Source organism: Dendronephthya gigantea, unplaced genomic scaffold (genome assembly GCF_004324835.1).
Source record: "Dendronephthya gigantea isolate DGI-Jeju-01 unplaced genomic scaffold, DenGig_1.0 000459F, whole genome shotgun sequence".
NCBI classification, from domain to species: domain Eukaryota; kingdom Metazoa; phylum Cnidaria; class Anthozoa; order Malacalcyonacea; family Nephtheidae; genus Dendronephthya; species Dendronephthya gigantea.
Genome location: NW_021163469.1, coordinates 1 through 56,472, shown reverse-complemented (window position 1 = coordinate 56,472; position 56,472 = coordinate 1). Strand labels below are relative to the sequence as shown.

General features: G+C 37.2%; 1 protein-coding gene and 1 long non-coding RNA gene across 5 annotated transcripts; both read right to left on the bottom strand.

The window, feature by feature from the left end:
* Positions 1-23,285: 23,285 nt before the first annotated feature.
* On the bottom strand, positions 23,286-24,278 carry LOC114543450 (calcium/calmodulin-dependent protein kinase type II delta chain-like). 4 transcript variants are annotated; one of them, XR_003690044.1, is made up of 3 exons: positions 24,167-24,278; positions 23,847-24,017; positions 23,286-23,500 (listed from the first exon to the last, which is right to left on the bottom strand). XR_003690044.1 is itself a non-coding variant. In XM_028562422.1 (3 exons), exons 1-3 carry the CDS (start codon positions 24,112-24,114, stop codon positions 23,426-23,428), a joined length of 258 nt encoding a protein of 85 aa, XP_028418223.1. In that variant the 5' UTR covers positions 24,115-24,176; the 3' UTR covers positions 23,286-23,425. The 4 variants fall into 4 exon arrangements, 2 of the variants coding, with proteins under 2 accessions (XP_028418223.1, XP_028418224.1); XR_003690045.1 differs by having other exon boundaries at positions 23,847-24,014; positions 24,167-24,275; XM_028562422.1 differs by having other exon boundaries at positions 24,103-24,176.
* A 522-nt stretch (positions 24,279-24,800) lies between these two features.
* On the bottom strand, positions 24,801-25,239 carry LOC114543449. The gene is made up of 3 exons (XR_003690043.1): positions 25,200-25,239; positions 24,924-24,999; positions 24,801-24,841 (listed from the first exon to the last, which is right to left on the bottom strand). It is a non-coding gene; the product is annotated as an uncharacterized LOC114543449 (long non-coding RNA).
* Between the last annotated feature and the right edge of the window lie 31,233 nt (positions 25,240-56,472).

Sequence of the window (56,472 nt, the reverse complement as noted above, 5' to 3'; positions counted from 1 at the left end):
AGACTTGCTACTGACAGTACTGTGTATAGGCGACATTCCGCGACAAGCTTGACCGCGGCTAAAGCTAGGCTACTGGTGTTGCTGAACGGAACATATTGTGTGCACTAGGTAAATATCCAAGCCTATATTTTAAATATTTTATTACCGCGCAATGCATTGCTGAAATTGAAATGTGGATTTCATGTGTATAAATGGTGTGGATATTTAATGTAGTATTTATACCAAATAAGTTTTGACAGCATGCAAGCACACGTTACTACGCTGGTTCGCATACAAACGAACTTTGCGTATGCGATATTCTGTATTAATGTTTGGTTATCATCTGTAAACAACTTGATCCTTGCGCTAATTAATTTAATCGTTTGGGCGTCAAAGAGTATAAACAAAAGTGTACAATGGAATCTCTTGTGTTTAGTTTAACATAAAGTATGTATCCAGTAGCTGAAACTCAACCAAACTGAGACGGCAATTTTTGTTTACTGTCGGTTTACAGCCGTGTTAATAAAACGGATGCATGCTGTATCGCCTGTATGTCTTTGTTTATATGTCTTTAACCACTCATACATAGAGTTTGTTCGTGGAAAAATTTACAAAACCTGTAACGATGTTGCAAATGAACACGCGCTGAATATTTTGATGGGTATAGTTGCAGATGATGCATTAATTTGAAATAACGATGATAATATATACTAATAACTGAAGGCTTTCTAACGATTAACCCGAATTTTGATGCAAAACGCGAATGTATATATGTATATAAAGTATAAAATAATGGGATTTAGGTAGTATAGCTAATAATTTTAGTTAAACATTCAAATGAAGGTATAGCTATTTATGTACACACATACTTGGAACAACACATGTTACTTGTTTGAAAATATTTCCTATTCTTTTAATTAGATAAATTAGTCAATAATATCTTGCGTCAATTATACGCGCAACGGGCGTTCAGACAAATTCGTTAAAACCGTTCATAAACATAAATCGTTCAAACGGCTTCAGATTGAACGTTTATTTATCCGTTCGTATTCTCGACTTTAAACGTTCACATTTTTAGCTGAATTCGTCAAAACGTTTTCTGGGTTCGTTGAAACGTTATTACAGATCATTCACTACCCGTTCGTTATCCGTTCGTTTTGCCGTTTCAACGAAATATCGTTAACGTACGTTTTCCCGTGGAAGGTCACATATCGTATGGGCGTTGTATTCGTATACAAATAATAAAAAAATGTGTACGTATACGACGTATAGATTTGCAGTGTTGCAGAGGAATGTTCTAAGGGAACATTTATTCCCCAATGTTTAATCGAATATTTGTCCATATTCGGGTGTTAAGATGCCCATGCAGTCAGCAATCGGGCCATCGTGCCTAATAGGGTCATATAAGGCCATATAAGTCCCAAACGGGCCTATGAGCACATGCTCATAAATGCTTATGAGCAGATGCTCATCCGCTCAATGAGATATTTCAGGCCCAAACTCCTCAAAGGGAGGAAAAAGGGGGGTGTGGCGAATGCGAAAATGTGTGCATTTTTAGAGCGAATCGAAATATATATTGGTGTTATGGACAACGCGATGCTTGAAGCATAAATTAAGACACGTATTAACGCTTGTAACAATGTAATTAAGTAGAACAATTTTACAAATATTTTAAACATATTGTCCGGGCACTACACTGTTTTCTTGTTTAGATCGTTTGACTTTTTCTTCCGTAAGCAAGAGTTTGCATTGAAAAGCCCGGACTTGTCCGGGTTAGGACGCCTAGTCATGCAGCAATCGGGCCATCGGGCCTAATAGTGCCATATAAGGCCATATAGGGCCCAAACGGGCCTAATAAAATACCTGACTTACGAAAAAAATGAGCCAATTATTATTAGGAATTTGTTGAGCAATCATCTAAATATGCGTCGCACTCGTAGGAGCTGTCCTGTGTTTAGCTGTGGTAGTACAAATTTAGCAAGGTTAGCAATTCATCTCGACCAAGTACACGATATGGGCACGAGGAACGCTAAAGATGGTTAAAGTGGAGTAAGAAAGGAATATGTGTACCTCGACAGAGTAAAGAACCAAAGGAATTCGATATGGAGGAGTGTCTTGAAAATTTATTAGAGCGCGATGGAGAGAAATTTATTATCAAGAAGAGATGGAGAGAAACTTTAATGTTTACCTAAGCACTGCAAACGAACAACCTCTATCTAGGGGAAACGAAGAAAGTACATAAGGGATTGCTAACATTTTAGTTTGTGTGAATGTACTGGACTAGGAAAAAGTACCGTTGAGCAGATTAGCACATCCTCATAACTACACATGAGCAGACATCTGCTCATAAAACTGCGTTGCTGCTCGATAACAAGGCATTTACACACTTCTAGTGCTAAGGGGATGAGCTGCCAATTTTGCAGAAGATATTTCAGCCGCAGGTACAATCAGCGCAGACCCGAACGGGAGAATTGCCTACTACGAGAACAAGAAAGAAACATGTCTCAAACAGACTCGGACAGTCAAGAAAGTGATTTCCAAGATGATGTCTCGACCACTTCCACTCAGCAATCTGGAAGTTCGACGACAACGGACTCAGAATGTGAAGAAGAATTGGATCCCTGGATGTCGTTAATAGAAGAAGATAACATAGAAGTAACACAGTATTCGAGGAAATGAAAGAAAGCCTTATAAACAGTGGTTTTGATGAGCACTATGCTAAAAAGAAAGCTTACTTCAATGCCATGCTAGACTCCAGGAAGAATTAGAAAATATCTATTTAAAGCGCCATTTGTGGATGAGACAACTGAAGAAAGATCCGGTACATAAGAAAATATGTTTATTACAAATGATGATTTTGACCAAGAAGAAGCAATAGAAGGTGCCGTTGATAAGAGAAAGTTTCTTATTAAGAAGTTTTTAAACGATGTGAACATGTGAAGGAAAACAAAGGCAGAGATGATGATGACGACGACGATGATATGTTCTAAATATCCTGAACCATCTTTGGTCATACCAAAATGACCCACTCGTGTCAGGTTTTATTGTCTCCTTTACCAAGCCGTCTACCCTTAAGTACACGGTTAAAACGGAGCTGTTGGAAGAACGCGATTGTATTATCAAGAATCAAATAGGTTAAAAGGTCTTAATTTCGAGTGGTATTATACACACTTCAAATTCAAGCCAGGAACAGTGGATGGAAAAATGAGTCAAATATACGTTCTCAATGGCAAGGGCATTTCACCGGCATCGCAAAAGCGTAGGTTCGATTCTTGCCATGATCTGTTCAAAAACAACACACGAGTCAGAACGCGAGTGAACACGAATGAACACCAGTGGACACGAGTCAGAATACGACTCAAGAAATATGAACGCTTGTGAACACCAGTTAAAAAATCATCAACACGAATGAACACGAGTGAACACGGGTCAAAAAATCATGAACACGAACCAAAGATCACGAACACGAGTGAACACGAATAAAAAAATTATGAACACGAATGAACACGAGTCAAAAAATCATGAACACGAACCAAAGATCACGAACACGAGTGAACAGGAATCAAAAAATTATGAACACGAACGAAAGCTCACGAACAGAAGTGGAAATCGCATGAAAACGTGGAAATCGCAAGAAACATGCCAGCCCCATCAACTCTAGGCTGGTTTCCACGAGGGGCGTGTTTAATTATTAAGACAGTAATAAGAATACAGTATAGGTTTCACACACAGGTAACTAGGACGCATTTCAGTGTGCAACAACAATTGATTTAAACTAACGAGCGACTCAGCTGATTTTGCTTCGTTTGTGAGCCGATTCCAAAGCATAGCGCGGCTATATTTGAAACTTTTTTAAGGTATTCTCGATTCGGCCTTGGGATCCTATTTCTCTTCTCACGAAAGACTCCCGAAGAGCGGGCGCAGTATGGTTATTAAGTATCTTGTACATTAATACTGACTTAGCACCAGACCGTCAAGTTTCAAGAGGTTCATAATTTGCACTGTTAAAACCCTCGCTGCACGAAACTGAACTCTTTGCAACTAAATTGAAATCTCTGAGCAGATGGCCACAAGTATCCCACAGGGGCGAGCAGTAATCGAAGTAGGGCTGCACAAGACTTTTTCCGGGGAACAGGGAACAGTGGAATGGGAGAACCGGGAGACAGGGGAATTCCCCTCAGGATCTCACCAAATCCTTTTTTAGCAAATGTTTTATTTTGAATTGAGTGAAATATTCGCGAAACATTACCTTAATATATGACACGTTGTTTATGTAAATTGTAATGGAGAATTCTAGATTCACATGCACACGCCTTTAATTTTGGACAGTTTATTCCAATAGGTTATTTCAAGGTTTAATTTTTCCTATAATACTTTATACAATTACTCGATGAGGCTAGCATAATACGTAACAATTATTGAATGGAGTTGAACACAATATGAAAATATTATCAGCCGGTGAGCTAGTGTACTTCAAGTGACAAGGTATTATTATCTACTAACTAATTTGGTCATGGTAAGGGTCATGCAAGAATGTCAATCATCAGTAATCAAGATGAAAATCCAAAACTAATATTTAACTGCATGCGTAACTGTTTTAAGGCATCTGACTAGAAAAAAGCAGAAACAGGAGCACTTACATAACAAAAATGACCCGCTTTTCTAGATGTCCAAAAGAAAGACTAATTTATCGGGAAACGACGAAAAGAAGAAAAAGCGCGAGAGAACTAAACTGTGGATCTCACGGAGGACGATGAAATCTTTTTTCCAACAATAAAAAGAGGAAACAGCGAAGAAAATTATCACATTTTCCAGTGATCCCGAATCAGTCAACTCATGAGAACAGTGAAAATGATAATACGTCTTACTCATTTGACATTGATTTGCCTAATCTTGTCCATTAAAGGGGTGATAAAAGGCTTCCAATTTACAGTCATTCCAGCCCTGACATTAAAAAAATATTCCAGATCTGTTTAAAAAAGGATATTCCTGCAGACCGAAAGGCAGAAATCAAGCCAACAAGCATTTCTACAACCTCAACCTTCGTTGTCGGCCAAAAACTTGCAAAAGTAAAGCATCCGTTTGATATCGAAACTTATGAAACACTTGGGTACTATGAGAAAAATAGCAAACTAGGTTTTATGAAGTTAAGGTTACGGACAGAGGCGAACTTTTTATCAGTTCAGAGGTTTCGGTGAACAAAGACGACAATGGCATTATCGTTGGTGGTACCTGCGACGTCCGCGATGCTCGAAATTGGGTTCGGCAGATCGTAGGCAAGGAGCTCTTGTACGCTGTAGTTAGAAAAAGAGCAGCGCATAAGAATACGATGAAAATGTATCAGACGGAATTTACAAGATATGTCATATTTATTATGCTAATAGCAGAATATAATGAATCTTATAGTCGTGTAAAGAATTTGAAGTCATATACTTTGAAATGTTCCACGATTATCATGCATTACTATTTTAACACCGGGAATGCCGTCCTCGTAGTCGCAACAGCGCATGGAAATACAACACGTCCGCACTCCAAATCCTTTATTTCAAGAGAGCACTCTCTCAACAAAGAAGTGAAAGAAACGGTTCATACAGATGTTCGTGCCCCAAGGGTTATTGAAGACGAAAAATCGAAGTATCTGAATTAACTTGATTCTCCATTACAGTCAACCACTATTCGGGATACCAAGCAGCTGTATAATTACCGTTATTTGTACGGGGAAACAAAAACCAGATCTAGTATCGATCAAATTCAGGAAGTTATCCTTAAACTCCTTGAGCAAAGACCCACTGCTGACGAAATGGACCCAGATTTGCTTGACAAGAATCAAGCATTCATCAGCAAATCCCAGGTTTACTACGCCTTTGGCTTGTGACACTACATTAAACATTGCAAATTATCTCGTGACACAAACGACCTACAAGCAGATGTCAGTAATTGGAAGAGAGAGTTTAAGGAATCCCTGGTTTCCAGGACTATTTCTGATCCATCGAAATCAATCAGCGCAGGATTTCGCATATTTTTCGCAAGCAGTGGAAAGAGGGAATCCGGCTCTTGCCAACATCCTTGCTTTTGGTACCGATGAAGACGAAGCACTTTCTAGCGGGATTCTTAAGGAAACGAGTGGAAAGACCATTTACCTTTTGGGCAAAGAGCATGCCCAAGCAAATGTAGATAAAAAATTGCAGTCGTTAAATTTTCCTTCAATCCAAAAAAAAATTATCCTGAGTGATATTTTCGGTGGTGCCACGTGCAAAGAAGAAGATACGGAAGCGAAAGTACTCATATTTACAACCGTAAGCTATTGCAACTGAAATCAAAATGGCTTAAAATAGAAAAGGAACACACCAGCAATCGTCCCGCGAGTCAGTTCGTGGATTATTTTGAAACTCATAAAGAGAAGCAAATGAGGGACAAAATGATTAAAAACGTTCGAAAGCAAGCTTCCATTGACGGAGTGTACAGCCAAAATCCAATTGAGTGGCAAAACGTCTTGTCAAAAGATGAAATATCCGCCCACGTGCATTCAGAGGGTCGTAGTCATCGAGACGCGACACTTTCAGACTGCCTAGATGCCTTGAAAGCATGCAGTATCCGTTTATTTAGCAATGTTGTCAAAGCCATATATGATGACGGTCCTTACGTCCTAGCACCAGCTTACCACATGTTTCGTAAAACATATGCCGATTGGAAAGGCATGTCATCAGACGAACGAAAGATGCACATCGCAGCATTCATGGCTTACATTCCTACCGACGATGTACTCTTGCGCTCCGGAGTTCGAAGTGCAGAAAACAAGGAATCCATTCCAACTATTTCCCTGTTAGATGACGAATCACCTGGTTTATCTACGTCAGCACCTAAACAAGATTATCTTCAAGTGTCACAACAAATCTCGAATTCTCCTCCACCAAATTTCTGCCATCGGTCCAAGCCAGAGGTTAAAGGCCACGACGTTCTAGACAAACCACGACGCACGCTTTCCGTATCGCTTCAAGAAGCTTCGGTTCTAAATGATGTTTTGCCTCCTCACCTTTTAGCAGATGCTTTTAATAAAGCCTTAATTTTTGGGTACAGTTAATAAGAAACGCGATACGACTTTAATTGTGACAAGTATACTCAGTTCAACACTTGGTTTATTATGGAATAAGGTCATAGCCTCGACGGCAGACAAACTGAAAGACGGCGAAATTCGTAAGATTGTCGTACGCGAATTAAATGATATCAAGTCTAAAATCGATGGCCTTTCTAGATCAACTCCACTCGCCAGTTATAATTTTCTAGAAGAAGGAGTAGAGTTACCCAGTGTTTCTCTCGATAAATCAAATCTTGAGCAGAAAGAGAGCGAAACTCAGGACGAACCAGGTGAACTTTCGAGCGTTATTCTGTCTGGTATCTTAAACCAAGCAATAGAGCTTCCTCCAGCCAGGAAAAAGCTTAAAATCAACTCGGACAGAGAGTTAGAAACTGCGAGAAAAAGATTCGAGGAAGCGCGCAAGGCAGCAACCACTGCTTTCTGGAATGAGGCATTTAGTATCGAAGATCGAATTTTTGCAGCGAAGCTACGAATAGTTTCAAAAATAGTGGAACATCTCGATTGTCCTGAGACCGCAATCACCGAATGTTTATCGTTTTGGAAGAAGCTGCATAGCTTACAAGCCATTCAACTGATTCAAGAGATATTCTCAGTGTCTTTGAACGATGGAGTCAAATCGTTGTTGAGTAAAACTCAACGGGTGGAGAACGTCTGTCGGTTATGTTAATCAACTATGTTTTGTTTCAATATGTTTGCAAATTCAGTAATAAATGTTCATTTGAAGTGTCCGCCTGCATGCCAACGATTGAACTTCCCACTCGCAGTTTTCATCCAATAATAAGCTGGCACGAAAATTCAGCAAGAAATTCTATAAAAGAGGAATTGCCTCATCCTCCAAACGAACAGACCCTTCATGAAAAAAAAGAGCTTCTCCATATGCTGTGAAAAGTCAGGGGATGTTCTTACTTTCCCTCGTACTCCGCCTTATTAGAAAATCATGATTATCCAGGAGGAAGGAAAAATTAAACGGATTGAATTACCTGAAATTACGGGCAATATTTTAATGGCCCTTTCTGTTGATATCAATAACAATGTTTACGTGCTAAAAACATACTGGTGAAGGATTCCTGTTGACGATATTGAACGAGAATTACAATGTAAAAGCAGAAGACAAATTAGATTTGCTCGAGGACAAAATATCTTCTGTAGTTAGAATCGCAATATGCAAAGACGATGATATCATCATCATCCAACACAGAGGCCTGATGTGTATGTTTGTAACAAGATGTGTCAATTGAAATACAAATTTGACAACGACTAAAGTGAGGCATTTTCATTGAGTATTTCCCAGCAGAATGAAATCATGATACCAGCAAACGATCATACGGCAGTTCAAATATAAAAGTCCCAGACCATCATAAAGTTGTCAGAGTGGCATTTCACTAAGTTATTTGTAAAATATTGGTTCTAACCGTGGTAGGGGAAAAAATTCCTATTTCTTTCTGCGCTACCCTGAAGCAGGCGGGAAGCTGGAAACTCTTACCTTCTTTTGTAAAGTTGTGTATTTGCAGTATCCATATCTGGTATCCCATAATGGCCCTATTGTTGTTGTAAGAGAAGGAAACTTCACTTACCTATGATGAGACTCAATTGTTATAAACAACCATTTTCTGCCTAAAACAAAGTAAATATACTACCGCTACTTTCCTGAAACAGTAACAGGAACCTTTCAATAAACTAAAGTAAAGCAAACAATAGATGTTGCTAGATTTATAAAATTTGTGAGCTGTTTCATTCACGTGGTCTTGTTTCCGTTGTAAGGAACACAAGCGTAACTTATATTTAAATATTGATCCAAAAAACGTTCTTTGATCTTGAAATTAAATTAAAGATAATCATGTTTTTGTCTATCGTTTTATGCGAAATTTTTCCAGGCTTATTTTTTCGGTGAAGCCAAAAAACGACTTAACAATTATGACGAAGTTTCTATCCCATGTGCATGATGATACGATTTTAATTCAACGCCAATGTTTCTTCATATGAATTGATTTTTGTATCAAATAACCGAAGACATGCGGATCTCGTTCAAGTAAACTTTCCTATTCATAATGGAATATTGAGGGTACGTGACATTTTACTAAACCTTTGTGACGATTTGCTGACAAGTGCAATTTTCGTAATTCGGGTGTGTGTGTACATTGACATATTCCAACTTCGCAGGCCAGGCTATTCTTCCTACGCTCCACGACCCACGCTGCGGCGAAAACCCTGGTTAAGGCTGGTCATGTGACAGCGCAAAAATTTTTAATTAGCGGTTAGTTCATATGCAAGGGAGGGGCGGAAAAGGGCTATCTTTAAAGGCTAGTTTCCACTCAGGAAAATTCTCCTTTGGATCGGAGGGGACGGAAAAGTTTCTTTTGTATAAACGCCGCCTGAGAACTCAGCGACAAAAGAAATTTTACTGTCCATTCCGATCCAAAGGAGATTTTTCCTGAGTGGAAACTAGCCTTAAAACCAGTTACGGGGAATCGAGGAAGGGAACGGGGGACGATAAAACAAGGAATAGGAAAAGCCAGAATCTTTAAAACAAGGAAAGGGAAAAGCCGGAATCTTTAAATCAAGGAATGAGAAAAGCCGGAATCTTAAAAACAAAGAATGGGAAGAGCCGAAATTTTTATAACAGGGAATGAGAAAAGCCGGGATCTTTAAAACAAGGATAGAGAAAAGCCGGAATCTTACGGCTGGAAGTTTGTAACTAAATTAGTTACTCAATTTCCGCGCGAAATACAAAATATGGCAATTTGGCATGGCTATATTTCCGTATTTTACCAATTAAAGTTGTCAAAGATCTTTTCCGTCAGTTCACTCAATTGCTTTCAAAGAAGATGCTGGAAAATTTTGTCAACGGTTATCAGTATGGTAACCGGTGCTCTAATTGGTTTTGGAAAGGCGATCGCCCTTTTTGTGCACTGAAATCCATTCATCCCGTTTCCAGTCCAACGGTCACACTCCATGTCGGATTACTTTATTGTATAATGCATTAAGCTTGCCTCCTCCGCAGGCATCTCTTATGTATTTATATTAGGCATTTATAATTGGCTTTGGTTAGCTTTGTCGGGGAGCGAGAAAAAAAATTGCTGATCTCTCCCACTTTTTCCTCGCCTTCCCCGACACAGCTAACCCAAGCGAAATATAAATGCCTAATATTAATACATAAGATATGCTTGCGGAGGAGGCTAGCATTAAGCATAGTAGAGACTTCTTCTGCTATCTTTCGTTAAGCAATAGGAGGTATAATATCGGGTCCTGTAGCCTTGTTGGGATTTAGCTCTCGTAATGAACCCAAAACGTCAGAACATGTAATCTCTCTAAAGCTGAATAAATTATCGTACCATTTATCTTGAATTTTACTACGCTACTAGTTGTGTGTAGGGTATTGAGCGTTGCATTTCAATACATGAAATCGGTGCTGTTATCAGAAAAATCCATAACTTATCTACTCGTTCACATATATCAAAAGAAGAAGATGGCAGCAGCAATTGAAAATGTAAACATGTCTTAATATGTACCTCTCCAATACCGACATCTCTCTGATATGAACATATCAAGTCAAGTCCGGAATTGCAAAGTTAACCCATCCCCTGCTAATGATGTGATTTATTGCAAGTGCGTGAAGAGATAAACAATTGTGATATCAACAGCCCGTGTAACTCAGGTATATTTACTAGTCAAGGCCCTGTAAAGGAGTTTGTGTGCATTTCATGCAAAACAGGTTATCTCAATTGTTTTAGAGTAAAATGACCATGGCGGTCATAACCGCCATAGCTCTAAATCCTGAATTATCAAAGCTACAGTCTTTCTGAATTGCTTATATGGTTCAGAATGGTTGCTTTTAGGGGTGGTCACTGGAGGGTGAAATTATCATCAGTTTTATATTTTACAAGCAAATTATGTTTACCATTCCAGGTCAACTGCTAATTAGGCATAAAATTACTGATTCACCCGGAAAAGTCTAATTTTTTCTATTTTCTAAAAATGTTCGCCATATTATGAAAAAAATGCTTTTAATATATTTATTATAAATTTCCAAAAAAATAACGATGTTTTGTTGCGATACGACATATTTCATTTCACTTAACCCCCACTAAAACACAATTTCAGCCATATTTTGCAAATTTAATCGCTGTTTTTCGTCGTCCGTCGCAAGCGCCTTCTAAACATGGTACTCTAACACGACTCTAGTGGACTAAAGAATTCTTTTTGCCATTGATTTCATCAATTATGTCGCCATTGCAATGGCATAATCCTCAACAACTCCACCAAGTCCACCTTCGTCTCAAGCCATTTTCAATATTGTAGTAAATCACATCTGTAAGTCAAAAGCAATTGCTTGTCAATACAAAACAACTTTATACTGAAATATGTAAAGTAGAATGGATATTAGAATAAAAACAAATTAAAAAAAAAATGTTCGTGATATTTGTAGCAATACAATCGACTTGCAAACTTCAACAAATGTTTTAATTCCCATCGACAACTCTGGTGACGGGTTGCAAATTTTAAGGTTGGGAAGGTTTGACTTGGCTTTCTTTGATAATTTTCAACTTGGTGAGTTTTTCTCTCCAAATGTTGCACTTTCTCTTTATGTCATAGATGTTTCAAGATATAAAGTGATTTTTTTTAAAGAGATGAATGAAAGAGTGCAATGGAATAATGGTTTTCAGTCGAGGCCTAAAGAGAAGTCTTTCAGCACTTTTTGTAAATAGTATAGCTAGTAATGGATATTAGAATAAAAACAAATTAAAAAAAAATGTTCGTGATATTTGTAGCAATACAATCGACTTGCAAACTTCAACAAATGTTTTAATTCCCATCGACAACTCTGGTGACGGGTTGCAAAATTTTAAGGTTGGGAAGGTTTGACTTGGCTTTCTTTGATAATTTTCCACTTGGTGAGTTTTTCTCTCCAAATGTTGCACTTTCTCTTCATGTCATAGATGTTTCAAAATATAAAGTGATTTTTTTTATAGAGATGAATGAAAGAGTGCAATGGAATAATGGTTTTCAGTCGAGGCCTAAAGAGAAGTCTTTCAGCACTTTTTGTAAATAGTATAGCTAGTAATTTTCAATAAGTGACCGTAAGTAAGAACGGGTTCAAACGGCTCACTCCTTTCACTTACTTGCGAATGCCACTACAGAGAGAAAGATACATAAATATATGCGAGTGAATAATACTGATTATTACTGAAAATGAAAAAAATGAGGAATGATCTAGCAACGGCTTCAGCCAGTGCTTCTTCTCTCAGCAATAAAAAACTCCATAATTCGAAACTCGCTAAAGTGCAAAATTAATGTTTCGAAGTTTTCTGAGCGTCATTTAGTAATACCAGCAAAGTGGTGTTGAAGGTTTTGAGGTATACGATACTTCATCAAATTTAAATTAAAATTTAAATTACAATTAATTTATCCTACCTTTCATTTTTGCTATCGGAAACTGCAGTAGAACGAGATTGAAGCTATAAACACAAATTGAAAATACCAGTTACGGATTTTTGTTAAGCGTTGCAAAGTATTCTACAAACATCGTGCTTATAAAATGTCTCAATATTTTGAACCATGTTTCATGGTATTTGTTTTCAAGAAATAATAGATGGACAGAAGAAACAAAAATGAGGCTCACATCAAATCTCATAGTTGGAGAAAGAATAAAATTAGACCTCTAGATGTCACCCAACCAGGTTGATCTTTTTTGTTATTTTCGGAATAATTTTATTCATAAAAATTTTATCATGTTCGCTCTCTGTTGTCATTTCCTACCATCTGTTGAGACCTCTGTGCCGCTAGGCAAGCTACAGCGAAAGAGCACTGGCTTCCACTGTGATATCTTATCTGTGAAGTCTTATCAGTGCCCGTTTCGTTGAAGAAACGATGAACCAAGATTCAACTTCGCGTCATAAAATCTTTGAAACATCAGCCCGACTTTCTTCATATTTCAACTGAAGGCATTTCCGTGAAGTACTTTAGATAAAAAAGTCATTTATATCCGGATTGGGTTCCTCCTCCAGGGCAAGAGTCGTGCATTGACCACGTGATAACGAAACATTCTGAGCTCATCAGTGAAGGATGAACAATTGTAAAGGTTTTATTGCAACTCATAAGAATTACCAAAGGATATATTTTGTAAAATCTATTATATTACGAGCGTCTTTCCTTAAGTCTAGCGACCTACATTGTTCCGGTACCGCATGAGAAACTCTAGCTCGAATCCTCTTGATCTGACGTATTCTTTGTAACCAATTACAGCCTAGGTATCTGTAGTTTTCTTCTGATTTTGGTGAATAACTGACGCAATCTTAAAAAGAAAAACATTCGTATACCGTCAATATCACATCCGGACATTTAAATTACCCTAAGTTACTGACCAAATTTATTTAACATGCATTGCAATATGACGAACCAACTTCGACAGGTTTTTATCGGAAATAACTCTAGGGCCATAATTTGTATTGTTTAGAATATCCCTGAGTTCATCTTTAACGTTCAAACACACGATATTACTGTCGTTATCAATGGAAATGTCAAATACGCTCCTAAGAGCTTTCACTAGAAGAATATTAAAACTTGGTCGCTCTTGCAAATATATTTTGTTGTTTAAGCATGAATACGCTGGGCATACAGTGTATGCCAATTTAAACAATGATACTGAAAGAATTTTCCTTACCTGACTAATTGAGGCCTCGTTTTTGTTTCTCTTAAGCTCAACTTTTAAAACCTCAGGCTCCGTGCCCTTCTGCAGTGAATCATCTCACACAAACACTTTTCCTGCCGAAAAATATGCGCATGACATGTTCGAAGTTGCCCGCTTGTTGACTGTAACCGTGATCAACACATTGCCAAGCAACCAACTTCTTGACGCTCCATTGCGCAGGAGTCGTTCAACAACTGCAGCTCTATAAAAACAACAAAATAGTCATCTTCCCTGAAACACAGTGCAGAAAAATACGAAACCAACATACAGACCTTTTTGGTTGGGTCAAATAAGAAGAAAATGTATATTTGACCATCATATCACCCACGATTTCCATCATCTCTGAACTAAGTGTGTTGCTTGAGTCTTCCTTTGATTTCTCAAGGGAGTTTGGGAGTGAATGGAATTTGGTGGGGGGATTAGTGACTAAGGGTATGGGTTTGCAGCATCTGAAGATATATCTGCGTTGTTAAGACTCTAAAGGAATACAAGGACAAATGATTGAAAACGAGCTTGCATATAAGCAAAATTATGTAACATGAAATGGACAAGTTTATGTAACAACACTGCCTAAGCTGTATAAAGTTTAAACACCACTTCTTAATATCTATTGAAAATTTAGCAAGCAATCTCCGTGGCCATAGAATGACATGTGGACTTACTTTTGTAATCAATGGCACGAATTGTTTTCTTAACAACAGTGGACAGTTGACAAACCAGGATGAAATGACATTATCAGCAAGAGTTACCGTGTATTGAGAGTATCTAAGGTGAAACATATCAGTTCGTTTATATTTTATTCAATTTCACAAAACCAATAATAAAAAGTTTGAGATGTTATCGCGTTAAACAAACCTCGATGATGCTGTGTGAGGCAAACATATTCCAATGACTTGTTTCAAATGGATCGCTGTGAATTTTTTGTACTAATCACGAAGCTTTGACAATGCTATTTAAACGTTTTAAAAGAATGTTAGCAACTTTTCGTCGAATACGATTGAGTGTTTATTACACCTAGCTCTCCTTAGGGGGTACATTGATATTTCATAAAAGATTTCTTAATTTACGTAACTTCAAGAAACATACCAGAGAGAAATTCTAACAGTGGTATGACAACTTGAGGCGTTGGCGAAAGTTTAGTAAACTTTTCCAGATATGTTAGGAGCAGCCTAAGGACAAAAATTTAGAAATTATTACCCAAATAATCTTGTGAAGGAGTATCTCGCATAACAAGAGACGTTACATTTAGGCTGGAGTTTATTGAAAAACATTTTTGTAAATTCACTGAGCACATTATCAAGGCACGATTTCAAATATCTCCAAAGTAATAAACTTCAAAAACGCTGCAATTACTTAAATCAACTTCATTTTTTACAAAGTGCTAATGGACATAAAAAACGTCTCAAATTCCAGACAATCTTAAGTAGCCATACCTTGCCATAACTGAAGACATTTCTAACATACATATGGTGAGACAAGATACGCTTAACGTCGTGGAATGAGCAACCAAACCAATCTCCAAAGTACGCATCAGACAAAACTAGACGAAATATACAACAACGTTTAAGCGAGAACAGACAACCGCTGAAAATAAAGTGAAGCAGGTTCTTACCTGTTCATCTTGCCCAATAAAAATGTGGTACGTACACAGTTCTGTTAATACCTGCACATGTTACAATAAAATATCCAATTAAATCATTAGTATAGTATGATATAATTATGGTATAAATTGGTTATGCTATGGTATGGTGTGATATAATTATGGTATGATATGGTTATCGTATGGCATGATTTGGTCATGGTATGGTATGGTGTGATATAATTTTGGGATTATATGGTTATCGTATGGTATGATATGGTTATCGTATGGTATGATTTGGTTATGGTTAGTTATGGTATGATATGATTATATGATATGATTATATGATATGATTATATGATATGATGTGGTATGGTTATGGTTATGGTATGGTATGGTTTTGGTATAGTTATGGTAAGATATTATGATAGATGCAAAAAACTGAATGATAAGAACCGTACTGGAAAAATTCTAGCGTACAAATGAGGTCGGCGCATATCATGAGGAACGCGAAATAATCCAGGGAGAAAATCATAATTTCAAACCTGAATGCAAAGTAAAATTTTTAGTTCATGATTTTGGTGTGAAAAGTGCACAACTTTACATCCCTTACCATTTTAGATAACACTGTACATATTGAACGTAAGTAGTGCTTTCGAGAATGTATCAAGTTTTTATCTTGCAGTGCCTCCGGAAAGTTTCTCAGAACAACATCCAACACCTCCCATTCCAATTTCTAGAAAATGAAGAAAGTTGAACTTCAATCGAAACTTAATGCCAGATGATATATTATGATAGAAAAGTTTACCTGTTGTAAGCACACAGGAATAACATTCATCGCCTCGCTGTAAGGCAGTGAAACAATCCCGGTTGTCTTATCTTCTGCAGAACTAAAACAAAAATGAGAATGTATTACACTAACAAGAAAAGGAATTTTGGAAGCAGAATAGCTGACATGTCTTGCACTATCATCATTAACCAACGTTTTCCTTTCAGAACAATTAACATACGAAGTGAATTTGACTTTTCCACTTTTGTCTTGCACAAGGCCTTGACGTTGTCAGCTCGCAGACTGAGAAAACATTGAAGAATCTTTACAAAAAAACAATGTAAGACATCATAGAAAAATCGCAAGAAATAACATTGAATTTGGCTTACCACAAGTCGTATCTCCGATGCAATAGACGTCCGATAGCCATTGTCATAATGAGTTTTTATTTGGTACACTAATATATTGAATATTCGTTCTGCAATTACATAATAGGAAAGGGAGAATAAAAAAAAATATTTTATATAACATCAGTGTAAAATGAATGATGGAACTGTACAGCAAAATATGGTGTAGGCATAACACGTGGCCCTGCGAAGTAGTTGGCACTAAGAACCATGCTGTCATACCTGCCATCACCAGATATCATCAGATAATCTTGGTTTTTTAATGTTGAAAATAATCCGTTTTGATACTTTTTCCTATGAAGATATATCACAGGGAATATTTTTTTCCTACAATTATTATATACAAGTACTATAATATCTAATTCCCGTCTGGTCCCTATTAGGCTATTACTCCTGACAATATTGTCGCACAGAAGAAAAACATTAAATATCTCAGCAAGTATTTGGGCTAAAGACCCCGGAATACCAGTAAACGATAGCGGTTAAAACGATTCTTTGAATAGTATATTCCAACCAGCATATAGTTATAACCTGCACTTGTATTATACGTGAAAATAAGAATTAAAATAATAGCTTGCTTTGTTATCTGAAATTACTCACCCATTGCAAGATATATTTTGGAAATTCCATATTTTTTCGCTTTTTTGGTCTCTGTTGTCTTCAAAATGTCTAGAATTTGACATGTTATCATTCTGTTTTAATTCTGAGTAATTCTTGGTGTAGTATGTGCAAAATAATCAAAGAAAGAGCATTTTATAAGTTCTAAGCGATAATCATTGCTAATCACGTGCTTAAGGCAAGCTCGAATCGGACCTAGGTCAGATTTTCGGCTTTTGGCCCGAAATATTTATTATTGTGAAATATTATTGCCGGTGATGCGATATATCATATCATCAGGTATGTTTAAATAAAAAATGGGCAAAAATCTTCTAAAGGCTTGATTTTGACGCTAAAGATATCAAAATAATCCTGAATATGTGAGCTAAACCACTGCAACCGGTTTTCGTTTGCATTCGGGCAATATCCAAAGAATTAGGCCGCTTTGATGTGTAATATTGAATATATACAACACGTGAATATCGTAGCTGTGAATAGCTATGTATGCATAGCGGTAAAACGCCGTATTTCCACTGGAATTTGCAATATTTAGCCTTGAAATTTACTACATTTGCGAATTTGTCAGTTTGCTATATTTACTATTATTCCATGCCATGCCCAATTCTACAAATATTCTGAAAGGTTCAGTAGTTAAATGTACCACAGAATTCAAGTGCTACAACAGTTTGAAAGATTTACTTGCCTTTTAAATTCCGACTTTCCTGTTCGATGGGGTTCTAAAGCTGGTAGGGGAATAAAGCCTTTTAATAATGATTGAACTGTAATTTCTTGTGAACTTCATGAGAGAAATAATCGAACAAATACACTCATACTGTGATACATTGGCTTGGAATATGCTCCAAAACGTGTGAAATCGAACATTTGTTGTGCAATCACCTTGCAAATATCAAAGAAACGGTATCAAATTTTGAATATAGATTAACCAATCTGATTGGTTTTTATTGAACCAATCGTGGAGTACAAAATTTGACCAATGACAAATTGACCTGTGTACAGAAATAACCAATCAAGTTGTCTTAATTTTGCTGAATTATGCAAGAGCCTACAGGCTATAAAACAGAGCCGTCTGCGACCGTTTTTCTCAGGTAAGTGAGTTCTTTCTTTAGGTAGGATCAAGGTATGTATAATTAATTTTTTAAATAGAAGTAGACCCCGTGGCCCCGCTGTTAGCTAAGAATCTCTGTCCCCGTATCTGGAAACACGGCTCACTGCTTGTCTAACTGTGTTTTGCTTTTCGTTTTCTAGGGAGCTACTAATAATTTTTTTTTGTGTTTTTCAGACAAAGACGATCGTAGTTTAGTTTCAGTATCCAACCCTAAGAAGCCACCCCATATCCATTCCGTCAGTTAAACCCCAGCCAGCAATTGCCTTCATGCTAATTGTGATGCTTCATTTTCTAGGAACAACTCACCATATTTTTTGTCGTTTCAGCTACAGAGTTAGTGGGTTGTGGGTTGTTGGATGTTGTGTCGTCGGTTGTGTGTTTTGTGTTGTGTTGTGTTGTACTGTCTTGTCCTCTACGTTTCGTATTGTCTGCCAGTCGGTTTGGGAGAAGCCCTGTAGCTCTCTCTTTTTCCTGGCCACACAAAGAACACATTTTGCGGATACTCCTTTTTAGGAGTTCATGGGTTCGAATCCCATGAATGTGTCAATTTTGCGCTGATATCTAATGTGGTCCGTCTCAAATACAAAAGCACAACATCCAACGGACAATCTGCATCCTTTCATCACACCAACTACAAGTGTTGTCCTCATACAACAGAATGGAACTTCCAACGGAGCAAAGAGTAACCAATACGCAAGACGAAGTTCTTGTACCTTCTCAAACAGGACAGAATGCGGCACTTGTTAATGAAGTATTCTCGATGTTTAAGGGATCCTCTCAGTTAGACGTCCGATCAGAGGATATTTCAAAGTGGTAAGCTCATTTAAACTTGTGATTACTCTGCGAATACTTCACCCATTTTAATAAATATGAGACCACTAAACTCATTGCTGTCCGGTCGTAAACGGCGCACACAGATAATTTCGGTTTTATCTGGAAGTGTTTTATCAATTCAACTAGAAATTGTATTATCTTAAAGAAAAAACATTTACCTATTTGTATAACTTTAGTTCATTTCAAAAGCTTTCCTATAAGCCAAGATATTTATTGCAGAACTTGTACTTTTTAAATTGAATGTTAGAGAAGCAAAAATACGCAAAGCCTTCCAAAAATCTCGCCTAAAAACCTCCAAATATTTGTAGCTTACATTGGGATCAATATTTTCATATATTTTACTCGAAATACAGTTGCTTTGGCGATTTGTAGTGATATTTCCAACTAATGTGTTTACAAACGGAAACCCGAAATGTACATATAATTATCACCATATTAGCGAAAATTTGACAATTATGACCTCTAGGGAAAATTTTACCCACAAATCGATTTCTGGGCTTATTTTACCCCCACGGGGTAGGCAACATTACGTTTTTGACACCTCTAACCTCACGCGACAACCACTTGTGCATGCGGCTGAGCAACACCTCGCTATACACAATAACAAATAAAAAAATCTATATTTTTCGAGTTTTTCTGCCCATCCTGACTTAAATCCTATCAGAAAAGATAACTAATGCCTTTACAGTTTATATGTAACGGTTAAAAGACGACAGGATAAAAAATAACGAAGAAAATAACGAAATTCCAAAGGCGAGTTATATTTCCATTTTGTAATCCTGTTAATTTGATATGATTTTTAGAGTTGCACTGCAGTGTCAGGTTAACAGCAGTATTGATTAATTTCTTGATTAGAAATTTTCGAGCTATATTTTGGTGGTATTTTTGTGCTTTTTAAATTAAACGGATTAATTTCAACATTAAAAAACCAAGATGATTTCATGATATCTGGTGATGGAAGCATGACAGCATGGGTCATAGCGCTAAGTATTATGCGTACACAATATTTCACTGGTGTTATAAAAAATAGATTTTTTTTCTCCCTTTCCTATTATGTAATTGCATTTACCAATATATATGTAACTGTCAGGGGTTGGGGGTATTATGTGAATATGAAAGAAAACAACCTGCATTTTGTTCTGTATATTCTTGTGTTATAGAAGTCAAAAATACATGCTGTTACTATACTGTATAGGCCCTTGTGATTCATATACAATTATAGTTTCAATTGTGTGATAGTTATGTTCTTGTAATCTCAATTGTAGATTCTATGGCATATAGAGTCGAATTGGTACGGCAAAATATCTTTGAGAATTGAAGTTTATGGCGGTTCTTCAGGTATGTTCTGGCAATTCACTGAAATACTATTTGTTCGCTAAGGAATGTTGTCCCATGGTAGCGGTACGCATGAACCTGGGATATCACAATGCTGATAACCTCACAACCCTGGACAATGATATAATAATTTACTTGTTCCTTGTGTTTCAATTTTAGATCAAATAAAGTTGGCAACCCAGGAGTTGCTAACAATTATTACCTTTCTCTTATCACTGACTACACCTCCATCCATCGCTGTGCCATACATGGATTTGATGGACTGACATACCAAGCAAGGTAAATATTGCAGGCTACATGGTATATGTTCAGTTTATTATTATGTCATATTAGGACTGTTGGACATTATTTTTTTATTCAGTAATTCCCCTATATGGGAATGTGATAAAATTCGATGTTAACCCCCAAGTAAAGATTTCACAAAATCAATGGAAATAACGCTGTACCTCGACTGGTTTCAATTCTGGAGGAGCCGTGTATGGCAAAATTATATGCATTATCATTTCATTTTTGTTGATGATTGTTCGATGGTGTTTTGGTGCCAGAAGATAATTGATACTAATTATTGGCCCACGTACTGAAGACACATAACATCCCAGATAATAGCAACAAGTGTTGGGAATGCGGATAAGTCGACAGGACATGGTCGCTTAAATGAGGCAGCTTCCTGGTCTGCACGGAAAAATAACCAGGACCAAATGCGTTCGGCAAGAAAGATGTTTGTCGGAGCGATTTCACTCAAAGTCGTCGTGATTATAATTAGTGGGTGAAGACCTATTCTGTGTCCTGTAGTTCCGACGGGCAAAAATTCGATCATTACAAAATAAATGGACTAGTCAGGGTTAGCTGGATTAATAAGCAAGGCTTCTACAGATTACCCTGTCACGTTATATGCATCACATCATTTCCATGCGGTCATATATAACTTTTAATGTGTGATTAAGATTAATTGTTTAACAAATTATTCATTTCATTAGAGACTCGCTGGTGGAAAATGTCCTATCACCAACTGTAACCGCGCTTTACATCCGCATTCATCCAAAGACATGGTACGCAACATATCTTTGAGAATTGAAGTTTATAGCTGTTTTTCAGGTATGTTCTAGCAATTCACTGAAATACTATTTGTTCACTAAGGAATGAGAAATGACTGAGAGATCCATCTGACTGAAATATATAGCGAAAATTTTTCAATAAATGGCTTATGTAAGAGCGAGTTTTTGATTTAGAAATAAATTCTTTACACCCTACCAGCGGGTTTGTCAGGTTTTTTACTAACTTAGGTGCATTGGAATACAAGTAAAAATAAGGCGTGTTTTAGAAGTTATACCTGGACGAGGAATCCAGCATATCATTATGAGGAACAAAGCTATTATAGCGGTATATACTCAGGGCTATCACAATCAAGTTTAGTGTTATCGCTTTATTTCAATGTTTGCTGCACGGTCGGATTCTCACAATTAAAAGAAAATCAAGCGAAAAGTTTCACACGTACAAAAGTATAGGTATGGAACTGGGGCCGGTTGTTCGAAAGATGGATAACTTATCCAACGGATAAGTCCTATCCAACGGATAAATCTGGATAGTTATCCATTGGATAAAAACGCGTTGCAGGAAGCGTGGATAGTGAAGTGATAGCTACCCAATAGATAAGTTAAAATTTACCAGAAGAAAACAGTATTATTCTGAAATTTCGTACCACAACGTCAGCTGTTGCTAAGCATTTACAACATTGAATTCATAATCATTACGAATGCTCGAGTATAGTTACTGAATGGAAAAGGCTTGAACAAGTGATTTGCTCGAACTTTGCACTTCACATCATAGTGATTTTATTAATTAAACACATTGCAATTTTATTCCTTGACCTTGCAACGCTTTGCCTTTCGGTCCAATAGCAAATTTAGAAACACTATTTTAATGTTCGTGAATGAAATTACTTAGATATTAGCAAGTTTCCTTGGAATAGGTTGAATCTTTCTTTGCATATTCGCGTTTATAAACTGATTAGAAGCGTATAGTAAATTTACCACCTGTTATAAATGCGAGGAGTCCAAAAAATCGCCGGTCGAACGGAATGTGTAGGCAACGTGAAACGCTGCTGCGACAAATTGCACTTCGAAAACATTTTTAATATATAGTGAATACAATCATGATGTGTATTAGTTTGTTGAAACACAGTAAGAGGAATATTGCATTTTTGTCCTATTTTATATAAATGTTTACAGTGTTACCTTGTATCTTTGAATTTATCCACTAGATAGTGGATTTAAACCACCTCCGGACCTTGGATAAATTTATCCGGTAGATAGCGATTTTTATCCTCTGGATAAAGTTATACAAGCTTCGTGCAACCCAAATCACACGCTGGATAAAACTTATCCGTTGGATAGTGAGTTATCCGTTGGATAGCGACTTTTCCACCTTTCGAACAACCGGCCCCTGTTCTTTTATTTATCGGAATAACTAGTGATGTGATCTTACATGAAGCATTTTCAGTCATGCTGCTAAATTGTCGTGCTAGCTACGCCACTGAGTAATTTATTTGCTCGCAGAGCCTCGTCTGCTGAACGTGACCGTCGGCCAGTCTTCACCATGTACGGTGACAGTTATTTTCTGCCTTTTAACTTGCCGACATGCAATGTTTCATTGCACGGTGAGTTTTCAACTTTACTGAAGGCGCTACTATACAATATGCAATTTTCCTTACAACTTGCAATGCAATTATAATTCCGAAGGATGTTAATTTGTAAAGAGTGTTCGAAATACTAAGGAAACGTTAGCAGATCGTAATAGATGTTCGTATTTGACAACTTTAGATGCCTCAGGAGTAGAATGGTTTTGCAATTTGCAAGGAAAGTTGCGTAGTGTAACAGCGCCTTGAGATTGTTTCGGAAAGCTGGTTAAATTTCGATGTAACTTGCAAACATGTAATGTTTCATTGCAATTGCGAGTTGAAAATAAGGGTCATTGGACGGAAGAACGGGACAAGTATCGTAGTTTTCAACATACCTTTTATAATATAGACATTGATCTTCCATCCACGGTCGGTTTTATCATTTTTTCTGCTTTTTCTATCATTTCTTTATCCTACAAAAGACAAAAAAACTTGTTAAATCGTGGATCAATCTAACACTTTTAAAAGCTTTCTCTCCTAACAGAACTAATTTTATTTATACCGTATAGTTCTATCAGTTCTAAATTGTCCTTTATGGAGGTCCAGTAGGGGTCATCCCGTATTGATGCAGTGTTACTACAGGAGGAAACCTGAACTAAACTGACTTTATTTATGCTGGATAGCTGTATCAGTTCTAAACTTCAACCAAACTAATTCTAACAATTCGAAAAAGCTGGGACTTCAGACGAAAAAGGTCAGCCGATTTTGAAAAATCTTAGATGCGGGGTTTTATAAGGCGGTTAGTAATTTCATCATCACCTTCATCCAAGGATGTTCCAGAGCTTCTGAAACCGTGATGCATTTTCTGTGACCAACAGTAAGCAGTTTTGTTATAAGATCCTTAGCTTCACTGCTAACATTCTTCCAGAGGTTGTTCGGAAATTTATACGACCCTTCTTTGACTTGTTTCTCCAATGGGTTATTTGCCTGCTTTGAAAATAAAGAAGATCCGGAAAGTCTAAAAGACGTTAACTTTTCAGTGACGTACTCCAATTTTGAAATGAGGTTAAGCTACCTCCAGCTTCATTACAAATCGTGTTCACTACGTGAATTTGAGTAAACTGAAGTATATGGCATACCAAACATATAGTATAACTCCCAGGCTCCAGCAGTCACACGATTTCTTGTAGGATCGTTCTTCAGGCTACGGGATTAACATTTTGGTAGCGAGGTAAATTGGTGTACCACAGAGTGTTTCCATATAGGAATTCTGATCTAAAAAATTAATTGTTATCATTGAGATCTGTAACAATGAGAAATAACTGAACCTAAAACGTTTGCAGAATGCGCTCTGCTTTCGTAAAACGAAATCACGGACAAAACTCGGAATTGAGATTATAGTGACTTGCAGGATTTGCTGGCAATGGTCACATCGAATGGTTTCTTCAAAGACAATTTAAAGGGCAATTTAAACACAAGTTCAATACACAACCGACACAAACCTTTATAAACGTTTCATCATACGAGGAACACAATAAAACATTTTCTGGCTAAAGAAGAAAAAGTTAAATTATGGTCGTTAAAGTTTAGGATATAAAGACAGTATTGATAAATAAATTAGGGCGTGCTTACCTTCCAATCCCTGTTAGTGATGCCATTTTCATGTAAATGCTAAAAATACGAAACAGTATGAATAAAGTTAGTTTAGTTCAGGCTCCTGCAGTAACACTGGATCAATAACAGATGATCCTTAGCTTGGTGTCATTAAAAGCTCCAATCTCTTCGTGATATTTTCCATAAACTTTAGTCATCGCCTGTGAATGAAATATTCCAATTTGTTTAATTCATTCTTCGAAGGCTACACATGGCTACATTCCCGCTAAACGACATCCTCACCTGAAGGCACATTGCTTTCATAGTTGGTTTAGTTGTCAATAGGAATCAGTGATACAGATCGTTAGACAACTCGAGCCTGAAAACAAAATAGAAAAGTCGATCGAATCTTGAATGGTTTCATCCATGATTCTATACTTCTCTACTACATTCTGCAGGACAAATAACATTACGTGAACTGTGCAGCAATATAGAGAATAGGGGGAAGCCAGACAGAAAAGCACATGGAAAGTAGTTTGAATATTTGCAAACCCTGACAGATAAATGTCGTGGACTCACACATTTGTTATCGGCGTCTCCTCGTCGTTTTGTTCCAACAAGACTCTCAAATAATAGTCACCTGATAGCAGAGATACGTTACTGAGTTTGATTCCTATCGAGGAATAAGGGGGGGACGCTTTATGAAGAACTGTTAAAAAGCTAGAGCAGTTAGGCTTATCACTAACCTATTTCAGCTCATCAGCTAAACATTCATACAGGACTTCAAACTAAAGGTGATTCCAAAAGACAATGTAGTTTCCACTCAGATCTTTTTCATTGCAAATGCGTGCAAATCAGATTCGAGTGCCCCAGAAGTTCCTCTCGCGTCTGTCACATTGAAAACATAAGAAATTGTTTCATACTCTTTTACGAGAACAGTTTAGAGAAAGAGGTCAGGACTATTGAATTTGTCTTGTTATACTCATAGCGACAGGAAATCCTCCATTACATTTCCATATCCTATATTTTCAACGGAAACTAACCTTAACTTCGAGACTCACCTTGTATATCCAAATCAGGTTGTACGCTGTCAGATCTTGACTGAATCTGTAAAAAAGATCCGCTTAAATATCATTGCTTTTTCATCTTTCAAACGACTAGAACATTTTCCCATTTTCTTAATATGAACACTTACTTGTAATAAAAAAACTGGATTTAAATTCTCACATCTTTCCTGGATTTGAATCCTATTTTTGTCCTCCAATGCGAGAGATATCCTTCAAGTTGATTCCTCAACGTTCCCCTCGTTTTTCCAGAGCTCTAAGACACAAGTATAACGCGTGAAATAACAGGCTTATACGTACATGCAAGCATGCATTATGAAATTTTGGAACACGATTGTTGATTTAAAACGTACTTCTGCAAGCTTTACATTGTCACGAATTGATAAACGATCTTCTTCAGTCTCTGGTGGCTGAAGGAAAGATAAAAACTTTCCAACAAAATTGTTTCTTTACAAAAAGGTTTTACACTTCTGAATGAATTACTATTTAATTATTTCCTCAGTGGGGCAGTTGGCACAGTTTAAGGATGAATGATGGAGTTTAGTTACCAAAGCAGTTGATACCACTTAGTCATGAATACGATTGGTTAGTCAGAATCACCTCAATGGGTTTATGTAAATAATGGCCCTCGCAAAAAAGTTTTCAAAGATTTCTTACTTCGTCAGGGCTTTCAAGGTAATAGAGCAAACCAGCAGGCTGTGAAAATCGTATTCAAATTTATTACATAATTGTTTATGAACCAAAAATTATGAACAGGAAATCTCGCATTTAAACTTTCTTGTATATTTTAGACATTAAAAACTATAACTACTTTAATACGAACATTATTCTCGCAAGTAATGCCATTGCTGTTGGATGATGCTATGCCAACAATAATGATTATAAATTACTTATGGAGTATGCTTGTTAGTCTCAATTGAACTATTTACAGATGGCTAGTATATAGAGGATTATAAAATCACAAGTTTTAAGATGAATCTGAGAATGTTGCTAAAATACAACTCAGGTCCTGTGGATGGAATAGAGGCTATACCTCTGCAACAATTTGTTAATTAATCACACTAATTCGCACCTGTTCAATAGCGAACGTCTATCAGTGCTTTGCGTAAACATGGCCATGCGTAAGCGTTTTGGTAGAGCGCCCTCGGCAAGCGCCAGAACTTGTATTTTTGCCGCGGTTTCTTCATCAGCTTCCTAAAGTGAAGTTCTAACTAAATATTAACAGATGATTTTAGGCACTTCACACGATGCAGGAATATTCTTGAGGTTTTAAAGGGTCTTAATTTCGAGTGGTATTATACGCACTTCAAATTCAAGCAGGGAACAGTTGATGGAAAAATGAGTCAACTGTACGTCCTCAGTGACAAGAGCATTGCACCGGCATCGCAAAAGCGTAGGTTCGATTCCTGCCGGAGGATCTATAGTTCACTCATTTTCCGTCATCTGTTCCTGGCTTGATTTGAAGTGTGTATAATACCTCTCAAAATTAAGACTTTTTAAAACCTCTTAAATATCAACTGAACTAATATGTACATTCATCACGGGTAAAAAAATGCAGAGCGTTATAAATGACGTTCGTCAAAGGCAGAAAATTCTCAATGGATGAATGAATGAATAAAACGTACCTCGATTATCGCCTTCAGAACCATGCCAGCACCTTTCACAATTGTTGTCGACGGATGCTGAAATTGTTGAGGAACGAATTCAAAACCACGATTGGTAAGAACCATTAGCGGGGCAATAGTAAAACATACATAAGCGAAGAAATGGTAAAATTGGTACTATTATTTTTTTTTCGTAAACCTACCTGGAACAATCGATAAATGCAATGACCCATTTCTAGACAAACAAATAACAGACTTCATGAGTTGCTCCTATGCATGGGTCAAGCTAGTGGACGTGGTAAACTTCACCAAAAAGGTAAAGAGAGAAAGGCTATTTAATCAACTCTCAACCTCAGTCAAAGAGCCATAAACTACCAAGAAGACAAGTTGAATGAAAAGCTCCTCAAATTTCTTTGTAGCATACTTGCAACTTTCTCCAGTAATTTCCCAAACTGTTCATCATCTGTTGTCTCACTAAGAGGAATATGCAATAGTCGATTTATTGTAACAGACTACATGAGTTGATTCAAAATATTGGAAGCAATCACACCTTACTATTAGTTTAACATGAATGTCCAACTTCACTCCGGTATTTTTTTAATATATTGCAAAGCAACTAGAACAAACCTGTAAGGAGGACACAGAGCAAACGTCAGAAAATCAAGCAATCTACTTATAACTAAAACCCCAGTAGAACGAATATAGAAGAAAAGTTTTCATGGTTAATCTATTTCTTGTGTTTAGTTAGAAAGGTAGTTCAAATTAGAAAGGCAGTTGCTACGAATCACTTGCTGGGTTTTGCAAGGGAATTTCTCTTCCAAAACAAAGCTATATACATACAAGAGGGATGGAAAAATAAAATGCAAGGGTTCATCATAGATTATAGGCAACCAACACCGCACATCTTACCACATTTATCGTGAGAATTTCCAACAAACTGCTTAGAAATTTTTCAGAGGATAACAAAGAGCTTTTGTTTATCTGTTCTTGTCGAATGTCATAGTTATCGTGCGTTGGCTATATAAAAAAACAGAATTGGTTTCGATAAAATTGGTTCCTGTTAACATTCAGATTTCAAAGTTGGCTGAGTTTATGTGGATTGCAAGTTAAAGGGGTAACACTAATGACAGTGACAGATTTAGCAACATATTACCAGGAAATTCATCGTTAAAGTGTTGGCGCTTTCCTTTATACGGAAAAAACGGCCAGACCGGTCCTATTGTCGATCTCGGTACAGACAGATTACTGGTATTTTAGAGTGTTTCAAGAACTCTGCGTTCAAGTATATCGTTACTTGCATCTGTCTAGCTCGGAAATTTCGCAACTATATTCTTAACGAAATACTCTATTTTAAATTTAAATATGACCGGTCTGACCATTTTGGCCGCTTAAAGGAAAGCCCTCTCTTTACCTGCATCAGAGCACACAGCATGTCGACAGCGGCGTGAGTCGCGGCTTCATTATTCCTCTTCAAAGCTTTCACAGTTTTCACACCAACCTTCTCATAGAAGCTGTAAAAACAAAACAGAAACACGGTCTAGAGAAAGTGAGCTGGTTGAGTAAACAGCGTGTGTTATGGTTAAAGATAAACTTTTCTCACCTAGTGAGCGTTGTGAAACCTGCTTTGGATCCAACCTAATGTCTCAAAGCGTGAAACAGTGCTTCGAGATCTTTATCTGATATTTTGTTTTGGTCTCCTGCAAATAGACGAGACATTTTAACTATTTTATGTATATAATGAACACCTGTGAAGGTAATAGCAGTCAGAATATGTATATTTTAGGGTTGAACACTAAATATATTTATTGGCAAAGATATACCTTCGTGAGCAATGAGCATTGTGATGGCATTAATGATAAGTCTTTCTTTATTCTCCGGGAAAAGTCCTTACAAAATATTTAAAATCGTTTGAAATATATATTGGAGTTTAAAAGACTTAATATTCCAGCCGTACTTCTGGCGAGAAAATTTCAAATCTACCATTTCATGGATTCGGACCCAGTCAACTCAGCAACCAGAGTTACCGCAGCGTAGTCCCTAGGCCTCTTAACGTTCCTTATACGCGGCGAGGCGGGAACTGAGAGGCCTAGAACAAAATGTTTTGTATTTTAGCTAAAGTGGGGACTTTTTGTCCCCACTTTCTGTATTGAGGTCAGTTTACGATCCACGACGCGGTTAACTGGCCTTGTTCGACGTCGCTAGTCAAATATTTGCTTGAAATAACCTACGGGATATTAATTATATTGTCAGGACTTCGAAATTTTCATACAAACGTTTCAATGTCATTTGCTGTCGACGCTATCGACTATCAAGTAAACTCGAGTCCGTACGTACATGGTTATGATTATAATAAGCTTCAATCTGCCAATTTAAATTATTCTCGCTTCCTTTATAACGATTATTGTTGTAAATCTAGGTCAACTAATGCATACTAAAATATGCAGAAAACTAACGTGCGTATGAAAAACACGTGAGTGGAAAACAGCCTTAATCCAGATTTTGACGGAACATTAAAACTCAGTAAAAATGCAATAATATTCTCTACACAGGATTTTGTCTGCAGAAAAGTACAAAATAAGAAATTGTCAACTTACGTCTTGGATGACTGCATGAAGTAGACCGCTGTAGGAAATATTGCAGTTAAATCTCTACACATCTTCGGTTAAATTTCCTGCAAGGAACCAGTAATAAGACAATATAAGCTTTTGGAGATATTTCAAAAATTTAAAGTGAAATAAAAAGAGAAATATTTCACCTGGAGACGCAGCGAGGAATTTTAAATGACTGCTTTCTACTTCTTCGTCAACAACGTTATACAATGGACCCCAACGATAACCATGAAAAATATATCATCTTAAAAAAACAATTCTTCTTTTGCTGTATGTGATGTATTGGACTGAATAATAGGAATACCTGACGAGAAGTGTAATTGTTTGTGTGTTATATAAGATCCCATACGTCAGGAGGAGAATGAAATGAGGGTTCGTATTTACGGCAATCATAGCAGTGCGAGATTTTCAACAGGAAAATTTTGACAATTATTTTCGCTCAATCATCTATGAAAAAGCGTACAGTACCGTCTCTTCGTTGGGGTCGTTTTTGTTCTTGCACGAAATAAATTTCATGCAAAGCGAGTTTGAAGAGAAATTCTTACCATAAAAGCGCTTGGTCCATATCTCGGCCTACGACTCAAATATCGAGTTTGTTGAACAAATGCCGAACCAAGATTCAACTTTTGACCGGAATCTTGTAATAAAATCGACGAGGGTGAAGATCTGCCGTGTTCTGTAAGCAGCATCTTTTGTTCTGCGCTGTCTAAAATGCAGGCAGATAATTTGTTCATTTCGTAAATGCGCGAACAATGGCCGATCTGTTTTAACATTACAAACCTGACTCCTTGAGTTCGGTTTTCTTCATTTCAACATCATCCCGGGTATCTTCAATATTAGTTTCCTCATCTTCTCTACACGATGCGAGGCGATCTTTGACAAGATCTACAATCAATGTACGCTGTCTGTGCTCTTGCTAAGAAGTTCTGTTGTAGTTTCAAGGCGTTGTCTGGCTCCTTCTTTAATGAGTTCGGCCGACAAATCATCTTAAATACAACAATATCAATTTGACATTCCGCCAACGGAATGCCCAACCGAAACATTGAACAGGTTTGACCCATCGTTGACAAGTTGTGGGCGAAAACATTCAGAGCACAATTTGACTGAGAAAATAAATGGGCTTACCAAAGAGTTGTTTTGGAATTAAACTTTCATAAATCTCAGTCTTTCCCACCGCTGGTCGTCACAAGATGTTTGAGTCACAAGATTTCTGTACTGAGCATATGGTACCAGTGGCCTTTAAATCGCGGGTAAGAAGGTCAGATGCTTTGGTATCGAATTTTGTGTTTGGCACCTGGCTAGAATCATCTGCACGAGTTTTGCTATCAGTTGAAGAAGCCTGGAAATGACAAATACGTTCCTAAGAGCTTTCACTAGAAGAATATTAAAACTTGGTCGCTCTTGCAAATATATCTATTGAAAATTCAGCAAGCAATCCCCGTGGCAATAGAATGACATGTGGACTTACTTTCGTAATAAATGGCACGAATTGTTTTCTTAACAATAGCGGACAGTTGACAAACCAGGATGGAATGACATTATCAGCAAGAGCTACAGTGTATTGAGAGTATCTAAGGTGAAACATATCAGTTCGTTTATATTTTAATCATTTTGACAAAACCAATAATAAAAAGTTTCAGATGTTATCGCGTTGAGCCAACTTCGATGATTCTGTGTAAGGCAAACATATTCCAAAGACTTGTTTCAACTGGATCGCTGTGAAGTTTTTGTACAAAGCACAAAGCTGTTACAATGCGATTTAAACGATTTAAAAGAATGCTACCAACTTTTCGCCGAATACGATTGTGTGTTTACACAACCTAGCTCTCTTTAGGGGGTACATTGATATTTTGTAACAGATTTCATAATTTACGTAACTTCAAGAAACATACCAGAGGGAAATTCTAGCAGTGGTATGGCAACTTGAGTCGTTGGCGAAAGTTTAGTAAACTTTTCCAGATATTGTGGGAGCAGTCTAAGGACAGAAAATTTAGTAATTATTACTTAAAAAATCATATATTTGTGAAGGAGTATCTCGCATCACAAGAGACGTTACGTTTAGGCTGGAGTTTATTGAAAAACGTTTCTGTAAATTCACTGAGCACATTATCAAGGCACGATTTCAAATATCTCCAAAGAAATAAACTTCTAAAACGCTGCAACTACTTAAATCAACTTCATTCTTACAAAGTGCTAATGGACATAAAAAACGTCTCAAATTCCAGACTATTTTAAGTAGCCATACCTTGCCATAACTGAAGGCATTTCTAACATACATATGGTGAGACAAGATACGCTTAACGTCGCGAAATGAGCAACCAAGTACGCATTAGACAACACTAGACGAAATATACAACAACGTTTAAGCAAGAACAGACAACCGCTGAAAATAAAGTCCCGCAGATTCTTACCTGTTTATCTTGACCAATAAAAATGTGGTACGTACACAGCTCCGTTATTACCTGCACGTGTTACAATAAAATATCCAATTAAATCATTAGTATGGTATGATATAATTATGATAAAATTGGTTATGGTATGGTGTGATATAATTATGGTATGATATGCATGGTTATGGTATGGTATGATTTCGTTATGGTATGGTATGGTGTGATATTATTATGGTAAGATATGGTTATCGTATGGTATGATTTAGTTATGGTTAGTTATGGTATGATATGATTATATGATATGATTATATGATATGATTATATGATATGATTATATGATATGATTATATGATATGATTATATGATATGATATGGTATGGTTATGATATGGTATGGTTTTGGTATATTTATGGTAAGATATTATGATATATGCAAAAAACTGATTGATAAGAACCGTGCTGGAAAAATTCTAGCGTACAAATGAGGTCGGCGCATATCATTAGGAACACGAAATAATCCAGGAAGAAAATCGTAATTTGAAACCTGAATGCAAAGTAAAATTTTTAGTTCATGATTTTGGTGTGAAAGTACACAACTTCACTTCTCTTCCCATTTTAGAGAAGACTGTAGATATTGAACGTAAATATTGCTTTCCAGAAAGTATCAAGTTTTTATCTTGCAGTGCCTCTGGAAAGTTCCTCAGAACAACATCCAACACCTCCCATTCCAATTCCTAGAAAATGAAGAAATTTGAACTTCAATCGAAACTTAATGCCAGATGATATATTATGATAGAAAAGTTTACCTGTTGTAAGCACACAAGAATAACATTCATCGCCTCGCTGTAAGGCAGTGAAACAATCCCGTTTGTCTTATCTTCTGCAGAACTAAAACAAAAATGAGAATGTATTACGCAAACAAGAAAAAGATTTTGGAAGCAGAATACCTGACATACGTGGCACTATCGTCATTAACCAACCTTTTCTTTCAGAACAAACAAAATACGAAGTGAATTAAACTTTTCTACTTTTGTCTTGCACAAGGCCTAGACGTTGTCAGCTCGCAGACTGAGGAAACATTGAAGAATCTTTAAGAAAACACAATGTGAGACATCATACAAAAATTCCGAGAAATAAAATTGAATTTGCCTTACCGAAAGCCGTATTTCCGATGCACTATACGTCCGATAGCCATTGTCATAATGAGTTTTTATGTGGTACACTAATATATTGAATATTCGTTCGGCTCGTTCTTGAGGTTTACGAAACAATTTCATCTGCAAAAATAGAATGAAATTACTGAAAGAGAAGCAAGTGTGGCATTAAATTACACTTATTTTTGTTCACGAAAATAACTTCATCAAAACGACGAATAGTGTGGACAATCCTGCATGTCCTTCATTACTTGAACAAGCGTACTAATCCTAATACAGCCTCCTTGATGTCTTTCTACGCTGTTTCATCCTGAGGCTGCAGCAACAAAGACAAATTACAGTGATTAGAGTAATTTTATGTCTCTAGATGTTCCTACATATACCTTGCAGTCTCTATAATTACCTTACATGTTCTTTACATGACGGCTTAACGTATCGCTTGAGAGGATCAACTGGACAGTGGCAATCTGGAATTGATAAATGAAATATATCCTTTTACTTCACTGATGCGTTTGCATTCACGACCCCCGTGTAAAACGATCCAATTTGCGGATATATAGTTAGGTTCAGGTCAGGAAGCTTTCACTGATAAGAAAGAGTTTTCTATTGAAGTACAGTATCAGCTCATCACGAATGAAGAGGGAAATTGGAGTGGAGAAATGAAACCGTCTGAAAATGATTGTATTGAGTACCTTCTCGATTATATGCAAAACATCGCAAACTTTCGGTGAATCAGAGGATTCAATAACATCGACCAGAAGCTGGACAGCTCGGATCCGCACAGAAATATCCCGATCTTTGACAATGTGGTCTAAATGTGGCAACACTGAATTCTCAAGTATTTCTTCCTGTAAAAAACAAGGAGTTATAAAACTAGAAAAAGATTCATAATATCGCTAATGTCTAGAAAAATGGACTAAAATTTATTCAAAGTACTAAAATTTTATACCTCATATAGTGGAGATAACGTTCCTAATATGTTACAAAGCACATTTAGAGCTTTAATTCGGTTGGCCGTCCTCTCTTCACATCTAAAAAAAATTCCCATTAGGATAAGACTGAGGCTAGAAATACATCACGAACTTAAACAAAAATCAACATACCAAAATATTACATTTTTACATAACAAAATATAAAGAAAAAAGAAGACCACACACTTGAAGTATTTCTCCACCAAATCTTTAATATTTTCAAACCAGTTTTCGCAGTAAGGATGAAGAGACTGGGAACGATGAGAAACCAGGAGAATAACTGAGGATTACTGCAAACAACGACATTTCATTTAGCTGCAAACAACGACATTTTATTTAGCTAAGTGGATTCCGTTAGATTTCATATATTTTATTAATTTTGTCCTCAAAGAAAGTCATAAAATTGTTAGCTAGATTCCATCAGATTGGCACACAGAAATTGAGAATCAGGGGTATAATGTAGTAACTTTCCAACGGTTTTAAATAATTTCTTTGGTCACTCCCATTATCTCTAACAATTTCAGAATAATAACGAGTACGACTTTCCTATAATAGCTCACTGACACGGCGACATTGCTGACTGTATTTTAGACGATCACAGGATTGTCTTGACTTACGCCATACCCGCTCGAGTTTCCTTCTGATACGTTTCTCGTTTTTAATTTGTTCAGTGTACCAAGGTGCAGCTGGACGAATAATTATCTCTCTGGAAATAAGTGGTACATGATGATCCAGAATTTTGGGCAGCTCCGAGTTGTATTGGTTGACTTTCGCACTTATATCAGCCGTGTTCCAAGTGTTAATCGGAGATAGCCTAATTTCATTAAGGAACGAGTCCATATTGATTGCTTTAATTTTACGTGACTCCACGACCCTTCTCTGAAACAATGGTTTTTTGAGTTCATATGTAACCGTGTAATGGTCAGATATAGATGGATCATGAACGTCAATAGATTGAACAATATTTTCCTCATGGCGAGACAAGATAAGGTCTAACGTGTGACCAGCAAAGTGTGTTGGTTGTTTGTACACGTTGTTCCAAATTAAAAGAATCAACAAGATTGAGAATTTTTTTGTTGTTAATTCCGACTTATCGTCTACATGGAGGTCGATATAATACGATTATATTTAGAATTTAGATGACACATTGATTTGCATACCCATCACTTCGAAAGACTTAATGTGTGAGAACATTTTCGCCGAGTCCAGCCTGACTTTTAAAGTCTTGTTGTATAGTATACCAATGCCTCCCCTCTACCTTGTTGTCTCGAGATATTGTTAAAGGAGTAGCCCTTCGGGGTGAAATTCCCAAAAGATATATGATGAAATTTGTCAGGGTGAAGCCAGGTTTCTGTAATCGCAAATATATCAAATTCATTCTCAACCACATAGTCTTTGACTAAATTCGCTTTGTTCCGAATAGATCGGCAGTTGAGAAGACCAAAAGAACAAAGCTGAGTAACAGCTGTATCAGGAGTGTTGGCAATGCCTGATAAAGGAATATTGATGAGATTGATTCTCTTAATATAATTTCTGCCATATATATTTAGAGGTTTGGGACACGGTCCGTGATTCTAACAGGGATAGCTTCCTGATGATTTGCCGGATGATAGTGATTGTATAGTGTGGCGGTGGTGTTTGCGAAGTAGGTATTATAGCAAATATTCCTATAGGTCATATAAAACAACCAACCTTTCTGTAGATTCAACTGCCCAAGCATTGAACTAAGCTCCTCAGGATTATTAGCGGGTCGAAACGTGTTCATCAAACGTAACTGCTTTCGATGTTGATACATCTCATCCGACTGATTATTATCAAAAGATTGAGGACCAGGATTAGACGAAACATCCACACACATTGTTAGATCCTGCTTGAAGGCTTCGTACACAGGACTAGACTAACAAATCCATGTTTCGTTTCTTTAGCAATCGCAAATGAGACTTTGTATTTAGATTCAAAACCAACTCGTTGTATGTTGACCCGACATCGAAAAGCAATATCTCCACAAATACTCAAGGTTATGCCATCCGCAGCCAATCCATCCAAATCCGTGCAATTAGTACTCTTAAATGCCATATTATTTGGTCGAGATGTACGAAACTCGTTAGATGAGATAAATATCATAAAAAATATATAGAGCTGCCGACCAACCGACATATTGGTCGTGAATTAAGCAGTACGAAAACACAATATTCATTTCCATACACCAAAAGATGGTGATTCAATGATAACATCACGTTATCAGCTTTAGAGAATTTCTTTAAAAACTTGTTTAACGAATCGGATAGAAGCAAACGGGAACGAGAAGAAGAAGAAGTTGTGAAATCATTGTAAGTGTGTTTATTTCTATTTAAACCCGACAACTTTACTTGTTCAGGGAAAGACATATTAGAGTTGTTTACAAAAAAGCTATGTACACACACCTTGGGTGGTGGACAAAATATTGAATCATTGGTTATTTTTATTCTAGATCACTAGCTGCCTGTGAAGGAACATACAAAATTTTACTAGAATGCTACAAAAGCAGCTGGATTGAAGGTTGTCAAACTGAAATGGTCTCCAAGTGGCAAATCGATTGCTCGAATCCTACCATAACCGTGTTTCATTATAAATCTGTGAAAAGGATAAAGTAAATTAAATAAACATGGCCGTTCAGCACAAGAACTTGTAGTCGATTGGAGAAGACAATTGTCTCCCAAGCGGTAAATCGATGGTTCGAATCCTACCATAACCGATTTTCATTATAAACTTCGTCAAAAGAAACAGTAATTAAATAACCATGGCCATTCCCCATAAGATCTTGTAGTCTAGTAGCTAATGCAATTGTCTCCCAAGTGTTAAATCGATGGTTCAAATCCTGCCATGACCTTTTTCATTATGAACTTCGTGAAAAGAATAAAGTAAACTAAATAACCATGGCCGTTCAGCACAAGACCTTGCAGACTAGTGGCTAAGACAACTGTCCCTAAGTAGTAAATCGATGTTTCGAATCCTGCCAAAACCATTTTTATTATGAACTTCATGAAAAGAATGAAGTAAACTAAGTAACCATGGGCATCCAGCACAAGACCTTTTGGTCTAGTGGCGAAGACGATGGTCTCCCATGTGTTATATCGATGGTTCGAATCCTACCATAACCGTTTTTTCATTATGATCTTCGTGAAAACGATAAAGTAGATCAAATAAACATAGCCGTTCCCCGAAGAACTTGTGGTCTAGTGGCCAAGACAATTTTCTCCAAAGTTTTAAATCGATATTTGGAATCCTGCCAAAACTTTTTTTATTGTGAACTTCGTAAAAGGATAAAGTAAACTAAATAACCATGGCCATCCAGCACAAGATCTTGCAGTCTAGTGGCGAGGACAATGGTCTCAGAAGTGGTAAATCGATGGTTCGAATCCTACCATAACCGTTTTTCATTATGAACTTCGTACAAAGGGTATCGCTTCAAGAAGCTTCGGTTCTAAATGATGTTTTGCCTCCTCACCTTTTAGCAGATGCTTTTAATAAAGCCTTAATTTTTGGGTACAGTTAATAAGAAACGCGATACGACTTTAATTGTGACAAGTATACTCAGTTCAACACTTGGTTTATTATGGAATAAGGTCATAGCCTCGACGGCAGACAAACTGAAAGACGGCGAAATTCGTAAGATTGTCGTACGCGAATTAAATGATATCAAGTCTAAAATCGATGGCCTTTCTAGATCAACTCCACTCGCCAGTTATAATTTTCTAGAAGAAGGAGTAGAGTTACTCAGTGTTTCTCTCGATAAATCAAATCTTGAGCAGAAAGAGAGCGAAACTCAGGACGAACCAGGTGAACTTTCGAGCGTTATTCTGTCTGGTATCTTAAACCAAGCAATAGAGCTTCCTCCAGCCAGGAAAAAGCTTAAAATCAACTCGGACAGAGAGTTAGAAACTGCGAGAAAAAGATTCGAGGAAGCGCGCAAGGCAGCAACCACTGCTTTCTGGAATGAGGCATTTAGTATCGAAGATCGAATTTTTGCAGCGAAGCTACGAATAGTTTCAAAAATAGTGGAACATCTCGATTGTCCTGAGACCGCAATCACCGAATGTTTATCGTTTTGGAAGAAGCTGCATAGCTTACAAGCCATTCAACTGATTCAAGAGATATTCTCAGTGTCTTTGAACGATGGAGTCAAATCGTTGTTGAATAAAACTCAACGGGTGGAGAACGTCTGTCGGTTATGTTAATCAACTATGTTTTGTTTCAATATGTTTGCAAATTCAGTAATAAATGTTCATTTGAAGTGTCCGCCTGCATGCCAACGATTGAACTTCCCACTCGCAGTTTTCATCCAATAATAAGCTGGCACGAAAATTCAGCAAGAAATTCTATAAAAGAGGAATTGCCTCATCCTCCAAACGAACAGACCCTTCATGAAAAAAAAGAGCTTCTCCATATGCTGTGAAAAGTCAGGGGTGTTCTTACTTTCCCTCGTACTCCGCCTTATTAGAAAATCATGATTATCCAGGAGGAAGGAAAAATTAAACGGATTGAATTACCTGAAATTACAGGCAATATTTTAATGGCCCTTTCTGTTGATATCAATAACAATGTTTACGTGCTAAAAACATACTGGTGAAGGATTCCTGTTGGACGATATTGAACGAGAATTACAATGTAAAGCAGAAGACAAATTAGATTTGCTCGAGGACAAAATATCTTCTGTAGTTAGAATCGCAATATGCAAAGACGATGATATCATCATCATCCAACACAGAGGCCTGATGTGTATGTTTGTAACAAGATGTGTCAATTGAAATACAAATTTGACAACGACTCAAGTGAGGCATTTTCATTGAGTATTTCCCAGCAGAATGAAATCATGATACCAACAAACGATCATACGGCAGTTCAATATACACCAAGGAAGGAAATCTGAAGACAACAATAAAAGTCCCAGACCATCATAAAGTTGTCAGAGTGGCATTTCACTAGGTTATTTGTAAAATATTGGTTCTAACCGTGGTAGGGGAAAAATTTCCTATTTCTTTCTGCGCTACCCTGAAGCAGGCGGGAAGCTGGAAACTCTTACCTTCTTTTGTAAAGTTGTCGATGTGCAGTATCCATATCTGGTATCCCATAATGGCCCTATTGTTGTTTTAAGAGAAGGAAACTTCACTTACCTATGATGAGACTCAATGTTTATAAACAACCATTTTCTGCCTAAAACACAGTAAATATACTACCGCTACTTTCCTGAAACAGTAACAGGAACCTTTCAATAAACTAAAGTAAAGCAAACAATAGATGTTGCTAGATTTATAAAATTTGTGAGCTGTTTCATTCACGTGGTCTTGTTTCCGTTGTAAGGAACACAAGCGTAACTTATATTTAAATATTTATCCAAAAAACGTTCTTTGATCTTGAAATTAAATTAAAGATAATCATGTTTTTGTCTATCGTTTTATGCCAAATTTTTCCAGGCTTATTTTTTCGGTGAAGCCAAAAAACGACTTAACATTAAGACGAAGTTTCTATCCCATGTGCATGATGATACGATTTTAATTCAACGCCAATGTTTCTTCATATGAATTGATTTTTGTATCAAATAACCGAAGACATGCGGATCTCGTTCAAGTAAACTTTCCTATTCATAATGGAATATTGAGGGTACGTGACATTTTACTAAACCCTTGTGACGATTTGCTGACAAGTGCAATTTTCGTAATTCGGGTGTGTGTGTACATTGACATATTCCAACTTCGCAGGCCAGGCTATTCTACCTACGCTCCACGACCCACGCTGCGGCGAAAACCCTGGTTAAGGCTGGTCATGTGACAGCGCAAAAATTTTTAATTAGCGGTTAGTTCATATGCAAGGGAGGGGCGGAAAAGGGCTATCTTTAAAGGCTAGTTTCCACTCAGGAAAATTCTCCTTTGGATCGGAGGGGACGGAAAAGTTTCTTTTGTATAAACGCCGCCTGAGAACTCAGCGACAAAAGAAATTTTACTGTCCATTCCGATCCAAAGGAGATTTTTCCTGAGTGGAAACTAGCCTTAAAACCAGTTACGGGGAATCGAGGAAGGGAACGGGGGACGATAAAACAAGGAAAATTTTTATAACAGGGAATGAGAAAAGCCGGGATCTTTAAAACAAGGATAGAGAAAAGCCGGAATCTTACGGCTGGAAGTTTGTAACTAAATTAGTTACTCAATTTCCGCGCGAAATACAAAATATGGCAATTTGGCATGGCTATATTTCCGTATTTTACCAATTAAAGTTGTCAAAGATCTTTTCCGTCAGTTCACTCAATTGCTTTCAAAGAAGATGCTGGAAAATTTTGTCAACGGTTATCAGTATGGTAACCGGTGCTCTAATTGGTTTTGGAAAGGCGATCGCCCTTTTTGTGCACTGAAATCCATTCATCCCGTTTCCAGTCCAACGGTCACACTCCATGTCGGATTACTTTATTGTATAATGCATTAAGCTTGCCTCCTCCGCAGGCATCTCTTATGTATTTATATTAGGCATTTATAATTGGCTTTGGTTAGCTTTGTCGGGGAGCGAGAAAAAAAATTGCTGATCTCCCACTTTTTCCTCGCCTTCCCCGACACAGCTAACCCAAGCGAAATATAAATGCCTAATATTAATACATAAGATATGCTTGCGGAGGAGGCTAGCATTAAGCATAGTAGAGACTTCTTCTGCTATCTTTCGTTAAGCAATAGGAGGTATAATATCGGGTCCTGTAGCCTTGTTGGGATTTAGCTCTCGTAATGAACCCAAAACGTCAGAACATGTAATCTCTCTAAAGCTGAATAAATTATCGTACCATTTATCTTGAATTTTACTACGCTACTAGTTGTGTGTAGGGTATTGAGCGTTGCATTTCAATACATGAAATCGGTGCTGTTATCAGAAAAATCCATAACTTATCTACTCGTTCACATATATCAAAGAAGAAGATGGCAGCAGCAATTGAAAATGTAAACATGTCTTAATATGTACCTCTCCAATACCGACATCTCTCTGATATGAACATATCAAGTCAAGTCCGGAATTGCAAAGTTAACCCATCCCCGCTAATGATGTGATTTATTGCAAGTGCGTGAAGAGGTAAACAATTGTGATATCAACAGCCCGTGTAACTCAGGTATATTTACTAGTCAAGGCCTTGTAAAGGAGTTTGTGCGCATTTCATGCAAAACAGGTTATCTCAATTGTTTTAGGGTAAAATGACCATACCGGTCATAACCGCCATAGCTCTAAATCCTGAATTATCAAAGCTACAGTCTTTCTGAATTGCTTATATGGTTCAGAATGGTTGCTTTTAGGGGTGGTCACTGGAGGGTGAAATTATCATCAGTTTCATATTTTACAAGCAAATTATGTTTACCATTCCAGGTCAACTGCTAATTAGGCATAAAATTACTGATTCACCCGGAAAAGTCTAATTTTTTCTATTTTCTAAAAATGTTCGCCATATTATGAAAAAAATGCTTTTAATATATTTATTATAAATTTCCAAAGAAATAACGATGTTTTGTTGCGATACGACATATTTCATTTCACTTAACCCCCACTAAAACACAATTTCAGCCATATTTTGCAAATTTAATCGCTGTTTTTCGTCGTCCGTCGCAAGCGCCTTCTAAACATGGTACTCTAACACGACTCTAGTTGACTAAATAATTCTTTTCGCCATTGATTTCATCAATTATGTCGCCATTGCAATGGCATAATCCTCAACAACTCCACCAAGTCCACCTTCGTCACTCAAGCCATTTTCAATATTGTAGTAAATCACATCTGTAAGTCAAAAGCAATTGCTTGTCAATACAAAACAACTTTATACTGAAATATGTAAAGTAGAATGGATATTAGAATAAAAACAAATTAAAAAAAAAATTTTTTATAATAACTTGTAGGTACACCACGTAAGTATTAAATACTGCAAAGCTTTCGGTCCGTTAACCCGGACCTTCATCAGTGCAATTCACTGATGAAGGTCCGGGTTAACGGACCGAAAGCTTTGCAGTATTTAATACTTACGTGGTGTACCTACAAGTTATTATAATTACTAAAGTCGCCATGCAATCATACAAGAAAATTATTAAAAAAAAAATGTTCGTGATATTTGTAGCAATACAATCGACTTGCAAACTTCAACAAATGTTTTAATTCCCATCGACAACTCTGGTGACGGGTTGCAAATTTTAAGGTTGGGAAGGTTTGACTTGGCTTTCTTTGATAATTTTCCACTTGGTGAGTTTTTCTCTCCAAATGTTGCACTTTCTCTTCATGTCATAGATGTTTCAAAATATAAAGTGATTTTTTTTATAGAGATGAATGAAAGAGTGCAATGGAATACTGGTTTTCAGTCGAGGCCTAAAGAGAAGTCTTTCAGCACTTTTTGTAAATAGTATAGCTAGTAATTTTCAATAAGTGACCGTAAGTAAGAACGGGTTCAAACGGCTCGCTCCTTTCACTTACTTGCGAATGCCACTACAGAGAGAAAGATACATAAATATATGCGAGTGAATAATACTGATTATTACTGAAAATGAAAAAAATGAGGAATGATCTAGCAACGGCTTCAGCCAGTGCTTCTTCTCTCAGCAATAAAAAACTCCATAATTCGAAACTCGCTAAAGTGCAAAATTAATGTTTCGAAGTTTTCTGAGCGTCATTTAGTAATACCAGCAAAGTGGTGTTGAAGGTTTTGAGGTATACGATACTTCATCAAATTTAAATTAAAATTTAAATTACAATTAATTTATCCTACCTTTCATTTTTGCTATCGGAGACTGCAGTAGAACGAGATTGAAGCTATAAACACAAATTGAAAATACCAGTTACGGATTTTTGTTAAGCGTAGCAAAGTATTCTACAAACATCGTGCTTATAAAATGTCTCAATATTTTGAACCATGTTTCATGGTATTTGTTTTCAAGAAATAATAGATGGACAGAAGAAACAAAAATGAGGCTCACATCAAATCTCATAGTTGGAAAAAGAATAAAATTAGACCTCTAGATGTCACCCAACCAGGTTGATCTTTTTTGTTATTTTCGGAATAATTTTATTCATAAAAATTTTATCATGTTCGCTCTCTGTTGTCATTTCCTACCATCTGTTGAGACCTCTGTGCCGCTAGGCAAGCTACAGCGAAAGAGCACTGGCTTCCACTGTGATATCTTATCTGTGAAATCTTATCAGTGCCCGTTTCGTTGAAGAAACGATGAACCAAGATTCAACTTCGCGTCATAAAATGTTTGAAACATCAGCCCGACTTTCTTCATATTTCAACTGAAGGCATTTCCGTGAAGTACTTTAGATAAAAAAGTCATTTATATCCGGATTGGGTTCCTCCTCCAGGGCAAGAGTCGTGCATTGACCACGTGATAACGAAACATTCTGAGCTCATCAGTGAAGGATGAACAATTGTAAAGGTTTTATTGCAACTCATAAGAATTACCAAAGGATATATTTTGTAAAATCTATTATATTACGAGCGTCTTTCCTTAAGTCTAGCGACCTACATTGTTCCGGTACCGCATGAGAAACTCTAGCTCGAATCCTCTTGATCTGACGTATTCTTTGTAACCAATTACAGCCTAGGTATCTGTAGTTTTCTTCTGATTTTGGTGAATAACTGACGCAATCCAACCAGGTTGATCTTTTTTGTTATTTTCGGAATAATTTTTATTCATAAAAATTTTATCATGTTCGCTCTCTGTTGTCATTTCCTACCATCTGTTGAGACCTCTGTGCCGCTAGGCAAGCTACAGCGAAAGAGCACTGGCTTCCACTGTGATATCTTATCTGTGAAATCTTATCAGTGCCCGTTTCGTTGAAGAAACGATGAACCAAGATTCAACTTCGCGTCCTAAAATGTTTGAAACATCAGCCCGACTTTCTTCATATTTCAACCTAAGGCATTTCCGTGAAGTACTTTAGATAAAAAAGTCATTTATATCCGGATTGGGTTCCTCCTCCAGGGCAAGAGTCGTGCATTGACCACGTGATAACGAAACATTCTGAGCTCATCAGTGAAGGATGAACAATTGTAAAGGTTTTATTGCAACTCATAAGAATTACCAAAGGATATATTTTGTAAAATCTATTATATTACGAGCGTCTTTCCTTAAGTCTAGCGACCTACATTGTTCCGGTACCGCATGAGAAACTCTAGCTCGAATCCTCTTGATCTGACGTATTCTTTGTAACCAATTACAGCCTAGGTATCTGTAGTTTTCTTCTGATTTTGGTGAATAACTGACGCAATCCAACCAGGTTGATCTTTTTTGTTATTTTCGGAATAATTTTATTCATAAAAATTTTATCATGTTCGCTCTCTGTTGTCATTTCCTACCATCTGTTGAGACCTCTGTGCCGCTAGGCAAGCTACAGCGAAAGAGCACTGGCTTCCACTGTGATATCTTATCTGTGAAATCTTATCAGTGCCCGTTTCGTTGAAGAAACGATGAACCAAGATTCAACTTCGCGTCCTAAAATGTTTGAAACATCAGCCCGACTTTCTTCATATTTCAACCTAAGGCATTTCCGTGAAGTACTTTAGATAAAAAAGTCATTTATATCCGGATTGGGTTCCTCCTCCAGGGCAAGAGTCGTGCATTGACCACGTGATAACGAAACATTCTGAGCTCATCAGTGAAGGATGAACAATTGTAAAGGTTTTATTGCAACTCATAAGAATTACCAAAGGATATATTTTGTAAAATCTATTATATTACGAGCGTCTTTCCTTAAGTCTAGCGACCTACATTGTTCCGGTACCGCATGAGAAACTCTAGCTCGAATCCTCTTGATCTGACGTATTCTTTGTAACCAATTACAGCCTAGGTATCTGTAGTTTTCTTCTGATTTTGGTGAATAACTGACGCAATCTTAAAAAGAAAAACATTCGTATACCGTCAATATCACATCCGGACATTTAAATTACCCTAAGTTACTGACCAAATTTATTTAACATGCATTGCAATATGACGAATTAACTTCGACAGGTTTTTATCGGAAATAACTCTAGGGCCATAATTTGTATTGTTTAGAATATCCCTGAGTTCATCTTTAACGTTCAACACACGATATTACTAGTTATCAATGGAAATGTCAAATACGTTCCTAAGAGCTTTCACTAGAAGAATATTAAAACTTGGTCGCTCTTGCAAATATATTTTGTTGTTTAAGCATGAATACGCTGGGCAGACAGTGTATGCCAATTTAAACAATGATACTGAAAGAATTTTCCTTACCTGACTAATTGAGGCCTCGTTTTTGTTTCTCTTAAGCTCAACTTTTAAAACCTCAGGCTCCGTGCCCTTCTGCAGTGAATCATCTCACACAAACACTTTTCCTGCCGAAAAATATGCGCATGACATGTTCGAAGTTGCCCGCTTGTTGACTGTAACCGTGATCAACACATTGCCAAGCAACCAACTTCTTGACGCTCCATTGCGCAGGAGTCGTTCAACAACTGCAGCTCTATAAAAACAACAAAATATTCATCTTCCCTGAAACACAGTGCAGAAAAATACGAAACCAACATACAGACCTTTTTGGTTGGGTCAAATAAGAAGAAAATGTATATTTGACCATCATATCACCCACGATTTCCATCATCTCTGAACTAAGTGTGTTGCTTGAGTCTTCCTTTGATTTCTCAAGGGAGTTTGGGAGTGAATGGAATTTGGTGGGGGGATTAGTGACTAAGGGTATGGGTTTGCAGCATCTGAAGATATATCTGCGTTGTTAAGACTCTAAAGGAATACAAGGACAAATGATTGAAAACGAGCTTGCATATAAGCAAAATTATGTAACATGAAATGGACAAGTTTATGTAACAACACTGCCTAAGCTGTATAAAGTTTAAACACCACTTCTTAATATCTATTGAAAATTTAGCAAGCAATCTCCGTGGCCATAGAATGACATGTGGACTTACTTTTGTAATCAATGGCACGAATTGTTTTCTTAACAACAGTGGACAGTTGACAAACCAGGATGAAATGACATTATCAGCAAGAGTTACCGTGTATTGAGAGTATCTAAGGTGAAACATATCAGTTCGTTTATATTTTATTCAATTTCACAAAACCAATAATAAAAAGTTTGAGATGTTATCGCGTTAAACAAACCTCGATGATGCTGTGTGAGGCAAACATATTCCAATGACTTGTTTCAAATGGATCGCTGTGAATTTTTTGTACTAATCACGAAGCTTTGACAATGCTATTTAAACGTTTTAAAAGAATGTTAGCAACTTTTCGTCGAATACGATTGAGTGTTTATACAACCTAGCTCTCCTTAGGGGGTACATTGATATTTCATAAAAGATTTCTTAATTTACGTAACTTCAAGAAACATACCAGAGAGAAATTCTAACAGTGGTATGACAACTTGAGGCGTTGGCGAAAGTTTAGTAAACTTTTCCAGATATGTTGGGAGCAGCCTAAGGACAGAAAATTTAGAAATTATTACCCAAATAATCTTGTGAAGGAGTATCTCGCATAACAAGAGACGTTACATTTAGGCTGGAGTTTATTGAAAAACATTTCTGTAAATTCACTGAGCACATTATCAAGGCACGATTTCAAATATCTCCAAAGTAATAAACTTCAAAAACGCTGCAATTACTTAAATCAACTTCATTCTTTACAAAGTGCTAATGGACATAAAAAACGTCTCAAATTCCAGACAATCTTAAGTAGCCATACCTTGCCATAACTGAAGACATTTCTAACATACATATGGTGAGACAAGATACGCTTAACGTCGTGGAATGAGCAACCAAACCAATCTCCAAAGTACGCATCAGACAAAACTAGACGAAATATACAACAACGTTTAAGCGAGAACAGATAACCGCTGAAAATAAAGTGAAGCAGGTTCTTACCTGTTATCTTGCCCAATAAAAATGTGGTACGTACACAGTTCTGTTAATACCTGCACATGTTACAATAAAATATCCAATTAAATCATTAGTATAGTATGATATAATTATGGTATAAATTGGTTATGCTATGGTATGGTGTGATATAATTATGGTATGATATGGTTATCGTATGGCATGATTTGGTCATGGTATGGTATGGTGTGATATAATTTTGGGACTATATGGTTATGGTATGGTATGATATGGTTATCGTATGGTATGATTTGGTTATGGTTAGTTATGGTATGATATGATTATATGATTATATGATCTCTGCATGTCTTTCATTACCTTGAACAAGCGTACTAATCCTAATACAGCCTCCTTGATGTCTTTCTACGCTGTTTCATCCTGAGGCTGCAGCAACAAAGACAAATTACAGTGATTAGATGTAATTTTATGTCTCTAGATGTTCCTACATATACCTTGCAGTCTCTATAATTACCTTACATGTTCTTTACATGACGGCTTAACGTATCGCTTGAGAGGATCAACTGGACAGTGGCAATCTGGAATTGATAAATGAAATATATATCCTTTTACTTCACTGATGCGTTTGCATTCACGACCCCCGTGTAAAACGATCCAATTTGCGGATATATAGTTAGGTTCAGGTCAGGAAGCTTTCACTGATAAGAAAGAGTTTTCTATTGAAGTACAGTATCAGCTCATCACGAATGAAGAGGGAAATTGGAGTGGAGAAATGAAACCGTCTGAAAATGATTGTATTGAGTACCTTCTCGAATATATGCAAAACATCGCAAACTTTCGGTGAATCAGAGGATTCAATAACATCACCAGAAGCTGGACAGCTCGGATCCGCACAGAAATATCCCGATCTTTGACAATGTGGTCTAAATGTGGCAACACTGAATTCTCAAGTATTTCTTCCTGTAAAAAACAAGGAGTTATAAAACTAGAAAAAGATTCATAATATCGCTAATGTCTAGAAAAATGGACTAAAATTTATTCAAAGTACTAAAATTTTATACCTCATATAGTGGAGATAACGTTCCTAATATGTTACAAAGCACATTTAGAGCTTTAATTCGGTTCCCCGTCCTCTCATCACATCTAAAAAAAATTCCCATTAGGATAAGACTGAGGCTACATAGAAATACATCACGAACTTAAACAAAAATCAACATACCAAAATATTACATTTTTACATAACAAAATATAAAGAAAAAAGAAGACCACACACTTGAAGTATTTCTCCACCAAATCTTTAATTTTCAAACCAGTTTTCGCAGTAAGGATGAAGAGACTGGGAACGATGAGAAACCAGGAGAATAACTGAGGATTACTGCAAACAACGACATTTCATTTAGCTGCAAACAACGACATTTTATTTAGCTAAGTGGATTCCGTTAGATTTCATATATTTTATTAATTTTGTCCTCAAAGAAAGTCATAAAATTGTTAGCTAGATTCTCATCAGATTGGCACACAGAATATTGAGAATCAGTGGTATAATGTAGTAACTTTCCAACGGTTTTAAATAATTTCTTTTGGTCACTCCCATTATCTCTAACAATTTCAGAATAATAACGAGTACGACTTTCCTATAATAGCTCACTGACACGGCGACATTGCTGACTGTATTTTAGACGATCACAGGATTGTCTTGACTTACGCCATACCCGCTCGAGTTTCCTTCTGATACGTTTTTCGTTTTTAATTTGTTCAGTGTACCAAGGTGCAGCTGGACGAATAATTATCTCTCTGGAAATAAGTGGTACATGATGATCCAGAATTTTGGGCAGCTCCGAGTTGTATTGGTTGACTTTCGCACTTATATCAGCCGTGTTCCAAGTGTTAATCGGAGATAGCCTAATTTCATTAAGGAACGAGTCCATATTGATTGCTTTAATTTTACGTGACTCCACGACCCTTCTCTGAAACAATGGTTTTTAAAATTGAGTTCATATGTAACCGTGTAATGGTCAGATATAGATGGATCATGAACGTCAATAGATTGAACAATATTTTCCTCATGGCGAGACAAGATAAGGTCTAACGTGTGACCAGCAAAGTGTGTTGGTTGTTTGTACACGTTGTTCCAAATTAAAAGAATCAACAAGATTGAGAATTTTTTTTGTTGTTAATTCCGACTTATCGTCTACATGGAGGTCGATATAATACGATTATATTTAGAATTTTAGATGACACATTGATTTGCATACCCATCACTTCGAAAGACTTAATGTGTGAGAACATTTTCGCCGAGTCCAGCCTGACTTTTAAAGTCTTGTTGTATAGTATACCAATGCCTCCCCCTCTACCTTGTTGTCTCGAGATATTGTTAAAGGAGTAGCCCTTCGGGGTGAAATTCCCAAAAGATATATGATGAAATTTGTCAGGGTGAAGCCAGGTTTCTGTAATCGCAAATATATCAAATTCATTCTCAACCACATAGTCTTTGACTAAATTCGCTTTGTTCCGAATAGATCGGCAGTTGAGAAGACCAAAAGAACAAAGCTGAGTAACAGCTGTATCAGGAGTGTTGGCAATGCCTGATAAAGGAATATTGATGAGATTGATTCTCTTAATATAATTTCTGCCATATATATTTAGAGGTTTTGGGACACGGTCCGTGATTCTAACAGGGATAGCTTCCTGATGATTTGCCGGATGATAGTGATTGTATAGTGTGGCGGTGGTGTTTGCGAAGTAGGTATTATAGCAAATATTCCTATAGGTCATATAAAACAACCAACCTTTCTGTAGATTCAACTGCCCAAGCATTGAACTAAGCTCCTCAGGATTATTAGCGGGTCGAAACGTGTTCATCAAACGTAACTGCTTTCGATGTTGATACATCTCATCCGACTGATTATTATCAAAAGATTGAGGACCAGGATTAGACGAAACATCCACACACATTGTTAGATCCTGCTTGAAGGCTTCGTACACAGGACTAGACTAACAAATCCATGTTTCGTTTCTTTAGAAATCGCAAATGAGACTTTGTATTTAGATTCAAAACCAACTCGTTGTATGTTGACCCGACATCGAAAAGCAATATCTCCACAAATACTCAAGGTTATGCCATCCGCAGCCAATCCATCCAAATCCGTGCAATTAGTACTCTTAAATGCCATATTAATTGGTCGAGATGTACGAAACTCGTTAGATGAGATAAATATCATAAAAAATATATAGAGCTGCCGACCAACCGACATATTGGTCGTGAATTAAGCAGTACGAAAACACAATATTCATTTCCATACACCAAAAGATGGTGATTCAATGATAACATCACGTTATCAGCTTTAGAGAATTTCTTTAAAAACTTGTTTAACGAATCGGATAGAAGCAAACGGGAACGAGAAGAAGAAGAAGTTGTGAAATCATTGTAAGTGTGTTTATTTCTATTTAAACCCGACAACTTTACTTGTTCAGGGAAAGACATATTAGAGTTGTTTACAAGTAAAAGCTATGTACACACACCTTGGGTGGTGGTGGACAAAATATTGAATCATTGGTTATTTTTATTCTAGATCACTAGCTGCCTGTGAAGGAACATACAAAATTTTACTAGAATGCTACAAAAACAGCTGGATTGAAGGTTGTCAAACTGAAATGGTCTCCAAGTGGCAAATCGATTGCTCGAATCCTACCATAACCGTGTTTCATTATAAATCTGTGAAAAGGATAATGTAAATTAAATAAACATGGCCGTTCAGCACAAGAACTTGTAGTCGATTGGAGAAGACAATTGTCTCAGAAGTGGTAAATCGATGGTTCGAATCCTACCAAAACCGTTTTTCATTATGAACTTCGTACAAAGGGTAAAGTAAACTAAATAACCATAGCCATCCAGCACAAGACCTTTTGGTCTAGTGGCGAAGGCGATGGTCTCCCAACTGTTAAATCGATGGTTCGAATCCTACCATAACCTTTTTTCATTATGAATTTCGTCAAAGCGGTAAAGTAGATCAAATAAACATAGCCGTTCACGCAAAGAACTTGTGGTCTGGTGGCTAAGACAATTTTCTCCTAAGTGCATGTTAAATCGATGTTTCGAATCCTGCCAAAACTATTTTTTATTATGAACTTCGTGAAAGGATAAAGCAGACTAAATAACCAGGGTCATCCAGCACAAGACCTTACGGTCTAGTGGCGAGACATGGTCTCAAGTGTAAATCGATGGTTCGAATCCTACCATAACCGTTTTTCATTATGAACTTCGTAAGAACGGTAAAATAGATCAAATAAACAGCCGTTCACCGAAGAACTTGTGGTCTTGTGGCAAAGACAATTTTCTCCCAAGTGTTAAATCGATGTTTCGAATCCCGCCAAAACTATTTTTTATTATGAACTTCGTGAAAGGATAAAGTAGGCTAAATAACCAGGGTCATCCAGCACAAGACCTTGCGATCTAGTGTGGAAGACGATGGTCTCCCAAGTGTTAAATCGATGGGACGAATCCTACCATAACCGTTTTTCATTATGAACTTCGTGAAAAGGATAAAGTAAATTAAATAACCATAACCGTGCAGCACAAGACCTTGTGGCCTAGAATCCCGCCAAAACTATTTTTTATTATGAACTTCGTGAAAGGATTAAGTAGACTAAATAACCAGGGTCATCCAGCACAAGACCTTGCGGTCTAGTGGCGAAGACGATGGTCTCCCAAGTGTTAAATCGATGGTTCGAACCCTACCTTAATCTTTTCTCATTATGAACTTCGTGAAAACGATAAAGTAGATCAAATAAACATAGCCGTTCCCCCGAAGAACTTTTGGTCTAGTGGCTAAGAAAATTTTCCCCCAATTGTTAAATCGATGTTTCGGATCCTGCCAAAACCATTTTTTATTATGAACTTCGTGAAGGGATAAAGTAAACTAAATAACCATGGTCATCCAGCACAAGATGATGGTCTCCCAAGTCTTAAATCGATGGTTCGAATCCTACCATAACCGTTTTCATTATGAACTTCGTTAAAAGGATAAAGTAAATTAAATAACCATAACCGTTCAGCACAAGATCTTGCTGTCTAGTAGCGAGGGCGATGGTCTCCCAAGTGGTAAGTCGATCGTTCGAATCCTACCATAACCGTTTTTCAATATGAACTTCGTGGAAAGGGTAAAGTAAACTAAATAACCATGGCCCTCCAGCACAAGACCTTGTAGTCGAGTGGCGAGGAGCATGGTCTCCAAAGTAGTAAATCGATGGTTTGAATCCTACCTTAACTGTTTTTCATTATGAACTTCGTGAAAGGAATAAAGTAAATTAAATAACCATGGCGGTTCAGTACAAGATCTTGCATTCTAGTGGCTAAGTCAATTGTCTCCCAAGTGTTAAATCGATGATTCGAATCCTACCATAACCTTTTTTCATTATGAACTTCGTGAAAAGGATAAAGCAAATTAAATAACCATAACCGCTCAGCAAAAGATCTTGCAGTCTAGTGGCGAGGACAATTGTCTCAGAAGTGGTAAATCGATGGTTCGAATCCTACCAAAACCGTTTTTCATTATGAACTTCGTACAAAGGGTAAAGTAAACTAAATAACCATAGCCATCCAGCACAAGACCTTTTGGTCTAGTGGCGAAGGCGATGGTCTCCCAACTGTTAAATCGATGGTTCGAATCCTACCATAACCTTTTTTCATTATGAATTTCGTCAAAGCGATAAAGTAGATCAAATAAACATAACCGTTCACGCAAAGAACTTGTGGTCTGGTGGCTAAGATAATTTTCTCCCACGTGCATGTTAAATCGATGTTTCGAATCCTGCCAAAACTATTTTTTATTATGAACTTCGTGAAAGGATAAAGCAGACTAAATAACCAGGGTCATCCAGCACAAGATCTTGCGTCTAGTGGCGAGGACAATGGTTTCATAAGTGGTAAATCAATGGTTCGAATCCTACCATAACCGTTTTTCATTATGAACTTCGTAAGAACGGTAAAATAGATCAAATAAACATAGCCGTTCACCCGAAGAACTTGTGGTCTTGTGGCAAAGACAATTTTCTCCTAAGTGTTAAATCGATGTTTCGAATCCCGCCAAAACTATTTTTTATTATGAACTTCGTGAAAGGATAAAGTAAACTAAATAACCATGGCCATCCAGCACAAGATCTTGCGTCTAGTGGCGAGGACAATGGTCTCATAAGTGGTAAGTCGATGGTTCGAATCCTACCATAACCGTTTTTCATTATGAACTTCGTCAGAACGGTAAAATAGATCAAATAAACATAGCCGTTAATCCAAAGAACTTGTGGTCTTGTGGCAAAGACAATTTTCTCCCAAGTGTTAAATCGATGTTTCGAATCCCGCCAAAACTATTTTTTATGAACTTCGTGAAAGGAGAAAGTAGACTAAATAACCAGGGTCATCCAGCACAAGACCTTGCGGTCTAGTGGCGAAGACGATGGTCTCCCAAGTGTTAAATCGATGGTTCGAATCCGACCATAGCCGTTTTCATTATGAACTTCGTAAAAGGATAAAGTGAACTAAATAACCATGGCCATCCAGCACAAGATCTTGCGTCTAGTGGCGAGGACAATGGTCTCATAAGTGGTAAATCGATGGTTCGAATCCTACTAAAAGCTTTCTTTTTTTATTAACTTCGTAAAAGGAGGAAGTAAACTAAATAACCATGGCCATCCAGCACAAGACCTTGCGGTCTAGTGGCGAAGACGATGGTCTCCCAAGTGTTAAATCTATGGTTCGAATCCTACCATAACCGTTTTCATTATGAACTTCGTAAAAGGATAAAGTAAACTAAATAACCATGGCCATCCAGCACAAGATCTTGCGTCTAGTGGCGAGGACAATGGTCTCATAAGTGGTAAATCGATGGTTCGAATCCTACCATAACCGTTTTTCATTATGAACTTCGTAAGAACGGTAAAATAGATCAAATAAACATAGCCGTTCACCCAAAGAACTTGTGGTCTTGTGGCAAAGACAATTTTCTCCTAAGTGTTAAATCGATGTTTCGAATCCCGCCAAAACTATTTTTTATTATGAACTTCGTGAAAGGATAAAGTAGACTAAATAACCAGGGTCATCCAGCACAAGACCTTGCGGTCTAGTGGCGAAGACGATGGTTTCCCAAGTGTTAAATCGATGGTTCGAATCCGACCATAACCGTTTTCATTATGAACTTCGTAAAAGGATAAAGTAAACTAAATAACTATGGCCATCCAGCACAAGATCTTGCGTCTAGTGGCGAGGACAATGGTCTCATAAGTGGTAAATCGATGGTTCGAATCCTACCATAACCGTTTTTCATTATGAACTTCGTGAGAACGGTAAAATAGATCAAATAACATAGCCGTTCACCCAAAGAACTTGTGGTCTTGTGGCAAAGACAATTTCTCCCAAGTGTTAAATCGATGTTTCGAATCCCGCCAAAACTATTTTTTATTATGAACTTCGTGAAAGGATAAAGTAGACTAAATAACCAGGGTCATCCAGCACAAGACCTTGCGGTCTAGTGGCGAAGACGATGGTCTCCCAAGTGTTAAATCGATGGTTCGAATCCGACCATAACCGTTTTCATTATGAACTTCGTAAAGGATAAAGTGAACTAAATAACCATGGCCATCCAGCACAAGATCTTGCGTCTAGTGGCGAGGACAATGGTCTCATAAGTGGTAAATCGATGGTTCGAATCCTACCAAAAGCTTTCTTTTTTTATTATGAACTTCGTAAAAGGAGGAAGTAAACTAAATAACCATGGCCATCCAGCACAAGACCTTGCGGTCTAGTGGCGAAGACGATGGTCTCCCAAGTGTTAAATCTATGGTTCGAATCCTACCATAACCGTTTTCATTATGAACTTCGTAAAAGGATAAAGTAAACTAAATAACCATGGCCATCCAGCACAAGATCTTGCGTCTAGTGGCGAGGACAATGGTCTCATAAGTGGTAAATCGATGGTTCGAATCCTACCATAACCGTTTTTCATTATGAACTTCGTAAGAACGGTAAAATAGATCAAATAAACATAGCCGTTCACCCGAAGAACTTGTGGTCTTGTGGCAAAGACAATTTTCTCCTAAGTGTTAAATCGATGTTTCGAATCCCGCCAAAACTATTTTTTATTATGAACTTCGTGAAAGGATGAAGTAGACTAAATAACCAGGGTCGTCCAGCACAAGACCTTGCGGTCTAGTGGCGAAGACGATGGTTTCCCAAGTGTTAAATCGATGGTTCGAATCCGACCATAACCGTTTTCATTATGAACTTCGTAAAAGGATAAAGTAAACTAAATAACCATGGCCGTCCAGCACAAGATCTTGCGTCTAGTGGCGAGGACAATGGTCTCATAAGTGGTAAATCGATGGTTCGAATCCTACCATAACCGTTTTTCATTATGAACTTCGTGAGAACGGTAAAAAGATCAAATAAACATAGCCGTTCACCCAAAGAACTGTGGTCTTGTGGCAAAGACAATTTTCTCCCAAGTGTTAAATCGATGTTTCGAATCCCGCCAAAACTATTTTTTATGAACTTCGTGAAAGGATAAAGTAGACTAAATAACCAGGGTCATCCAGCACAAGACCTTGCGGTCTAGTGGCGAAGACGATGGTCTCCCAAGTGTTAAATCGATGGTTCGAATCCGACCATAACCGTTTTCATTATGAACTTCGTAAAAGGATAAAGTGAACTAAATAACCATGGCCATCCAGCACAAGATCTTGCGTCTAGTGGCGAGGACAATGGTCTCATAAGTGTAAATCGATGGTTCGAATCCTACCAAAAGCTTTCTTTTTATTATGAACTTCGTAAAAGGAGGAAGTAAACTAAATAACCATGGCCATCCAGCACAAGACCTTGCGGTCTAGTGGCGAAGACGATGGTCTCCCAAGTGTTAAATCTATGGTTCGAATCCTACCATAACCGTTTTCATTATGAACTTCGTAAAAGGATAAAGTAAACTAAATAACCATGGCCATCCAGCACAAGATCTTGCGTCTAGTGGCGAGGACAATGGTCTCATAAGTGGTAAATCGATGGTTCGAATCCTACCATAACCGTTTTTCATTATGAACTTCGTAAGAACGGTAAAAGATCAAATAAACATAGCCGTTCACCCGAAGAACTTGTGGTCTTGTGGCAAAGACAATTTTCTCCTAAGTGTTAAATCGATGTTTCGAATCCCGCCAAAACTAT

Coding starts and splice junctions, on each gene's coding strand:
- LOC114543450 (XM_028562422.1), bottom strand. Junction 23,501..23,846: donor TGGAACATCCTTGGATGAAG/GTGATGATGAAA, acceptor TGTCTTTTGTAG/GATAAAGAAATGATAGAAAA.